The 72,089-nt window shown below is 35.5% G+C and overlaps 1 protein-coding gene across 1 annotated transcript; it reads right to left on the bottom strand.

The window, feature by feature from the left end:
• Positions 1-40,767: 40,767 nt before the first annotated feature.
• Positions 40,768-70,591, bottom strand: LOC111512922 (trypsin II-P29). Its single transcript, XM_074185121.1, has 5 exons — positions 70,473-70,591; positions 64,288-64,426; positions 63,783-63,896; positions 50,743-50,898; positions 40,768-41,039 (listed from the first exon to the last, which is right to left on the bottom strand). Exons 2-5 carry the CDS (start codon positions 64,363-64,365, stop codon positions 40,899-40,901), a joined length of 489 nt encoding a protein of 162 aa, XP_074041222.1. The 5' UTR covers positions 64,366-64,426; positions 70,473-70,591; the 3' UTR covers positions 40,768-40,898.
• Positions 70,592-72,089: the final 1,498 nt, after the last annotated feature.

Below are 72,089 nucleotides of genomic sequence, written 5' to 3'. Positions count from 1 at the left end.
TGATCCAGATGATGACACCATTATCATTGTTTCTGATGATGAGGAACGCTAGTCCATACCATTGTATGGATTAATAGGAAAAAACAGCCTTTTTCAGGACTACAATTGAAGACAACAAACAACCATTTTCAGAGCTATCATTATACTTTCAAACAGAAATAGATCAACATTATAGTCAAAACTTGTGTGAAAGTATCATCAAGTATATATATATATATATATATATATATATATATATAATTGATAAATTCCCAACTTTGACATTTCAGTCAAAGAAGTACTCATCATATGCACAGATATTCAATGATTAACAAAATCCTAACTCGACTTTTTTAGTCAAAGTAGTCATTTGTCACATAATCTGTGAATTCTACTGTTTGTGTGAATTATGTAGCCCTGAAAAGGGCTGTTGTTTTTTTTTGACCAGTAGGTCCACGGTTTGACATTGTTACTTATTATGCATGTCGACACTCGAGTGAAGTTTGTTAGGGGCCTCTCGCAAGCATCACACCAATTCTGCCTCATTTTCATAATAGAGACGGTGTTGTGGGTGTTGACATGATGATACCACCCTCCATTGTTATTTCTGTGTGAATAAAAACGAAAGCAGCACCAACATAGTTTCTTGTTACCACCATCGATTGTGCTGATCAACACGTATGCATTCATTGCACAATATACGTCCAATGGATCTTCTAATGTCTCACTGACATTGAGCATTCGCATACCGATCCTCAAAGCACCATCACCTTCAGATGAATCAGCTACAATCCCTTCATCGTCTTCTTCTCCATCCACAATCCCCTCAAACTCCACCACGTCATCATCTTCATTGGCCTCATTTTCAACTTCATCTATCACGTCTTCATCGACTCCAATATCTTCTTCAACTATCACTTCCTCTAGTGGAATGTTGACATCCTCATCATCTGACTCGTCTATCCAATTATTTTCATCAATAGCAGATATTATGTTATTTAAAGCAGCAGCTATTTTTTCAGAATTCATCTTGTTGTTTGCTCACAGTTGTAGAGTGAATTAATGAACTTCAGGATGGTAAGTCGACTTATATGATTGAATAGGAAGTGAAAGTGGTACGACTCCCACCTACCACTTGACTCGTTTTGAGTGGGAGAGAAGGATAAGTTTCCCCACTATACTTTCACATAATGTTAATCTGTATAAATAGTGAATGTCCGTGTGAGAAAGAGCAGTCAGAGTTTCTATAAGTCATCTCTTATTATTTCTAATCGAATTAGTAAAATGCCGTTTCCAAAAGAGTGGGATGAAAAACCAAAAGTGTGTGTCTACCCAATTATGATAGTGGGAGCTATTGTGTGCTACTTTTGCCAAATAAGTAGACCCAAGGAAACAATTAATTCTTGAACTGGTATGTGCAATGATTGTGTGTCGCGGATTCAGCTGTCGCCTCCATCTCATCCACCAAAGCGGCCAAAAATAGAATATCGTCAGCAACAGTTACAGTGCCTGAAGTGTTCCGAACCTATAATATCCAATAATATGGGTATTTGTAGAAATATTTGTGCTACCTGTGCTGCTATTCCAGCTCCGCTGCTACGTTGTTTGCGTTGTGATACATACACAACGAATTGTTGGAATCATGTATGCACTTCATGTAGAAGTACTTGAGATCTGTGTGAGAAAGTTGGTCAACTCTATCCCAATAGGAGAATTCATTTCCTTCAATGTTGCTGTCTGACACATGCTCAACAAATATTGAGGAGAAGAATCAAAGAACATTCTAAAACGACAGAGACACATTAACACTTTTATTTTTTTTGTTTTATTAATGTAATTGTCTTCTGTTATTAATAAATGTATTATTTTGAATCTATTTGTGTTATTTTCTCACATTTTGAAATGTATGTAACGAAGTGTTCCTCTTGAATGACAAAGATCGTCACATGCGTGAACAGTTTAGTGCTAGTCATGTGCTAGTCAATGAAAGAGTGGGCTAGTTGATGGAAGAGTGCATGCAAGAGCGCATGTGCTAGTCAATGAAAGAGTGGGCTAGTTGATAGAAGAGCGCATGCGTTAGTTTATTTTCTTCTATAAAAGGTGAAGTAACAGTAACATCATCACCTTTCCTATTCACATTCTATTGCTATCACATATCATTCCTCAGACCTGAATAATCATTATCATGAGCTCTATGCCGTTGTTGATTGCTGAAGATGGTTCACTACTTGTTGATATCGATCACACTGATTTTGAAAATATTCCAGTATTACATTTATCGAGTCAAGATTCGATAAATGATTTTGATATTAACGATTTTGTTAACTTCGCAAATGTGCCGGAACCAAATGAGCAAATTGTTATTGAAAATCCAATCGTTTCGCAATCATCACCACTCAAACACCCTTCATCTACCCTTCCTCTTGGTGTTGATAAGAAATCTAGAACAATCAAGAGGAAGGTTACTAATGCATCTTCATCGATTGTCACTGACTTCAGAGAATGAAGAGAAAAGAAACAATCGAAAAGTGTTGTGCGAGAGAAAAAACCCACAACGAAAAGTGACAGATCGAAGAGGAAGCCAAAAGGTTCACCTAAACAAATGAAGGGTGATTTGAAAGCTGAATCGTTATCTTCTTTCAGTTCTCTACATCGGTTTGGAGAAATGAAAAAGAAAGCAAAATGCCGCCTTGTGAAGGCGCAGATGGCTATTGCTGAACTTGAAAAGAGTGAGCGGGCAATTAATGCTAATAAGGAAACTCTTCCAGCATTAGATGATAAGATTGCATTAGCGAAGGTGGAATTGGCTAAAATGTGTACGGATGCAGATGAACTCCGTTCAAAAATTGTTAAAGATAATCAATTCAATCAACGTTCGAGAATGCAAGCTCAGGCAGAGCTTGAGGAGTCGACTCAACTTTATGAGACGGCATTATCAGTGAGAGATAATTGGCGAGAAGAGTTGGAGAGTGCATTTCAAAGTGACGGCGATTAGTTTTGGGAATGACAATGTGTTTTCAATATCGTGAGTTGAAAAATATAAGCGGGAGTGGAGTATACAATTAATTTGGTTTGGTATACACAGAACGTTGCGAATGGCTGGGGCAACGTTTACAGCTACAATATTTTTCAATTCGCATACTTATAATTGAAATGAAAACAATAATGAACTTCAACATGACTTTATTCATAGATACAATAGTAGATACATTCAAACCATATTTGATTCATCAATCCAAGAATTTTGTTCGCTAGGAAGGCCTAACCACTTTACATATACTTTATTTTTTCTTCTCTTCAACACCTTCTCAATCAGATATACGTCAGGATTTTTGATCCGTTATAACTCTTCTTCGTAAAAACATCCTCTAATAGGTTGTTCATTCATATCTTCAAGATTATAGGTTGTGGGGGTGGTTTTACTAATTTTAACAATCTTGAAGAGCTCCGTGGTAAAGTTCGCAGTGTAAAACTTTTCAAACATATTTTTGTACTTGCTTATACGTACAATATCATTCAATTGGAATTTGGGTTTACTTTGATTTCCTCCAATTCCTTTGATACCTTTGAATTTCAATTTTGTTGTTGAATCAACATTGATGGGTGCCATGCCTATTGTACGATGAACTTTATTGTTATATCTACTAGTTATAGTTGAAAAAATATCAAGCCATTTGTGTAAGGATAAGCTTCTTCCGATATTAGAATAGTTTCCTGTCGTCTTCGAAGAGACAATCCGTCAGCTCCAGACCAATGCTACGGTACATAAGATACGAGTAAAGGAGGAGAGACCATTCCGGCAGTCCCGTTATGGGAAGATGTCGGAAGTGCGGAAGGCAATCGTCCACGAGGAAATCTCGAAATTATTAGAGGCAGGAGTGATTGCCCGAAGCACCTCTCCTCACTGCTCGCCAGTGATCTTGGTCCCCAAGAAAGGGGGAAACTCCGGTTTTGTGTGGACTATAGGCAAATAAATAAGCTAATCATAACGGAGGCCCACTATCTACCCTCTATTCAAGAGGCAGTGCGAGAAATGGGTAGGGCATCTATCTTTACAACTTTAGACCTTAGGAACGGTTTCTGGCAGGCCCCATTGGACACAGAGTCTAGGAAGTACACCGAATTCGGAGGACCGGATGGAGCGGTGTACGAGTTCAAGGTTCTTAGCTTTGGGCTCAAGAATGGGCCTGCCGTGTTCCAGAAGTTGATGTCTGAAGTCTTGGTAGGCTTTGTAGACACTGCGAACACTGCGGCCATCTGCAGTTGATATTGGAGCGACTTAGGCTTCATGGGCTCTGGCTGTCTCCATCTAAGTGCCAGTTTGGGTCTAGTACCTTAAACTACCTCGGCCGAGTCGTGTCCAAGGATGGAAATAAACCACAAGAACAACACGTGTTGAACGTGAAGGAATTCCCAGCACCCACGAACATAAAGCAGGTGCGTGCCTTCTTGGACACAGCCGGATGGCTTAGGGAATATATCCCGAACTTCGCCGAGATGGCCGCACCACTAACCGACCTCATCGATGAAAGGAGAAAATTTCTGTGGACCTCAGAAGCGCAGGATAGCTTCCATGCGATAAAAGAAGCTGTCTCCCAGCCGTTGGAGTTGGCGCGACCTGACCCCCACTTACCGTATGGTCTCCAGACAGACGCCAGCCATATTGGCATAGGCGCAGTACTGTTTCAGATGGACCCCCAAGGAGATAATAGGAGAATAATCGCCTATAGTAGCGCCAAGCTAAACGCTTGGAAGTATCATATTAATGAGACAGAATGCCTTGCGGTGGTGTGGGCGATCAAGGAATACAAGCATTATCTCCAAGATGGGAGTTTCACTTTGTTTACTGATAATTTGGCGCTGTTATGGTTGGACAAAATGAAGGACGAAAAAGCTAAGCTGACTCGCTGGTCCTTGCTCCTACAAGAGTACGACTTCAGAGTGGAGCATATACCAGGCAAGAGGAATCAGCTACCCGATTTTTATCCCGAAATCCAACCCAGTCCCAAACGAACATGGATCTTGACACAGATGTAGAAAGGATGTTCTTTCCTCATGAAGAACCAGAGGCACCTGCTGAAGCTGAAGACGAGACCCTGCTTCAGCTCGTGGACGAATTGGGCGAGTTATTCAATGTGTGCGACTTGGTCTGCGTAGCGGCCAGTGACCCCGAGACATTGAATCAAATGCAGACCTGGTTTGAGGAGGTCGCTGAACTGCAACGCACCAGTGATAGTGTAAGGTGGTTCAGGATCCGGATCGAGAGGGCCAGATCGAACCCTGATCCAACCGAGTATGAGCGAAGGATCTTGCACGATTTCCAGATGGAAAATGATTTGCTATATTATGTTGGACCTAACAAGGATGCCAAGAGATTACTGGTCCCAAGGCGTTGTTGGGACCAGTTAATCCGGCGTTATCATGACCAGGCCGGTCATCCTGGGATAGAGGAGACACAAAATCAGATCAGTAGACATTTCTACTGGTCTAACATGCGGAAGCAGGTCTCCGCATAGGTGAATACTTGCCTGACTTGTGAAACGACGAAGCGGAGTCCTCCTGAGGAAGCCGCCCCCTTACGACCGAACGAGCCAGACCGTCCCTGGCAGATGGTGTCAATTGATGTACTTGGCCCTTATAGTCCTACGGAAAAGGGTAACAGGTACATCATATTGGCTACTGACTGCTTTAGTGAGTGGGTAGAGGTCCGCACGGCAGAGTCCGTCCAGTCAACCACGGTGATTGAGTTCCTTGCACAGGAGATATGCTACCGGTGGGGGTTCCCGGAGGTGGTGATAACAGATAGTGCCGCGATGTTCTTGGGCAGAAACTGGGAACAGTACTGTCAAAGGAATGAGATCGCCACGCGGACCAGCTCGGGATACCACCAACAGGCCAACCCTGGGGAAAGGCGGGTTCAAGATCTAAAGAAGATGCTGCGAGCTGCCTTGATAGGCAAAGATGAGTCGCACTTGGAGCGATGTTTCCCAGAAATCATCTTTAACTTGCAAACCCGAACTAATGCGGCTTCGAATGTAACCCCCTGCCAGCTCTTGTTGGGCTACGAGTTGCCTCGACCTGGCGATTGGGACACTCCTCTACAAAGGAGGCGAAGGCCTCATAATGAAGACCGTGCCCAACGCATAGAGGAAGCCCAGCAGAGTTCCAATGCTTATCGCAATAAACGATTCCCTGATAAAAATAAGGTGCCGGCTGTTGGAATTATGACAGGAGAGCCCGGAAGAACTTCGGCCCAACTTGGACAACTCTTTGTCGAGTCCAGAGGCAGCTCGGTCCCAACACATACGTAGTGAATAAAGGTGGTGTAGATCGGGTCATCCACGTGGACGAACTGAGACCCGCCCCATCTCCGCGAGAAGGTCAAGAGCACCTTGACCCGCGTTCGGCGCATTTAGATTTAGCAGCTTAGAATGAAATAAGTAAGATGCCTCATGTAACCATTCAGTTGCCAGCGGAGCCTGAGAGGAGGGACAGGCAAGGAAGCTGAGTGATGTATTATGTTAAAAATTTAGTTAAGGGGGATGAAATGTTGTATTTTAGGTAGAGGACTTATTGTGAAAATTGTTTTGAGAATTTCCCTAATGAAGAGTACTTCCTGGTCTCGGTTTTAAAGAAACTGCAAGCGACTCCTTAAAGCGGGGGGGGGGGTGTTACCAACATCCAATACTTCAATACATATTACGGAGATTAGCCAATTAGGAGAGAACAAAGGAGGGATAGCCGGTAGGCGGAGCTTACGCGCGCGCGCCGCTAAGGTATAAATATAGACCGTTTCGCATGCCAAAGCAGGAGAGTCTGGCTCTGATTATAGTAGAGTGCGCATCGAGAATTTTATTTACTGTGAAAAATATTGGAAGTTGGTTTGATAAATCTTTGAGATTGTAAAGGAGTCTGTTGTATATGTTCATTTATATTTCACACTGTATAGGTCATATTTTACCGATGTTTGTAGACAGTGAAGTCTGTCATTCTGTTATCACTTTTGTCATATGCATTTTTGTAATAAAGTATTACGTATTTCTTAACAAGAATTTACATATACAATAGTGGCGACGAGGACGGGATAGAATAAAATGGATTCTGAACAATTCAGTATCCTGATTAAGACTCTTACGGAATCATTACAATGTTCACAAAAATCCAGTTCCCCAGAAGTTATTCCTTTAGAACCTTTTTGCGAAGAAACGGAAACGTGGGACATTTTCATCAAGAGACTAGAGAATTTTTTCAGTATGAAAAATTTCACGGGTACCTTGGCAGAGATTGACAATAAGAAGAAAGAATGGTTGATACATTCCATGGGTACAAAAACATTACAACTTCTATACAATTTGACAAGTCCTGACGATCCGAAAACCAAATCATATGATTCTCTCCAAATTCTAATTAAAGAACATCTCCATCCCAAACCCAGCGTAATCGCGGAAGAAAATCGTTTCACAAGAAGAATACAACAAGAAGGTGAAAGCATTTCCGATTTTGTAGCAGATCTGAAGAAACTATCAAGAAATTGTGACTTTCGATGTCTTTCTTGTAATGCGTCCACCGCTGATAAACATCTACGGCAGCAATTTATTAGTGGACTGAAAAACTCCAGTTGGTTGGAAAAACTAATTCAGCTGAAAGAACCTAACAATACTTTTTCGGATTGTGTTCAAACAGCACTAGCAATGGAATCGGCTCACAAAGATTCGAAAGAAATTCAAGCATTGCAATCATCTTCGATGTCAATATCTCAAAATCAACTGAAATTCAGTCAAAACTTTACAAGGTCATCTCCGAATCCGTTCAAGCGTTTTTGTTTTCGATGTGGTGATGAATCGCATTTAGCAAATGTCTGTAAGCACGTTCGTTCACATTGTGGAAGGTGTGGTCGAATTGGACATTTAGATGCAGTTTGTAGAAATGGAAAACCAATGACAATTCATCCAAGTGTCAAACCTACCAAGAAATTTGTGAAATCCAATAATCAGAATCAGATACATCCAGTAACTCAACCAAGTTCTAGTGAGGTTATTGTGGAAAATGATTCTGATGATGAATTCTATTACATCAACAATATCATAGACTGTGTGTTACCAGAATCTAAGCGAAAACCGGATAAATTTCTTCTTGATGTTCAATTAGATGATAAACATGTAGAAATGGAATACGATACCGGAGCAGCAGTTTCTTCTATATCTTATGATATGTTTAAGGAGCTTTTTCCCAATAAACAGATTCACACAAGTGAACTTCCTTTGAAGACTTACACAGGAGAAATAATAAAACCAATTGGATACTCAACTTTTGAAGTCAGTTATTGCGGACAAAAAGTATTGGCTAACCTATATATATTACCTGGTGAGGTAGAACCTATTTTTGGTCGTGAATGGCTCAAAGATATTAAAATTATTCCACCTGAAATTCATCAGGTACAGGACGATATATATTGGTCAGAAAATTCGAAATCCCAAATTTTGAATGAATTACGAAAAGAATTTAGTGCAGTTTTTGAAACTGGAATTGGTAAAATAAATAATTATGAAGCCAAATTATTTCTTCAGGACAACTCTGTACCAATTTACTGTTCTGCAAGAAAAGTTCCATATGCATTGCAGAAGAAGGTAGAAGACGAGATAGACCGCCTGGAAGAAATAGGAATTTTGACAAAAATTGAATATAGCGAATGGGGTACGCCAATAGTTCCAATTGTTAAGAAAGATGGTACTCTTCGATTGTGTGCCGATTATAAGGTTACAATTAATAAAATTCTCAAAGATGATCGATATTTAATGCCTAATGTGGAAGATATATTTGCTACAAGTATGATTGGTGGTAAGCTTTTCACAACTCTCGATATAAGGGAAGCTTACCTTCATATGCCTATGGATGATAATAGCGCCAAAATCCAAGCTATAACCACAATGAAAGGAGATTATACTGTTAACCGTCTTATGTTTGGAACCAAGGTGGCACCAGCAATTTGGCAACGTTACATTACAAGAACCTTATCCGATATACCGGGGGTATGCGTATTTCTGGATGATATCAAAATACAAGGATCAAGTTTCCATGACCATCTTCAGACATTAAAAAAAGTTCTGAAACGTTTGCAAGATGTTGGCCTAAGAGTTAGAGAAGATAAATGTAAATTTTTCGAGTCCAAAATTACTTATCTGGGACATACTGTATCTGACAAAGGTCTAGAAAAGACTCCAGAGAAGATCAAGGCAGTAGTCAATGCAAGAATTCCAACAAACACATCTGAGCTGAAGAGTTGGCTGGGACTAGTAAATTACTATAGTAGATTTCTCAAGAATCTAGCGACGAAACTATCTCCATTGTATAATTTACTCCAGAAAAACGTTACTTTTCAATGGACAAAACAATGTCAAAATGCTTTTGATCTTATGAAACGGGAAATTACATCAAGTGAAATTCTCTGTCCATATGATTCTAAGTTACCATTAGTACTGGCTACAGATGCAAGTCCCTATGCGCTTGGAGCAGTCCTCTCCCATATAATGCCGGATGGCACTGAAAGACCGATTGCTTACGCTTCCAGGTCTCTCAGTAAATCAGAGAAAAACTATAGCCAAATAGACAAGGAAGCTACTTCGATATTTTGGGCTTGCAATAAATTTTTCCGTTACTGTTATGGGAGAAAATTCCGACTGATCACAGACCACAAACCATTAGTGTCCATTTTTCATCCAGAGAAGCATCTTCCTAGTATGGTGGCTACTAGAATGCTTCATTATGCTCAATTCTTACAAGGCTTTGATTACGAAATTTCATACAGATCAACAGAAAAGCATGCGAATGCAGACGCCTTATCTAGATTACCAGAAACCGCAAACACAAAACATACTTCCATTGATACAGTAGCACATTACCAATTACAACAGTTGTTAGTTCTACCAGTAACGCACACTGAAATTGCCAAAGAAACGCAAGCGGATTCTATTCTAATGAATGTCTACAAAAGTTTACTTGAAGGAAAGAGAATCACAGAAATTGGATACGTTGGTAATGATTTGGAATTTTCTCTTACACATGGAGTTATTTTAAAAGGTTCAAGGGTGGTTATTCCGACCACACTACGGAGAAAAATCCTGGAAGAACTACATGAAGCTCATACAGGTATAGTGAAAATGAAAGCGCTAGCCAGATCTTACGTCTGGTGGCCAAAAATTGACTCCGATATTGAGCAATTAGTCAAAAGTTGCATACCATGTCAAAGTGCTCAAAATAAACCGATGAAGGTACCACCGCACTGTTGGGAATACCCAAGCTCTCCCTGGCAACGAATACACATTGACTTCGCTGGTCCTTTCATGGGTAAATATTTCCTACTAGTAATAGATGCATTTTCTAAATGGCCAGAGATCATTTCCATGACTTCTATGGTAGCTTCAAGAACAATTTCCATTTTACGTAATCTTTTTGCCCGTTATGGTCTACCAGTCACTTTAGTTAGCGACAATGGTCCAACATTCAGATCTCAAGAGTTTGAATTGTTTTTGAAAAGTAATGGTATCTTGCACAAGTACTCAGCACCATATCATCCGGAAACAAATGGCCAGGTTGAAAGATACGTCCAAACAATGAAAAATGCACTGAGGAAATTGACATCTAACCGAGACAATTTGGATTGTAAATTGGCCAACTTTCTAATGCAATATAGAAAAATACCAAATTCAACTACGGGAATGTCACCTGCCATGCTTTTTTTACAAAGAGAAATTCGTACAAAAATTGATTTACTCAGATACATTGAAAATGAAGACAACAAAAATTTAATTCTACCTCAAATGAAGTATTTCATCCCTGGTCAACGAGTTCGAGTTCTGAATTATGATAAAAGCTCGAAATGGAAATTCGGAAAAATTGTTAAAAGAGAAGGTTCACTGCATTATTACATCGAGGTTGATGGTAAGTTGTGGCGACGACATTTGGATCAAATAGCGCCAACGGAGGTAGATTGGTCGGATAATTACAGAAATATCCGATGTTGCTCTTACGGAAATATATCACCCAATGAAGGCATTAACATATCTACCACTCAAAGCTCCAATCAGGAAACAATGGAAATGGACAATGAACAACAGGAAGGGATTTCTATTTCACTACCGGAGAGTGAAGCATCAATTTCTGACTATTCATCTATAGAAAATTCGGATGGCAATAAAGATCAACAAACGAACACATCAAATACTGAGAAGAGCAATCAAGCAGTAAGGCGAGGTACGCGAGTGAGAAAACATGTGCAAAGATTAAACCTCTAAATAAAGGGGAAGATATATGTTGTATATGTTCATTTATATTTCACACTGTATAGGTCATATTTTACCGATGTTTGTAGACAGTGAAGTCTGTCATTCTGTTATCACTTTTGTCATATGCATTTTTGTAATAAAGTATTACGTATTTCTTAACAAGAATTTACATATACAATAGAGTCTACGGCTGAAGTTTCTTTATACTGAGACTGGGGAAGTAATGAAAACAAACACCCCAAATTACTTCCAAAAAGGATTCGATATAAATAATTACTGAAATTGCCTTTTTCAAGGCAACAGTTCCATCAGAGATTTCAAAGCGGAATTTTCCAGAGAGATTGGACATCCATACTTATATATATATATATATATATATATATATATATATATATATATATATATATATATATATATGTAAACGGTCATTTGTCAGCCCGTAGAATATACGATGTGAACTCTGGTCAGCCCTCGGAAACGTCGGTCGTCCCGGTTTCGGGCTCACCAACGTTTCCCACTGTATATAGTGTTTTTTGGACATGTTATCATGTGAAATGACTTTTAGCAAATTTTCGGTTGGGCCGACCATTACACCATATACACATAGCTGATACACCACCTACTTTCACAAAACTTCGCCAGGAGGCGTGGCTGTGTAATTGTATACACCTGATGTGAATAGTGTCTTTGTGAGCCCAGGTTTATACGAACACTTTCAATGGATAGCATGTTGGTCAGCCCACAATCGGGCAACGCTGCACTTGCATTTCATGATTCTAACTAGATTGTCGTGGTGCAGAAATTCGATAATAGAAATGGAAAATTTTTTGAGAGATGTAGAATTTTATGAAAAAGTTCCTGTTTTGTATGTTTTTTGTACAAGCGTTCGTGTGCGTGCATCACCCTATATCTATACAAACAATTTAGATCAGGAATTGTTTCGCATATAAACGTTTTATCAGAGCTTCGTAACATATTCACTTATAGAAAAATGCTTGATCTGAACTCATACTTTCCCACATTCGACTACTTACCCGAAATCAGCTTTTTCGGATAACGGTGTCGAGTACGGAAATGTACTGTTTCCGTTCTAGTTAGGATAATAATAATATAATTACTAACAGTGCGTTATTCCATTTAGCTTGTCGAAGCAATTTTAACCTCTGCACTATCTTAGATACAAAAATTTGAATATGTTATAAGTTGAAAATATCAATATAGTGTTCGGAATCACACGTTAAAATGTAAGACCTCGTTAATCTATAGCTAGTAGAAGTTTATACTTCTGAGGGTTGTCGTTCGTAGGGGTGCGACAGACATATTTTAAACCGTTTCCTGTTTGTATTTTCAAATGTAGATTTTCAAATTCTAATTATTTGGCATGGACGCCTCAACAGAAATCGCGTTGTGTACATCAATTTTAGACATTAAGCAGGAAACTTCGGATTTGACTTTGAAATTGTAGATTTGAAAACCTGACTGCACAAAAATAATCGAAGTGTGACTGAGTAGAAATGAGTAGATGAAAAATGACATTTTTTTCACAAACGAAAAATCTAAAATGTGATGAATGATCTGATAATGAATTTATTGAGAAATGAATAGTGAATATCCAGAATGTCTACAGTTTCAATAAATTCTATATAAAAATCCGCAGCAGCACTACGGATTTCCGATATATAATTTAGTTCAAAAATTAGGTAAAAATCGCACTAAGTATGTTTTCTATGACGAAACAAAATTCTGAGTGACTAGCATGAGGTAAGATATAATTTGTGAAACAGATATTAGTAATAAGTTTCAATTCTCTTTTTCTAAGCAATAGTTTTTTCGAAAACTCCCTTTCAGTTTTTGGAGGTATGATGTTGTTCAGGTTGAACATAATGAAGTGGAGATTAAACCAATGTTTTTTTATTATGTTGACTGTTCATGACGATGAATACGTCATATCATCATCGATTATAACCTGCAGCAGACATTTCAATCAAAATAAAAAAGACTTGGAATATTTCAGCGCAGAAAAAATTTGATCAGGTTGAATAAACATTTATTTGAATGGAGTATTATTCTTCAATTTGAGAACTGCTGACAAAAATTGTTCGGTAAACTAATAAACACGTAGTATGAAAAAATAACATAATTTCTAATGAAATGAAACTACAACATGGGTAAAAAAATATCAAATGGAAATTATTAATATTATTTCTTCTTTCTGTAACAACAGTAAACGTATTCTTTGATTGCAGCCCAGTTTCTATTTTTTAATAATGATGAATATTTCTTTTCCTTATATTTTAGATACAAACAAGAACTAATTCAATTCTAGCACTTCTTTTTTTTTCGGAGCGAAAAACTTTTTGACTATATTTCGTTTTGCTCCTTAGACCAAGTTTGTTTTTGAGAAGGTTTTATTGTTTTCAAAACTGTGCGTGTCTGATGATCTGAAATGAGATCAGTGTGTTGAAAAACTCTATCAAGATATCAAACGGGTTGAAAATGGATCCAAAAATGAATGATAAAAATAAAAAATGGAAGGACGATACTGAAAAGTGATTTGACTCATTTCCAACCTATACTCACAGATACGGATGATTCCAAAACAGCTCAAAATATAAATAATTGATTGCATATAGGGAATTTTTTCCAAAAGGAGCCACGTTCAATATCTCCATAAATAAGACAGTAATGTAAATTTCCCGAAACACCTAATTTTTGTGAAATAATATAAGGTATCGCTAAGATGCGTACACACTCCTCTTCAAAATATCAAAAAAAATAACCCCATATATGCCATCTATTGGATAAGTGATTTTATCAGGAATTCAACGATGATTTTTCAGGGTTGATTTCTAATTTACTGTGAAGAAGGAACTTGAAGTATAAGTTAACGACTTTTTAGATTAATCGATACAATCTCTCACAAAAACGTATACAACAATTATTTCTATTGTTAAGTTCCTAACAGAAAACAACTTTTGTCGCGTTGAATTATATCTGTCGGATTTTTGGCAAAGTTTCTCACACAAAACACTTCAAAATACTTTCTAAAATTCACAGCCAAAAATGTTCCACTAAACAGTTTTATAAAAACGCGACACGTGTTTCGCCATACAATGGCTTCTTCGGGCGTATCTTTATCTACTATATTTTACAAATTTAATGCTTGGTATACCTAATTTTAAAATTTAAAGTACCTACATTTCAAGTACTTGAGTTTGTAATGGATTAAATGACCTGAGCTTATGTTCCAGTCCCCACATTTGAAAAATATTCAGTAACGGTTATTCAATTCTAATTGATCATTTAGTTAGTTACCCGAATTCTTGAATCTATTGATTGCTTGACATTTTAGAAGATTGAATTTCAAACTCTTCTCTTCTAAATATAACATGTCATATTCATGACTGAGCTCATGTACTTCTGCTAAAAGGTGGTTTGCAAATGTGAAATTGGTCTTTCTATTCACAAAATTACATCTAAGCTTTTAATTCTTTGGAAAATAATCTCCCTGTTTGGCCATTATACAGTTTTGGGCAAGAGCCACAACTCAGCTGATATACTCCTGATCTATCCGATACCGAAGTTTTGTCTTTATTGTTTTTAATAAATGCACTTACTATTTCTATTACTATTTCTGTGAGCTAAGTTTACGCAGTCTTTCTTCAAAAAAATATTATTGGTTGGTTCAGCCAAAAATGACAATGTCTCATAACTGACGTTATCGTATCTTGAATTTGGGTAGATATGGTCCATGGCTTGCTTTTGTAGTTTTTGTTTGATTTGTTTGATCAAACTCAGCTCTCTCTGGAAATTATTCAATAGTCTATGAAGAATATTATTGAATGGAGCAACTTTATGCTGGTAAGAGCGCATAGAGGAGTTATGTATGATAATGTCCGTGTAAGATGGTTTGTGGAAAATTGCAAATTCATGTTCATTGTTATTTTTTGTAATGGTTGAGTCAAGGTAATTTAATGAATTATTTACCTTCCTCTCAGTGGTATTTTTATTGACGGGTGGATGGAATTGACATATTCAACGAACTTGCCTACTTGCTTTTCTGTAATGATTTCATTATTCACTAGTGATAAATGGATATCGTAATGCTTGAAGAAATACATGCATAATGAATATTTAATACAACAGTCCTGAACAAACTATAACGTCTATTTGATAAAAAAAAATGATGAGCTTCCGTGAAGTATCATATTTATTCTAATACTTGCTACTTCCTACACACATTCACATCAAATCGATATACCAAATTTGGAACATCCATTCGAAATAAAAATGAAAACACAGGAAAATAATATTTCATTTGAGTTAGGAATTGGAAAACAGTGAATTACTTAAAATTAAGTAGATTCTATGATATTTATTTGTAATCGTCATATACCTATATATTCTCTAATTATTCTCTAAGTATAACAAAATAGCATTAGGACCATTGCAAAGATCGTAACGGTTCTCAAAGAGTTTCGCGCCAAAATAGTTAACGCGTGTCAAACAATTGCAGATTTCGTAGGAATACTGAAACTTTAATGAAATGAATAAAAACACTTTTGTCTAATTACCTATATTTGATTTTATTTATATGACCGTTTTCGGGTTTGACCCCATTACCAAGTATTACCTTACCTATAAATTTCGTCGCCGCTGATATATACCATTATTTTTTGAAGAGTAATTTTGATGATCATAGTATCCTCCATTTCATAAATTTATTATCGAATGAAAAGTGCAATTTTCTATACTTCACTGAATTTGACTTCAATACTAAATTTTCCCATTTTCATGATGTTTTTCTCCAAGCTATTGATATATCCTTTCCTAAACAGTTTCAAAAAATTAAACAAAATCAAAATTCAAGTAGACACAAACCATGGATTACTAAGGATATCGTTGAAGAAGGTATATTACTCAGAGATATTTATAATTTGAACAATAGCCAAACCAATGTACATTTATTGGGTCAATATAAGCAACTCTTAAAAAATCATAGACAAAAAATTGTGCTCTCAAAAAGTCAATACTTTAATAATCAATTCCTCAAGGCTCAACATAAATCTGAAGCTGCCTGGTCTATCATCAGGAAAAATACTATTATAAACGATTCATCTAAGACATTGGCGATGGTGTACTTGTTGAAGATGGTCCCGGTATATCTCAAGCATTTAGTAGTTATTATGTCGATTCAGTGGAGTCATTAGTAAAAAATACTGCACCTGGTGGCATTGAAAATTGTTGTGTAAAAACTGAGAGTCTTTTCCTCTATCCAATAGATGAAACTGAACTCGTGGAAATAATCAAATTCGCATGTTCGAAAAATTCCAGTGGGGTTGATGAATTGCTAGGCAATGTTTTAATGAAGGCTGCTTTGAAAATAATGGAACCTCTGATTTATCTAATCAATTTATCTTTCTCTGAAGGTATTTTCCTTCCCGACTTAAGCAAGCAATGGTCGTCCCAGTCTATAAAAAAAGCGATAAGCATGTAATGTCGAACTACAGAGATATTGCTTTACTATCTCCATTTTCGAAAATATTTGAAGAATCATATCAAAACTTGTGTCCTTTTTAAATAAATACAATATCGTATCTGACAACCAATATGGGTTTCAAGTGGGCTTGTCAACCCAGGATGCCATCCTTTCTCTACATAATCATGTATTATCAAACTTCGACAACGATGAAAAATCACTTAGTGTGATTGACACTTGACACGAGCGTTTGATATCAGTCATCATGGTCTTCTTCTTGGTGAACTGTTTGGCATGGGCGTTCGTGTTCCAAGTCTGAAATGGATTGAAACCTATTTAACTGGTCGTACACAGGTTGTTAAAGTTAGGCTTCAGACTGGGTCATTTTTCTCTGAATTTCGAAACGTTGTTACAGGTGTGCCCCAAGGTAGTGTTTTGGGGCCTACACTATTTATTTTATTTGTTAATGACCTTTCAAAAATTAATCATCCACAGTGCTCTATACAATTTGCTGATGACACATCTTTTACTGTCAGTGGTTCGGAATGTGAAACATTGTCAGTAAAAGCAAATGATGCTGTATTCAACATGCAAAATTATTGTTCTAAGAATGGTTTGATTCTAAATAATCTTAAAACCAACACCATTTTCTTTACAATTCAGGAAACTGATTGTAGTGTATTGGTTAGGTCTGAGATTAAAAATATTGAACAGGTAAACTATAAAAAATTTTTAGGAGTTTTTATTGATTCCCAACACAATTGGAATCATCATGTTGATTTCATACTGAAGAAATTAGCGACACATTGTTTCGTTATATGGAATCTGCGTAATTTTGTGTCTATTGAAATTCTTAAAAGTTACTATTATGCATATATGCAGATTTTAAACAGATTTACTCTGCCCTCAATTACTGTATTATTTGTTTTGGCAACTGCAATAGAATCAGTGTCTTATTAATTTTCCAGAAAAAAAATATTAGAACAATTTGTTTTAAAAATAAACTCGATTCCTGTAAACCACTATTTGCAAAGTTGAATATATTAACTGTTACTTGCATGTATATTTTTAATTGCGTAATCTACGTTAAATCAAATTGCTCCAAGTTTTAGAACAGAGATGATACATGTCTTCTTTCGGGCTTCATCCTGAGAAAAAACTATAACATTTTAATTCCTAGTCATAAGTTAGCCAAGGTGACTAATGGACCTCATATCATGTCAAAAAAACTGTACAACAAGCTCCCAATATCCATTAAAAAATAACTAGTGTAAAGCTCTCTAAACAAAAAGTTCGGAAAGTATTATGTGAAAAGGTATTTTATTTGCTTGATGAATTTTTTCAGTCTGATTTGGAATTTTAAATTTTGATTTTTGTACCCCTTTTATGGTCTGAATGTTATGTAATATATCATACAATTATGTTGTTTTATGATTGTGACCTCATTGTAATTGTACTGAGTTATATGACTTTTTCCATGCCGTCCCTAGGTCTATGGAAATAAAGATTTTTGATTTGATTTGAAGTATTGAAAAAATACTTAATAATGCGGGGTCAAACCCGAAACTGGTCGTATACATAAAATCAACTAGTGGTACTTAGACAAAAGTGTTTTTATTCATTTCATTAAAGTGATCATGAATTACCACAAAATAAACAAGTAATCAATCATACATAATACAGAAACAATATGAAACATAAATAGTCAATAGTAACGGCATCTTTTTCTTTTCCTAATATTTTTTTCCGGTAAACTAACACATAGTTTACCTCTGAAAAACTGGATTTGCCAGGATTTTAAAAACACTTGATACCCTCACGATGAAATCCAATGATACACTGAAATGGATCGCGTTCCTGGTCAGCCCTTCGATGTGGCAGCATTGTAGGGCTGACCAAGATGCTCTTCATATAGCGATTTGTATAACTATGGGCTGACCAACAGCATGGGGCTGACAAAGGTTCAAAGGATATGTAAAATTTTTATTTTCAGAAAAAATTTACCCCTCTGATGGGCCTATTAATAAAATCATACCACTGAAGAGTATTCCGAAAAGTATATACCTAAATATATTCGGGAAGTGCTGGGTGGACCAACGCCCCGTTCATATACCGGGCTGACCAATATGCAATGAACAAATATATATATATATATATATATATATATATATATATATATATATATATATATATATATATATATATATATATATGTATGTACCTATTATTACAACGAGGAGATTTCCAGGATACCAAAAACATAACTGTTTCTACCAGGGGCTGCAACTATATTACAAACTGAACTTATTAGTTCAAATTTGTCCTTTTTAGGACTTTGTTACTGAAAGAATTCGCAACTTGTCACTTCGGCGTCTCGCCGCACCGAGGGACCCACTAGCCGGCCTTCTTGGACGTATTTGGCCTACCCAGGCTCGAATACATCGGAGGGTATGCCGACCCAGCATATCAAAGGGGCAGTCCACGTGGGCTGTCCCATTGCACTGGTATCTGGGGGCTTTAAAGCGACCGTGTGCCTCCGGAGGCGGTTCTTTTCCCTCGGGCCTAAGGAGTTAGGTAGGTCAAATCGAGATAGTGTGTCGGCTAGAGTTAGGGAGCGTAGGGAACCTTCTGGTCCGGCCTAGTGCCATCGTGGTGGCCAGTTGTACCCCCGCGGTGCCCGTTAGATAGTTAGTATCATAGGGACTCAAATAATAAATTCAAAGATCTTGGTCTTAAAAAAAAGGTCGTGATGATGCAGGGAACCCGCGACGCGAGAACGGAACTCCATATAGATCCTTCGGCGGCCTAGCACCCGCCGGCTCTGTTCTGCGTGCGACAGGCGGCCTAGGAGCGAAAGGTCCTTCACAACTCCACGCCCAGCCGGGTATCGTGTCAGGACCGCTCCGGGTACCGTTTTGGCGACACTTCTTCACGTAATTCTTCAATTATTGAAATTATTACGTTGTCATGTCCAGTATGCCCAGCTGACTTTGAAGCTACCAATAGTCGTAGACGAGCAACTAACTCTTTCAGTGAATTCCAGTACACATAATTCACAGATTTAGAATTATATGTTTTCTCCATTTTCTTTCGTTTGAGTGCTCTACCAATTTTACTTCTCCTTCTTATTGGATATTGTCGTGAGTCCAATAGAGGTTTGATAACTTCACGAAATTTTTTAGAATTTATGTTTTCAAAACCATTCTTCAGATGATATTGTTTATATGGAGCATTCGTTATTTTCAATATTTTGAAATATACTCGACGAGTTTCTTCATTATCAATATCTTGCGGATTCTTCAAAAAGATCATATCATACAAGTCTGGACTACCTGCGCATTCATATTTTTTCACTTTATCAGCATCCCAAAATGAAATGTTTCCATCTTTGAAATGTACCACTAGACTTCCCATTTTCAGCTTTTGTGTTATAGGATCCATACGTACACCAAATGTTCCATCATATGCTGGATTTCTAGATTTTACATTATTCAAATGTTTCGCCAAAACATCATCACGACTTTCATTCATATTAGGTGAGGATTAATGATCGGAGGAATCGATGTGGAACGATGATGGTGTTTCGAATAGAGTTGTTCTCATATCGTCTTGAAGTGTGCTCGTGTCACTATTCACAGATGATACACTACCAAAAGATTGTTTTCTTCCTATTGGAGTACTCATGGGATAATTTGAAGTGGATTGAACATTCCCATGGTTTGACGATAACATTGATGATTTCGAAGTAGCGTTTGATGATAAAACATTCAACGGTTTCGTTATGGGCTCATACAATTTTTCAAGTGTCGTACGATTTTCAATATTATCATTCTTGATAGAGTTGAATTTTTGCCTGACAGCTTCTGTTGTCTCTACTAGTTGACGTTTCAAATTCATTTCACTGTTTTTATTTTCAGAATCATTTTTCGTATTCATAATGCTCTTTTAGAATTATATCCTTATGGATGTGTTAATATCGATATCATTGCATTCGTCTTTCCACAATTTGAAGGTCCTATAATGAGTCCTCGAACTGATGATGGAAGTAGTGGACCATGTCTGAATACCCTCTGTCCATTCAATCCATACCCGAATTTCTCATCTAGATTATCTATAGCAAACTTTCCTTTCTGTTTTACAATGCGCATCGTGCAGTGATTGGAGACTATATAAATGTTATTAGCTTATTCATTTCGATGTGTACCATCAAACGATACGGACGTATTGAAAGTGATCATAAAATTAAAAGAGGTTGTGGTTTTGTTTATGATTTAATAAATAAACTTTCTTTCGAATTACATCTACCCGGAGGTTATCAATACTGTGGACCGGGTACAAAACTGAAACAACTGTTTAGCTCGCAACGATCCTGGAATCAATAAATTAGATACTGAATGCAAAAACATGATATTCAATATTCTAAGCATCCATCCTATCTTGCAGCAAGACTTTTAGCCGACAAAGAACTTGAATACAGCGCTTGGGATAGGGTTGAATCGAAGGACGCGAGTATTGGGGAAAGAGCAGCTGCATTACTTGTCACCAACATTATGAAAACAAAAAAACATATGGGCATGGGTTGTAGCAGCAATAAGAAAAAAAGTAAGAGGAAACAAATGAAGAAAAATAAATAGCAAAAAAGTTTTCACCGAGGCATTGCAGGCGGCACGTAAATACCTCAAAGCTGCCGGTGGAAAGAAGAAAATCCGCATACCACGCTTAATTCCTGTTCCCAAGATCGGTGGACTTTTGCCATTGATATCAATTTTTGCTGGACTATCCGCACTAGGGAGTTTAGCGAGAGCCGCTGCTGGTATTACCAAGGCCGTGAATTCAGCAAAAGCCAGCAGAGCGGCTTTAATGGAAGTCAATCGCCACAATAAAACCATGGAGGCTGTAGCATTGGGCAAACGCGGAAGTGGAATATACTTCAAACCGTACCGTAAAGGTTTAGGACTTTATTCAAAACCATACAAAGCCGCAAACAAAACAAAAAACTAATTGAACCCCTACCTCAGAGGCCTCTTACTGATCTGGATCTCAGTTATTATGCACAAAAAATAAAAATTCCACATTTTCGTGTTGTTTTTATGCGTGACAGATTACCCTCTTCAGATCCAAGACAAAACGAGACAGCTATTGTTAATTTAGATGGAATAAGTGGACCAGGAACACATTGGGTGGCATATAAAAAATGCGGGAAAGAAGTCGCATATTTTGATAGTTTTGGAGATCAACCCCCACCATTGGAATTGACTCGATTCTTTCGGAAATGTTCGAATGTAAAAATCAAATATAACTATGATCGTCAACAGAAATTTAAAATAGTTTCCTGTGGTCACTTGTGCTTACAGTTTCTCTCTGAACAATTTTCCAAATAAAAATGGATACAACACCAAAACTGGATCGGGACGCTATCAAGGGAATGGGGTTTTCACTTAAAATGTTTTCAAAATATGGTACCTTGAAAAAAATGAATAAAGTGATGTTTGCAAATATGCCCAAGGAAGTGATACTTGCATGTGTTGCACATGAGATTGCATATGTTTGGGAAAAGTTACCTAAGCATCTACAAGATGACATCGATATAATGAAACATAGATATTGTTATGAGCACCACCCCGATCAATATTCAGATTCGGATGTTAATGATGGTCCCATACCTCGAAAATCTATGTGTTGTATTTGTAATATAGAGGATGTGAATATTGGTATCAATAAAAATGATACTTATTGCAATACAACACCTTCCAAAAAGTGTAAATTGTCTCAAATGTGCTGTTGCTGTGTACAACAATAAATTGAAATGTGTTTCAAAATATTCAAGCAGTCGGGACAAGTATCTTGAGTGCGGATTTTTTTCCACCAATTGAATTGGATTGAAACAGTCGTTATGGATTAGGACTTTTGGGATTCTATGGATGCAATACAATCAATAATATAACTGAAGCTAATAATTTAGTGAGTTTTAAAATCAGTAATGACAACTCATCGAAACCCCAAAAGTTTACAATTGAAATTCCATGTGGTGCTTACGAAATAGAAGAGATCAATGTCGTCATACAGAAAAATATCATGTTCAGATTGTTTCATGATAAAAAAACGAATGATATCGTTGCAGATGATATTTTCTATCTACACGCCAAAAATAATACATTCAAATGTATTATTGATGGGGGTTCGCTCATGGCATATTTACACCAAATTAGATACATGAATCCTCATTACCAATAAACATTACAATTGTGAGACTTATCCGCTTAGATTGCAATATAATATCTGGTTCATATATAAATGGTGAAGAATCCCACATTCTTTTCTCATTCGATATTGATGTTGAACCTGGATACAATCTTACTAAAGAACCACACAGTATTATATATATGCCTGTCAGTCCAGAAGGTCGTCAATTGATTCACAACATTACAGTGCGTATTTTGGATGAAAAAAAAACCTTATCTATTTTGGAAGTGAAGAAGAGATTTTCATTATTTTGGAATTGAAGAAAATCGAATAACTATTGTTTTGAGTTTCATTTGCATAAAAAAAGCTCATTCCACAAGTGTATGCTAAACAGTTAGCACGTAACGCTCTGTCTGTGAGTGATCTCAAATTTCTGAAATCGATTGGATTGAAAGTGAGAAAATAACAATGGTGCTCGAAACAAACAGTGAATAGTTGAATATATTCGATGAACCAGTGCTCGATCATTCTCTCATAAATTTACATGAGCACACATATAAGCCCTACGGATCACCGCTATTCAGGAATTCGGATAAAATTAGAATTGCAATCAATAATCAAGATGTTATACTAGATATTGCCGAGAGCTTCATTTACAAAGAAGGTAAATTCACCCCGAAAGATGTAGCGAAAACATGCTATCTCTCGAATAATGCAATTGCATTTCTCTTTGATGAAATTCGTTACGAAATGGGTGGTGAACAAGTTGCTGTTGTTAGAAAACCTGGGATAACATCTACAATGAAAACCATGATACCATTTGGACAATCACATGCTAACACATTATTGACATCTGGCTGGGGACTTTCACAATTGAAACAAGATATCTTGGATACAAACAGTCATGTTTCTAGTGGAAAACTACCACTGAAATATTTGATGGGTTTTGCTGAAGATTACAACAAAAGTATCTTAAATGCCAAACAGGAATTGATTTTGACTATTGCTCGATCATTCAAAAACTCATATATAGGTGAGGCTGATGCTGATTTGGAAATAAATAAAATCGAATGGAAAATAAGACATATTGTACCAGATGATAAACACAAGCTCAAACTTTTGAGTAGAATAAACAAAAGCGGTCTGAATGCCAAAATCAAGTTGGCTTATCGCATGTGGGACCTCTATGAACTTCCATCATTACGTGGGACTTCTTCAGACATATGGGCCATCAAAACAACTAACGCTCTGGAAACTCCTCGTTTCGTCATCATCGCATTCCAAAGTACTACCACATCTGAAGATAGAACCCAGGATATTACAAAATTCACAACTGCTGATATCAATAGTATTCAAATATACTTGAATTCGGAAGTTTATCCATATGAGCGTTGGAATTTGAATTTCGATAAAACACTTGATGCTCCTGCTTATTATGCTTTTGAGAGTTTCCAGCGAAGTTATTATGATAAAGATATGAGTGAACCTCTGATGGACATTGGACAATTTAGAGAGAATCCACTATTTGTAATCGATTGTTCCCATCAACCGAATGCAACAAAATCTTCAACTATTGATATAAAGATTGAGTTTGAGACGAGAAAGACCAAGTTTCCAGACAACACTAAAGTATATGCATTAATTTTGCATGATACAGTTTTAACATACAATGCATTGGATGGTTCAGTTCACAGCAGATATTGACACTCTTTGAATTGTTGATACTATTTCATTTTTCCACTCTATCATGTACTGTTTCATGATTTTTTTTCATTCGTAACTGACCTATATCATGTATTGTAATTTTTTTCCTAATTCATATATATCATATTTATTGTTTTGTAATAATTTTCTATTGTATATAATAGGATTTAAATAAATAAAACATGAAAATAATACAAAGTTTTTTATTCGACATTATTTATGATTTACAGGAACATACAGACTATCTAAAATAACTTCTTCCTCATAGTCATCATTTTCGCGACCATCTTCAATTTCCTCTCGATTTTCATCATTCAATTCAAAGTGATGAATAATCCATTCTGGAAAGTATGGTTGGAGGCTATACAGGAATCTTCTCAGGTTCAGTTCAATCATGACCTCACAAAGTTGCCACAGTTCCAATTCATTATCCAAAAATTTGTTACAAACTTCTGCACCACTCCGATAGTTCTCAGCATCACGGAGACATAATTCAATTTGTTTTTCATCATAGCATACACTTATATCATAAACGCTTGCATGTTCGGCTTCATCACCCAACACCTTCAATTTAGACGACAAATGTTGAACCGATGATTCAAGATCTACAACATCGATCTAATCTTGACTTGCATACTGCATCCACATCTTTGAATGGTGGAACTGAAATCGAATAAAAAAACAATAAGCAACCTCCAACTTGTTTCCATGATATAATACTCACATTCCCATTTTACTTGTAGTTACAAAGTGAGTGTATTCAACTAAGTTAGTAATGTTTATATTTCCATATAATTATCATCTAATATATGAATATTATTATAACAAAAAGAAATTCACTTTAATTACTTTTATTATTCAATCATATTGAATTTGACTAGAGTTCACGTTTTCATACCAGCAAAACTTTGTGGGCAATGACCTAAAGAAATTCACTATAAATAATTGCAATTATTATTCAATCATATTGAATTTGACTAGAGATCGCGTTTTCATGCCAGCAAAACTTTATGGGCTCTGTCCTAAATACGTCATCGTATATTTACCACCCGATGAATTGATACAAGTTATATCATCATCACTGAATTGCAACGAAATACGTTTTGGTAGCCATGTTTTAAATAATTTATCATTGCTCACATCTTCCAAAGTTAATAAAATTGATTTACCAAATCGTGTAGAATAAGTTGACATATTTTTAATTATGTACACTTCATCAATTGGCAATGAAGATAAGGTCTTTTGCTCTAGTATTTTAACCTCCTGTGCAATCAAATTATTAATTTCATTCAAATCTACTTTTGAAACGGACATGATGAGAATATGCATGAAAATATAAACAATTTCCAACAGACAAATACACTCACCGTCTTCCTTCTATCACAAACTGAATAACACTCTACCAATTGCTAACTGCTGCAGATATATTCGTCTACTGATTTCATAGTGTGCCAGGCATTTCTTTTATATTAAACAGTGCGAGTCACCCCCACCATGAAATCGTGAAAGGTTCACATTGCTAGTTGCTACCCACTAGAGATGCCTGACGTCACAGTCAAGCCAACCTCCCAACTGGATGCGATAACAGATGTCGATACGAACAGGCAGACGTTAGGCAGACAGTCCTCGGCCATCGATAGCGGGGCTAGAGCGATGCGTTACGTCACAGCCTTCATCGCATCGGGAGAGGTGTGGGCAGACCGATGAATACGCATTACTCAGCCACACGTCGTGGAGTGAACATCTTGATCTCTTACCGTTGGACGGATGCTGCTGTGACGTCACACTACTACTAACTTGGTGGGCTCACACCGATGGAACATTCATTACTTGAAGGATCTTCGAAGTATGCAGACGTATGTTTGTACATAGACAAGCACATGATGAAACCCTGTATCATGCATTCTCACACACACACACACACCAATCGAATGTAATTACGTCACTAGGTCACACACACACATACCCAAAAATCTCATATGAAAAAAAAATTCTGAACGATCCCTGCACCAGACCCTTCAAGGTCACATCGCCTTGATGTTGCTAAACAACAACAAAAAAAAGCAATTAATACGTCATAGTGGTGGGGGAGGCCCAGAACCGGCTGTAATCTGCTACTGTTGACGGATGCGAAGGTGATCACTACAAGCTTGTGGTTAAGAGGTATACTTTTGGTTCACAGTGATAAGGTAGGTTTAGTTAGTTGCAAACTTATGAATTAATCAGGGTTCACGCTTCAGCATCCGAGTTGTACCCTTCATTGAGTGTGACTGGGTTTTATGTCTGGTACAAATATATAGGGAAAGAACTTACTTGTCATGAATTGTATGAATAGCGAGGTCGAGCTGCCAGCAATACGATATAGGTTCTTCGTAAGTGGTTTAGCCAAACGGTAGCGCTGTTTTCCAAAGATAGCCTGCTCTTGGAGTGATATGAATGTCACACTTCCAATAATGATGACATAACCGGCAACCGCGCATATGCTACCATAAACACATCGTGAGTGAGCTTTGAGATTTTAATCGATTATCTGTGCAAACAGTGAATCAGAGTGAAGTGATACTTAGTTACATCCCGGCAATTCAAACTAATCGATAGAGTATTCAGAAGAGGTGAATTTAATATAAGAAGGAAATTCTCAACTGAAACATATACAAGGGTGCCAACTCATCTGATCAAGCTATGGCGGCTAAACACGAAGTAATAGTATCTCAGGTATGCTGGATGAAAATCTTTTAGAACCAGTGATACTCAAGCTTGCACCAAAATTAACAAGGAAAATAGAAGATCAGCTCGATAAAATTACAAAGAATATTGAGAAACTTGAAGTTAAAATTAGCGATGTTATAAACAAGCTTACAAAACTGGAAAAAGTAACAACAGAGAACAAGACAGAAATAATGTCACTAAAAAACAAAATTGATCATTTGGAAACTAGAGCTAAGATGAACAATGTAAGGTTGATGGGGGTGAAAGGAAATAAAAATGAGAATTTTTTATCAACTGTCCTAACCATTGAAAACGACGTACTAAAAATCAAATGCACACATTGAGAGATAAACAATTTGTTCAGAATTGGAAAATTGGACGAAAAAATTCAAAAATCCAGTAGTATTGTAGTAACATTTGTGTCACAGTTGAAGAAAAATAATATTTATATATATATATATATATATATATATATATATATATATATATATATATATATAGATTTTCTGCGAGCGCTTTCGACAGTTGGTAGTACTGTCATCTTCTAGGCACTCCTCAAACTGAACTTGTCATCCTGCCGTCTGCCTCTTCATACGGTCAGAGCGTCTCAACTCAGGTATTTCAGGTACTGAAATACCTGAGTTGAGACGCTCTGAGAGTTCAGTTTGATGAGTGCCTAGAAGATGACAGTACTACCAACTGTCGCAAGCGCTCGCAGATAATTAATAGAAGATATAAAGCTTCAAATCCTTTTTGTAAAATTTGTGCTCGTTTGTGTTGTTTTTTCGTTTTTGACAACCAAGTGTTGCCCATCTCTGCACTTGGCTACACCGCGCTGATGAGGCTAATAGCCAGAAACACGTGTCCGCGGTTTGCCAATATTTTTTTCTTGAGTGCTGTTCTGACTAATCCTTTCCTTTTTGAATTAAATCATAGACACTCGATAACACCTCCTTCTATAAATTTATATTCTGGACTCGGAAGTCACGCAGGTAGCTGTAGCTGCCTCCGTGGTGATGTTATGATATCCTAGAAATCCTAGGTCTCCTAATTGAAATCACAAATGTGCAGTAGGCTCCTGTTGGTGACTCCGTTCGTATGTGCTGTTTTTTCGTTTTTGACAAACAAGTGTTGCCTATCTCTGCACTTGGCTACACCGCGCTGATGAGGCCAATAGCCAGAAACACGTGTCCGCGGTTTGCCAATAATTTTTTCTTGAGTGCTGTTCCGACTAATCCTTTCCTTTTTGAATTAAATCATAGACACTCGATAACATCTCCTTCTATATATTTATATCCTGGACTCGGAAGTCACGCAGGTAGCTGTAGCTGCTTCCGTAGTGATGTTATGATATCCTAGAAATTCTAGGTCTCCTAATTGAAATCACAAATGTGCAGTAGGCTCCTGTTGGTGACTCCATTCGTTTGTGCTGTTTTTTCGTTTTTGACAAACAAGTGTTGCCCATCTCTGCACTTGGCTACACCGCGCTGATGAGGCCAATAGCCAGAAACACGTGTCCGCGGTTTGCCAATAATTTTTCCTTGAGTGCTGTTCCGACTAATCCTTTCCTTTTTGAATTAAATCATAGACAATCGATAACACCTCCTTCTATATATTTATATCCTGGACTCGGAAGTCACGCAGGTAGCTGTAGCTGCTTCCGTAGTGATGTTATGATATCCTAGAAATTCTAGGTCTCCTAATTGAAATCACAAATGTGCAGTAGGCTCCTGTTGGTGACTCCGTTCGTTTGTGCTGTTTTTTCGTTTTTGACAAACAAGTGTTGCCCATCTCTGCACTTGGCTACACCGCGCTGATGAGGCCAATTGCCAATAATTTTTTCTTGAGTACTGTTCCGACTAATCTTCTCCTTTTTGATGAATACATAAGTACTCTTCGATCATTCCCATATTGATTTCAATTTAATGAGAAAAACCAAAAATGTACTTGATAAAAATAGCTGCGTGAACGCAACCGAAACATAAGTGGAACCACCTATTGGTGTGACACCCAAGTCAACTTGCCAAGTTTTTATGTCAGTGTTGGTGGTTTGACCAATCAACCGACAACTGCGGTAGCAGAAATTTGGGAAGCTAACCTGAAATGCCGTCGGAAAACGAATCCACATGTTTCTAGAAATGATATGAAATCTAGAAAGGTTAATGCAGTTAAGCTGCTGGAAAATAATTCCATGAAAACCAAAAAATAAATAGATAAGTACTTTTTGATCATTCCCATATTGATTTCAATTCAAAAGCCACCGGTAGACAGCTGTTTCAGCCTGACGATGCCCAATAGGCTGAAACAGCTGTCTACCGGTAATACAATCAAGTGTCTTCACTATACACTGGTTAGGCCTAAATTAGAATTTGATTCATTAATATGGTCAGGAGAAAGTCGGACAATACTTCAGAGAGTTGAAAAAATACAGAATAAATTTATGACATACTTGTATTTTGAAAAATATCACACTAGAACAGATTATAATACAGTACGAACAATTAATTTGAGAAATGAATTTAAAATTTTATTTGGTTAGGACTTACCCTTTGCATATTGGTTTTTCTCAACAAAATTATTAACAATATAATAAATTCGCTATGTTCAATATACCTCGATTGGTAACAACTACTGTGAATATCATAACCTTTATCGATAACCGATGATGTTATACGTCTCAGCTCTGAAACTTCACTTTGTTGAATAATGGCAAAATCAATATTTTCAATGTCGAATTCCAAACTATCCATTTCCAAAAAATAGTGAAATAACGGTTTGAGAATATGAAATATGCACACCTTTATGACAATGACAGGAAACATGGGGTGCAAGGTGACACACCTTATTTAGCTCCAGGTCGTTTAGGGTCATTCATGGTGATATGACGTGCACATACATCACTCAATGTTATGTGTCATCAGTCAAGGTAAGGTCTAGTGTCAGGGGAACGGTCAGAGGCGTCGTTAGCAGTCTTCTCCAATTCAAAAGTCAATTGTGAATTGGCATACATAAGTTCCCGACATATACATATGAGCATGAAGTAACAGCATTCACTTGTGAGTAACGTTTTTTCCAATCCTCGAAGCGGTTCCGACATATACTTTGTGTTATGTCTTTGAGCTCTCTCAGCGATTCGATTTTCATTTTCTCAATCGTCACAAAACCCTGTTCTTTCATGAGTGCCTTCCATCCTATTAACAAAAAAAAGTCGCATGGGTTCAAATCTGGTGAATACGGTGGCTGAAGCATGATTATGGGATTATTTTTCATCAAAAATGTACGAACGAACGATGACGGGTGGGCAGGTGAATTATCGTGATGCGAAAGCTATGAATTGTTTATCCACATTGCACTACGCTACGGTGATCGAAAAAAACAGTGAATTAGTTCTCCTGGGGTATTCCATTGTGACGATTGGATTTTGGTCTCGATATCATAATAAATAATTTGCTTCATTTGTCCAGTTTACAAATGCAGTATACAGATACAAATATAGAATAATTTTTCTCAATAATTGAGAAATACGTATTCGATAATTACATGGCATGTGTTTCGGAATAACATCAGGTTTAATATGAAACACTATACGCCATTCAAGCACATACCACACACACACACACACATACACACACACACACACACACACACACACACATAAAATCTTATATGAAAAAAAAATCTGAACGATCCATGCACTAGACACTTCAAGGTCACATCGCCTTGACTAACAAAAAAAGCAATTAATACGCCATAGTGGTGAGGGGAGACTTAGAACCGAAAAAAAAATTCTGAACGATCCATGCACCAGACACTTCAAGGTCATATCGCTTTGAAATCACTAAACAACAACAAAAAAAACAATTAATACGTCATAGAGGTGGGGGAGACTTAGAACCGGCTCAAATCTCCTACTCAGGTGGTTGCAATACTCATCCCGGATCGAATCAAGTTATATTTCGCCTGATGTCTCCCTATTCTCTGATAAAACCGCTCAGAGAAAGTAATGTTAGTGGAGGAGAAATGATGAAATCCTTTCTTCATATTGGAGATCTGAAAGAAAAAAAGCAAGAATTTATATTCTATAATGAAATAGAAGAAACTTGATTAGAGGTTTCCATATGTTATGGAGCTCGTGGCTAGCTTGGCTAAATGCGTTCTTGGACAACATATACGCGGCTTCTTTGAACTGGTTTAGAAGAAAATTCACAGCATATTTAGCCAAGCTAGTGTAGAGATACGTAATATATGGAAACCTCTAATCAAGCGGAAAACGACCAACTCCCGCCAAACGGTCATCTCCCGCTAGAACCAATGTAGCAAAGAGAGGGCAGAAAAGATAGGTGAAAGCACCCGAATGATCGGAGGAATAAGTCGAGTTATCACCCGAAGACGATTGTGAATACTAACAATCGAAACGACGTGACGTAACTTGGTTTGAAATCTTTCAATTTTCAATTTTAATTTCTTGTGAATAATATTTTCTTAATTTTAAAATTTTTCAGTTTGTATTAATATTTCAATTTTTTTTGGTTGTTGCTTGTATGTTATTTCCTTGTAATTTCAGTTTTTTGTTTAATAAAATTGTTATTTTTTTGGTTAATCTGTTTTAATTTTTTACAGAGTCTTTCAGAGATTTCAAATCAATTTATATTATAATAGACAATTGAAGTCCGAACTGATGAAATAGCTTTCTTCACGATGTTGAAGCCACAATAGCACGTGTTTTTGAGAGGGAACTTAAAAGAAATTGCCTTTCAGTAATTTCAAGCAAATTGTACAAAAATATTGTAGGTTGTGAACACCACAAGAATTGTCAAGAGAGGCACTGAGAGCATATTTGATCTTTATATTGAATATTTGCTATGCTAAAGAGCATAATATAAAAGCCCTCGAAAACACAATTTTTCTGCGAGTCAAATTTCGAAAAATCTGAAAATATCTGTCGGGATGTGATACTGACAACAGATGTATGGTTTTTTTTTTCAAATTTGACTGAATATTTTCAAAAAGCTACCTGTATCATAATTGATTGTCAAATCATTTGAAAAAAAAGAACTCTTTTACACACTCAATGTGAAAAGTTGCAGTAAACGATTAAAATATATCAGAAGACATTTTGTATTTGTATTCTGAAAGGACATAAACTATTCACATCACATCTCTTTCCAAGGTCACATTCTAACAATAAAAGGCAAAGCTTTGGAATTCACTACCTCAGAAGGTGTTCCTTTAGGCTTACAGTCTGAATATAAAAGAAATCCCATCACAAGGAAACTGTAATTTAATTTACCACTGGTAAGGACATTAAATACCATTTCACCTCAGATCGATAAAAAACTAACTCAACTTTTGAACGGCTTGACGTAGAAACATGAAAAAAAACGTTTGGGGGATATTACCGATACTATTTTTTGAAAAAGACACATTGTGATTGCTCGATAGAAGACTGGGGAAGGCACTTCAATTTTTTTTCAAAATTTCAATTGGCATGGGGGTCAAGTGTCAAATTAGTCTATCATGATGACCTTCACATGAAATCATGTCAAAAAGTATGACTGAATGGAATCAAATCAAAATAATAATTATAGAAGATATTTGAATCAAACTTTGTTCAATGTATGCTGGAATTGTAAATTTCAATAACCATAATTACAGAAATCTCACAAACTTTAATATACTTTTACAGACAATAAATAGTTCACATTCTTTCTGAACCAAAGAAGTTATTCAATACATCTGATGTTCAATGGAAGGTAATTGACCATCTTTCTTTCATTGTAAACTAATAAGTTTTGGATTGTAATTTTTCTCAAGTTATTTGCGGAACCCAAAGGCTTGCATGAAGAGTTTGAGGTGGGACTGAAATGCTATTTCTCTTAAATGATTTTGTGTATGTAACAAGATATGTATGTATAAAAAAATCAATGTCCTGATTCATGAGTAGAACTGCTAGGTGTGGTGTACATACATCCATAGTTACTAAAATGTATTTTGGTTGAATATCTATTAGAAAACAGCTGTGTTTATCCTCATAAACCGCTTATTCCAAATTTTATGCATTGAAGAGAAAACTTTTTTATTATCAATTGAAAAAAAATCAGTTAAAAGTTGGTGCTTATCAAAAGGATATTTTAACAGGTAATCGAAAAGTTTGACAAAGAATTCACTGAGAATATTTCTTTGTAATCTAGCGAATTATTCAGATTTTGAATTTTAGGAAGGTCCTCATTAAATTGTTTTATATTTTTTTATGTCACTGGTATGCCATCACCTCATTATTCAAATAATTTCCGATTAATATTCCGTAGTTCCGTAGTTATTGAAATATTTGTGGTTTCATGAATTCATAACGGTATCTAAGAGATAATTGCTTTTGATTTTTGTTTTTTTTTTTCGAAACGTTAAAATATTCCCATTGATTTTTTTCTGTATTTCCAAAAATAGAGAGATTTCTGAATGACTTTTTGAAAAGAATGATATTTAATGCACAAACCAAGGACTGAACACAACTTTCCTCATCATGGTGTTTCTTGCGAAGGACCATCTTCTATCACAAATAACTTTTTTTGTGACATTCAGAGTAAAATAGTTTTTAATTTGTTGCATACTTCTTGTGACACACTGCATTTATATATAACATAGTTACACATTCATCATCTCATGTTTTATTGATGAAATAAATGTTCTTCCTATCATACCTACATATTTGATTTTTTTGTGAAGTTTGCAAATACATTTTAGGAAAATGAAGTTATTATTATTTCTCACCTTCATAATGATTTGACCTATATTATATGTATGTAAATTGTGTGAAAATTAAAGATTATAGACATATTCAGCTCATTTTTCAAATGTGTAGGTAATTACACAACACAACAAAAAAATATTTTTTGAATGTTTCCTACACTAAATTAGTCAATTTCTACTAATTTTGGGGTGATAAAAACGAAAATAACAATGGAAAATTTTTATTACCTCTGGTTTTTGAGATACACAGTACTTAATCTTAAAGAGTAGTTATACTATACGTGAAAAGTGAAAGTACATAAAACAATATTGTTATGTTTCTTTTAGAATATTTTAAGTACAAAATTAATAAAAAAAACATTATTCTTAGTGTTTTGACAAATAAAAGAAGTTTGTACCACCAAATTTCAATTAAGTCCATCCGATTCATTGTAAGATCGCTGTCGTTTAGCTTGTCTTTTATAAAACACTTCTGGAGCATCCCTACACACAGACCAGCAGTAGTCTGCAAGCATTGCTTCATTCCAACGGCCCTGATATCTCTGTTCCATTAAGGCAATGTCTTGATGGAATCTTTCTCCATGTTCGTCACTCACAGCTCCACAGTTTTGTGGGACATGTTGCATCCAAGTTGGTGGTAAGCTTGAAGAAGCTCTTTAACCAATGCTGTGAAGTTATCATCTCTTTTGTTACCTAAAAACCCATGTACAACCCCCTTAAAGGCTTCCCAGGCTCTTTTTTCATTTTCTGTTGAAATCATGTCAAAAGCAGGATCATTTACGATTTCACGGATTTGAGGTCCAATAAAGATGCCTTTCTTGACTTTAGCATCACTCAACCTGGGAAACTTTGCTCTCAAGTACTTAAAAGCTTGTCCTTCCTGGTCCATGGCCTTCACAAAGTTTTTCATTAGTCCCAACTTAATATGTAATGGGGGAAGGAGAACATCCTTAGGATCTACAAGAGGCTCGTAAACTACATTTTTCTCATTAGGGTTTAGGTCTCGTGTAGGCCAGTTCATTTTTTTATAGTGAGATTTTCTATCCCGACTGTCCCACAGACACAAAAAACAACAGTATTGGTGAACCCTAATTGCATTCCTAGGAGTATAGCAATGACTTTCAGATTACCACAGATGTGCCGCTTGTGTTGTTCATATTTGATTGATTGGAGAAGTGTTTTCATATTTATATACGTTTCCTTCATGTGAACTGCATGACCTATAGGAATAGAGGGTAGCTGATTTCCATTATGCAGAAGTACAGCTTTTAAGCTTAGTTTTGAAGAGTCTATAAACAGTCTCCATTCAGATGGAGTGTGATCCAAATTCAAGCAGTCCATCAAACCATTAACATCAGAACAAACTACGAGGTTTTCTTTTTTCTCATAAAAAGGAAGCAAATCTTTTTGACGCTGTCTGTACTGAGATATTTTCACATCATGTTTTAGAAGATTCCACTGTTGTAGTCTTGACCCTAACAGCTCAGCCTTTTCCTTAGACAAGCGAAGATCTCTTATAAGGTCACTCAACTCTGCTTGACTAATTCTGTGCGGATCACTAGACCTATCGCTTACCTCAAAATCAGGGTCATAGGATGTAGAAGGATGGGTTGCTCCTTCTAAACAGTCTTCATCACCTTCCTCTGAAATTTCATAGTTTTGGGGTGGAGAAGGGACTGGCAAATTGTCTGAGTGTGGTACAGGCCGAAGAGCAGATGGGAGATTAGGGTATTCAACCGTTCCTCCTTTCTTCATAGATAAACCTTGCTTAATGGGAGGAGTTAAGCAGAAATAACAGTCGTCTGTATGATTGGTAGGCTCACGCCAAACCATAGGTACTGCAAAAGCCATTGCCCGGTTTTTATTTTTCAGCCACTCTCGCAATATGACGGAACAAGAATTACAACATATATGAGGAGCCCATGATTTATCTTGGTCCCCAACTTTCACACCAAAATAATGTTCATAGGCTGTCTTAACGATAGGAGTCATTTTACGTTTCTGAGCCTTAAATGTTATTTCACCACATATATAGCAAAAGCTATCGACAGAATTCACACACTTTCGAGGCATTTCAGATCAGCACTTAAATTAATTTAAAAATCAACTTCACACGATAATTTCAATAGCAACCACGTGCGTACAATTGACAAACTCACATAGGTTATGTTTACTACTTAAGAACAGCTGATGAGAGGGGTGTTATGTAAACAAACATGTGTACCAACTGTTGGTGATGAAATATTTCATTTGTTGAAAACTCAATATACATATATATATATATATATATATATATAATATAATGATACTATATCTTGAAAACAAGAGCTAATATATAATTTTTATGGTCACTTTCGGTTTTAACACGTGGAAATACATTAAAATCATCTAATTTCAACCCCGAAACAAAAACTTTGTTGTGTTGTGTTATTGTTTGTATATTGGTAATGATAACAATGTGGAATTGGTCGCGGTGGTAGTGCGCCCGACTCACGATCGGAAGACCGTGAGTTCGATTCCTGCCTCGACCAGATATTTTTATCTGGTTGAAGCTGGGATGATTCTGCAACCGTGTTAGGAATCACACGTTAAAAGGTAAGACCTCGTTAGTCCTTAACTCGCACAAGTTCCTCAACTTCTGAGAGTTGTCGTTCGTATAGGGGCGACAGCTGATTAACGAAAAAAAAAACTGATTTCCAGTATCAATAAGTGAAAAATCTAAAATTTTTACTGTTTCTTGCACGCTGTTGATTCACTTTCCTTGATGCAATAACAATATGATAGAAATGAAATAAAAAAATGTGAGGAACCTTCATCAGATTCTTGAAGGAAATATTGCAGTTCTATGAGTTGTGATATAAATAAAATATTGCTATCTCTGTGGCTGGATAAAACAGTTTTTCCATTCCATTACCATACCAAAAAACATGTATTCAAGTATAGTATCTTTATACTCACTACCTGTTTTGCGGAAGTCGCTCCGATAAACAACCAGTGTTAAGTACATAATAACATCTGCAAACACTTGGGATGAAATATCAAGAAATTACACGAAATTTCTTCAAAACTTTGCTTGGGTTGAAACTTCACCTAATAGTTCACTAGAACTTAGACACTTATCTTTCAATTCAATACTGACAATTCGTCAATAATACTTAAAACACAAACAAATTAATTAACTCAACTCTCAAGTTATCCTAAAAGAACAATATGAAAAATGAATGTGGAATTTATAATTATGTATAAATTCAAATATACCCTGTGTGGTCTATGATTACAGTTTACTGTAAAGACTGCTTTCGCCATCTGAAACGGCGCTGATCTCTCCTAATAAAAAGTTAGCCATGAATCCCTCATTTTTTCCCAAACTTTTGCAGGTATGAGTACCTAGATGCACCAGGGTTTTTAGACATTGTTGTGAAATAATTTCACATCTAGTATTGAAGTTGAGATTGTTCATTGTTTTATATAGTTACCATTATAAGTGTCAGTTTTGTTCTGAATAAAAAAGCAAACAAGTCAAATAGAATCTTATTTTACCGAAAATAAGAAGTTTGGTCCTTCGAGTTATGTTCAGTACTTTTTTTTTCGAGTTGAAGACGCATTCTAAGAAGGAAAATATCAACTGTTGTTGATAAACATTTTGGAGAGCAATATTCCAAAAAAATAGAAAATTTCGTTGAAAAAGGATACGCAAAAGTTTTGACTTGCGAAGAAGCCGCCGTTACGTCTCACCAAACCTGGTATTTGCCACACTTTGCGGTAAAACATCCTAATAAACCACGAAAATTCAGATTTGTATTTGATGCCAGAGCCAAAATAGATGGAATCAATGTGAACGAAAATTTATTAAAAAGTCCTGACCTTTTGAATTCCTTAGTAAACATTTCATTCAATTTTCGTCAAAATCGAATAGCAGTGATGTTTCAGAAGGATACATCGTTATTATTGCGGATGAGTTTTTCAGAAACTCATGGCCAAGAGGAAAACTTACGCGAATTTTTCCTGGTCTCGATGGCAGAGTACGGGTAGTCGAAGTGACTACACCAACAGGAGTTTATCGTCGTGCCATCACAAAAATAATTTTGTTGAAGCCATAGGAGTAATTTGCGAGCCCCGGAGGATGTTCAGTATTGAAGTTGAGATTGTTTATTGTTTTATATAGTTACCATTATTATTGTCAGTTTTGTTTTGAATAAAAAAGCAAAAAAGTCAAATAGAATCTTATTTTGCCGAAAATAAGAAGTTTGCTCAAATATACATCTTAGGATAACCTCAAGTATTCGGATATATGATGAGTATTTGTTGAGTTCCAAGACGACAGCAACAAGTATTTACCAATTTAGGCAGTGAACGTGGTCGTCGTCATTGTCATAGAGGTGCATATATTTTATATTCTCGAACCGTTATTTCACAATTTTTTAGAAATGGATAATTTGGAATTCGACATGAAAATATTGATTTTGCCATTATTCAACAAAGTGATGTTTTAGAGCTAAGAAGTATACCTAACATCATTGGTTATCGATAAAGGTTATGAAATTGGAAAAATATTTATGACTTCTATACGATATAGTGAATTCATTCAAGTAATTTCATCGGACAAGAAAAGTAATAAGTACTTTTCATTAAACGGTTTTATTCAGCTTGCACTAATTGTTTGTTTGTTTCGGTCGAATTTAGTATTCGGAGTTTTACCCCCTTCCTGTTGACAGATTGATCTGATATTTGGTAGACACATTTAGTTTTGATGACAATAAAATTCAATGAATTCTGTATCATATTTTTTCATAACTACCTCAAATTGGGTATCAAATGGCAGGACTCGACTAGAAAATTGGTAGTTCACTTCAAAAAAGATGCAAATTCAAGATGGTCTCAGCTACAAAATGGCGGATTACATATTTTTCACAACTACCTCAATATGGGTATGAAATGACAGAGCTTAACTAGAACGATAGTAGTAAACTTTAAAAAAGATGCAAATTCAAGATAACTGCAGCTACAACATGACGGATTACATATTTTCTCAAAAATACCTCAGTATGGGTATCGAATGCCAGACTTGACTAGTACTATAACAGTACACTAAGGCCATTCATCATTGTTGGAAGTGTGATATTTATACCACTCCAGGAGCAGGTTATCTTTGGAAAACAGTACTACTGTTTGGCTGAACCACTTACGAAGAACCTATATCGTATTGCTGGCAGCTCGACCTGGCTACTCGTAAACTCCACGACAAGCAAGATCTTTCCTCATATATTTGTACCAGACATAAAACTTAGGAAACAAACTAAAACTGTAACAATCAATAAAGGGATGCTGAAACGTAAACCGTGAATAATTCATAAGTTTGCAACTAACCAAGGTTACCTGCCTCATCACTGTGAACCAAAAGTATACTTCTTGACCACAAGCTACACCGTCTACGTAATTGAAGGAAATATATTATACAATTCTCGGTTGAGAATTCTTTTACCCAGCATCCCTCCGATGAGCTCCGGCATTTGAATCCCAGCTCCAAGAATGTAACACCTTTTTTCGCTAAGATCGAGGCTTGTTACAATGGTATCAAATGATAGATCTTGACCAGTCGAATAGTTGTAGACTTTGGGCGAGATGCGAATTCAAAATGGCGGATTACATATTCCTTCACAACTACCTCAATATGGGTATCAAATGACAAGGCTAGACTAGTACTCTTTGGAAAGATGCGAATTCAAAATGGCCGCAACTACGAAATGACGGATTACATATTACTTTGTAATACTGAGGCTCTAAATGAACTAGAATAAATGGGAAAAATTGAGTTACTGAATTGGAAACTGAAAACTTGAAAATGAAATAGGCAACAAAAATTCTTCATATTGAACTGTAAAAAAAATATAATAATGATGTAGATAATGTACTGAAAACTAAAAATTTACTTGGAATGTCCTAGGTAGCGGTCATCACTCTACTCTCCTCAGCAATCGTTGGGCGTAGTATTCACATATTCAAACAGGTTACATTACGCCCAAACTACTCAATTCAAGCTACACGGTCAAGTTCAGCTACCAAGCAGAGTAAAGTTGAATGGATGTACATATTTTACTATTGGTGAAGTTAGTCAATTTCAAAATGGTGTTCACTGAATAGCACATGTCAGAGAAGATAAAATCATTGTGCAAAATAATGTTGAGTTTTTTTAATTGCAAACTATGATATTTAGGACTTCCTTTTCTAAATCCGTCAATGACTACATATTGAAATCAGTTGTTGCTGTTGACATGTCAGGTGCACTAACACTGAAATAAACCTGTACAATGTAATGTTAACAGGAGAAATAATTCCGATTTGACAGAGAATGGAATTGAGAATAATAAAAAAACGGTTATTCTGGATATTTTGATATTAAAAAAAATACGTTCAATATAGACAATCATAACTTCAGTTATGACTGTTTGATATATTTTCATGTGAGTGGAAATGTATATGAATGTTCTTTCATTATATCATGTTGTTCAGCGTTCCTGTAAATGAAACCTTTTTCAATGGGTAATTCAATGCTCATCAGAAAGTAATTGTTTTCAGAAGGCTTTTCATTCCAGTTTGATTCTGATACTTTTGCGCATCTTGAAATCAATTTTTTTCTTCTTCGGAAGTTTTCCGCATTTTTTATGAAGATGGAGAAGTGAAAAGCCAAATACTTTTTATTCCATAATTCCACTCTTTCGAAAGAATTTTTTTATTGTTTTCAAATTCAACAATCGTACAGAACTATTATAATCAAATATGCAAGTCTATGATATATCTCTGGCATTCAATTCTTTTCATCTATGTTTTTCGATCCAGTCGAGGTATCCTGAAACTTTGGTGTATACTCCGGGATACCCTTTTACAGCACATCCGTTGGAATATGACACAATTCCATATTGAACGCCGTCAATAACAAGAGGTCCTCCTGAATCGCCCTGAAATGTATGAAAGTTATTTTTTGAGAATGATACGAGACATCCAAATGTCCTATTGAGAAATACAGTAAGTGTTGGAAAAAATCATTATATTTATTGCACCCCAACTCTCAATATCTATATCATATGGTGGGTACATGTTCTCACCAGAAACAGAACTTCCCAGATTTCGAGTCAGCAGAATCTTTTACTTTTGTTGTTAGCTGCTTACACGGCTGCACCGATTATTATTGTTTCAGCTCTAATTACTGTCATTTCGTCGTTATAATGAAAATTGCATTTTCGTATTGCGAAACTGAAGTAGGATCTGTGAGATCTAACATTGTTGCTAGAAAAAAAGGCCTCAATGGTAGCGGCGGATTTCATTTCCTTCACAAAGAAATAAATATTACTGGATTTTTTCCCAAAACCAAACCGTTATTTCAACACCTCGACACGTGTTTCGATCACCAAGTGATCATCTTCTAGAGAAATATCTTCCTCTTTCCCAACACCAAACCGTTATTTTAACACCTCGACACGTGTTGCGATCACCAAGTGATCATCTTCTAGAGGAATATCTTCCTCTTCCCCAACACCAAACCGTTATTTTAACACCTTGACACGTGTTGCGATCACCAAGTGATCAATCTTCTAGAGGAATGTCTTTCTCTTTCCCAACACCAAGCCGTTATTTCAACACTTCGGTACGTGTTTCGATCACCAAGTGATCATCTCCAAGAGGAGGATCTTCCTCTTGAAGCTGTTTCAGCCTATTGGGCATCATCAGTACTGGGCAGGCGGTCCTCGATTGAGGACAAAATGAGAAAAACCAAGATAGTACTTATATATATATATATATATCAAGAATGAAATAATTCGTGGACACAACACAACAACCTAGGAGTTCTAGGTCTTCTAACTGGAACCACAAATGTGCGGTTGGCTTCTGTTGTTGACTCCGTGCGTATGTGTTGTTTCCTGCTTTCGGCAAACAAGTGTTGCTCACCTTTGCACTTGGCTGCACCGCGCTGATGAGGCCAATAGCCAGAAACACGTGTCCGCGGTTTGCCCCCCTTTTTTTTGAGTGTTGTGTCCACGAATTATTTCATTCTTGATTTGTATCATACACACTCGATAAAATCTCTATCTGTATCTATATCCTGGACCCGGATGTCACGCAGGTAGCTATAGCTGCCTACGTGGTCATGTTAGATGTAGCCTAGGAATTCTAGGTCTTCTAACTGGAACCACAAATGTGCGGTTGGCTTCTGTTGTTGACTCCGTGCGTATGTGTTGTTTCCTGCTTTCGGCAAACAAGTGTTGCCCACCTTTACACTTGGCTGCACCGCGCTGATGAGACCAATAGCCAGAAACACGTGTCCGCGGTTTGCCCCCCTTTTTTTTTGAGTGTTGTGTCCACGAATTATTTCATTCTTGATTTGTATCATACACACTCGATAAAATCTCTATCTATATATACAGGGTGTCCCTGGACTTCCTCTTTTCCTCTCGGGAATGTATAGATGGGGTCAAAATATCACCAGTACTTCATATAACTTTTTTTCCTAAAATCCTTCGTTACCAAGTAACGGGCCCTCGAAGTTACAAAATGAAAAATGTTTTTCTTTGATAACTTTTCAAGTCAATATTCAAAATCATCCAAATTTTGATAATTGACTAAACAAATGAATTCCTTCGATGAGCTTTCATTCAGGAGTCAGTTGTTTTGCTACAAAGTCAGGAACGGACTACCCCCGATGGTCCACACCCCAAAACTTTGAAATGACAGATATTTTTCAATATTTTTCAACAAATTAAGGTTACTTGGACAATTTTATGAATAAAAGTACTCGTGTGGAAAGTCGATCGGAGCAACGAGTCTTGATAAAAATGTAGTTTCACTCGACGACATCAAACCCGCTCGTCCACCATTATTTGAAATGAATAATTATCAAAGCAGAAATAATAATGATAACGTTAATTCAACAACATTTATCCTGAGATGTCTACCATTATTCGAAAATATTAGTTTTTAAGGAAAATGGAAATGATAGGTAAAATGTTCATAACGAATTTTATAATGCAAACACGTTCAACTAACGAAACTCAAGAGCCTCAAGAGCAAACAGAAATGAAAAATCCGCTACAGAAACTGCTCGATATGACCACCTTCTCTCTCCATACATTTTCTTAGTCTGCGAAGACACCCTCTCTGTACTTGAAATAGCATTCCAGGGTCGTTTCGTATGGCTTCACGATGTAATGTTATTCTATTCAACAATACATCTCTTGTATGAATAGGTGTAGCGTAAACAAGGCTTTTTAGATGCCCCCACAGAAAGAAATCCAATGGATTTAAATCCGGAGACCGCGATGGCCATGAATATGGCCCACCTCTACCAATCCATCTATTGTGGAAAATATGGTTCAGATGGTCACGCACAATCAAACTAAAATGAGGAGGAGCGCCATCATGCATAAACCACATATCTCTTCGGGTTTGCAATGGAACATGTTCCAAAAGTCCATTCAAATCGTTCTGAATGAACTCCAAATAACGTTCTCCATTCAATCGGTCCTGTAGAACGAATGGTCCTATAAGATGGTTTCCTATGATACCAGCCGAAACATTCACGTTGAATTTCCGTTGGTGTTTGGTTTGCAATATCCCATGGGGATTTTCTTCGGCCCATATATGGAGATTATGAGAGTTGATAACTCCATCTCTACTGAAACCTGCTTCATCAGTGAATAAAACTCGATTAATAAAAGTCATATCCTCTCTTTGCCTATCCATGAACCAATTGGCATATTCCAGTCGTGCTGGAAAATCTTGCGGTGTCATGGCATGTACCTTCTGGATGTGAAATGGGTGGAGCAGTTGTTCCCTAATTATTCTATGAATAGTGGACTTGGATGTATGGAACTGTTCTGATAGATTTCTGATGTTCATTGAAGGATCATCAGCGACGGCTTCCAAAATATTTTTCTCCAATACAACGGTACGTACAGTCCTAGGAGCGCCCTCACCACCTCGTTTTGGCAAAACTGTACCTACAATAATATCGAAATAAAACAACGTGCTCAAATTAATTATCAATTATTACATACCTGTCTTCCTCAAGCTGCGATCGACACGCTCGAATGTTTCTCTTGACGGTACCGTTCGATTGGGAAAATGCTCGGAATACAGACGACGAGCTTCTGCAGCATTACAAAATGCTCGTCCATAAAATACATGCATATCTGCATATTCATTGAATGTAAACTGTTCGGCCATATCAAAAAAATTCAAAATATCCTATAGAATATTGACAATACAATGATAGTCATATGACAACGCACCACTCAACAAAACAAAATCGCATTCCAGTTTCTCATTTTTTATCAAAACTTTCTAAAGGGTTTTTTTGTCAACATCTGTGAAAGAAATGGAACATAATTATTCCCTGGATATTTTTCACCTGATCATGTGCAGCCGTTTTTGTAGTTTATTCGTTTGCTTTTTATTAGTATAGTAAATATTTTTCCGATGTCCGTTTTTTCAGCTAAATTTAGATTCGTGTTAAAGAATTTCTCCCATAAAATTATAATTATCAGTGAAACTCCTCAACAGTTTAGCTGTGAAGAAGAATTTGAAACATTCGAATGTTGAGTTTCATGAGATTCAGATAACTGATCAACACGAAACGTGATTATTCCACACGTATTATGTACATACAAAATATGGAATGAATTCGATATTTCATAGTAGAGTAGCTTGTTAGTTTAAAAACACCACGAATATACAGAACTTGATATTTCTTTTGAAAAAATATCTGCTATCACAATTGTGACTTAAACTTCCATATGGGTACTGTACTTTTTGTTTACGACTTCATTTTAGCATACTTTGTATGATTCCTGTTATAAATGTTGTTGAATTAACGTTATCATTATTATTTCTGCTTTGATAATTATTCATTTCAAATAATGGTGGACGAGCGGGTTTGATGTCGTCGAGTAGAACTACATTTTTATCAAGACTCGTTCCTCCGATCGACTTTCCACACGAGTACTTTTATACATAAAATTGTTCAAGTAACCTTATTTTGTTGAAAAATATTGAAAAATATCTGTCATTTCAAAGTTTTGGGGTGTGGACCATCGGGGGTAGTCCGTTCCTGACTTTGTAGCAAAACAACTGACTCCTGCATGAAAGCTCATCGACGGAATTCATTTGTTTAGTCAATTACCAAAATTTGGATGATTTTGAATATTCACTTGAAAAGTTATCAAAAAAAACCATTTTTTATTTTGTAACTTCGAGGGCCCGTAACTTGGTTACGAAGACTTTTAGGAAAAAAAGTTATATGAAGTACTGGTGATATTTTGACCCCATATATATATATATATATATATATATATATATATATATATATATATATATATATATATATATATATATATATATATTATATATATATATATATATATATAATATATATATATATATTATATATATATATATATATATATATATTATATATATATATATATATATATATATATATATATATATATATATATATATATATATATATATATATATATATATATATATATTCCATATGGAGCTACAATATTCCAGTTTGCTTCCGACCAATGAATAATATATAGAGCTAATTGCCTCTAAAGTGAAGTCTTTGCTATTACTGATAACAAATTCTGACATTTTTATTGCACGGGATGTTATTTGTTCGATATGTTACGAGAACGTTAGTTATCCATCAAAGATAATATCCAGATCTCTCGATTCTGTAATTCTTGCCAATGTTATATGGGCTCATTTACCAATTTTTTTTCATTTCATTATTTGAAAGTTTATGTTTGAAATTGTACATCTGCAAAAAATCTGAATTTTCACTCTTTATCTTCCCCTCAAATTAATAGTTGAATGTGGCGTTCACTGAAACGGGATGTGGTCAAGCTTGACGTCACCTCAGTCGACTCGGCGACAAGAGAGTGTTGGCGGATGAGCGAAATAGGTACGTATGCTAAAGCCGTAGAAAGCAAGTTGTGTGTTGTTTACTGCAGTGTGTTAACTGCATGAATATGAATAATAATTAAATATGACGTTACAAGTATTGCATCGTTCCTAAATGCAAGAATTCTTCGATAACTTCAGCAGACAAAATTTTTATTTCACTACTAAGTAACTAAAAATCACGAAAGTTATGGCAGCGCGCTATGCGAAGAGCCGACTTTGTATCTGCCATGGGGACGCATTTTTGTTGCGAAGATCATTCTAATGTAAGTATGAATGATAATGATTAATAAGAAAAAATATAGTTTACTCTGAGCATACTTTGAGTTCTAGATTGAAAAAGACTTAGAAAATTACATGTATATCAAAACTTTGAAAGTGGGAAAAATTATATGGAAACCAGGCGTATTTCCGCATATATTTGATTGCCAGATTGATAGACCAACGGCCCATACTTCTAATGCTCCACCGTTTGTTCAGGAAAAACAAATTTTGTTAAATACTTTTTTTTATTTCAATAAACCACATCAACCTTTTGGGTCATTAGCGGTGGAGTTGATAAATAACATTTATAACTAATTAAATCCAAAGTATGTAAAAATGAAATGATTTTGTTACTATTACTATAGTCTAACATTTCTTTCAAGTTAGGGGATATCTTAAATGTGTCTCTCTCAGTTTGGAATAGAGGACATTGCACTATAATACAGTAGTGTAACCATTAAAGTGCGCACCATATGAAAAACTTTTTTTTCTAAAAGTATCAGTGGAGTTTAACTTAGGCACTTGTTTGTGCTTTAAATTTAACTTAAAATGATGCGGCCAACTGCGACCCACTGACGTTCAGTGTTTGTCAAATTCAACTTTTTTTTTATCAAAAAAGTGCATTTCTAGATCGAATTTTTAAAAAAGTTACTTGAAATAGTTGTGTCTACGGCAATTTTATATCCATATGCCAAATTTTATGCAACTAGGATGAAGTTAACGTTTTGCTTATTTTTGACAGATATTCCCTTTATTTTAAAAAACAAGTTCGGTTAATTTTCATCAATTCATGTATACATAACAAACTCATCATGGAATTTAACTTTTCTGTTACATTATTACTTATACGGACATTTTTAGAGAGAAATTAAAAATTTACTATAAAAATTTTAACATGACTGGTGCAAGGTTTCAATCACTTGGCTATTTTCTTAAACAAACCTTTGATTTCGAAAAAGCAGAGGCAACTAAAAAAAATGCAGATAATTTCGGTAGATATATTATCAATATTATAAATTTTAAACAACAATAATATTATAGAAAATACAAATGGGTACAAAAAATTACTTATTGATTGATCTGAATGAGGTTGTCAAACACTTATAGCCTACATTTCAGTATGTCGTCCTCCACGTTCAATACAAATTATCGTCCTTCTACTGACATCTGTAACTGCATTTTTAATAAATCGTGGATTTATATTTGCACAGCACTCGCGAATGGTATTTTCCAGATGTTGTATGTCAGTAAATGGTCTACTTCGATACACTTTTTGTTCCAGGTAACTCCACAAGAAAAAGTCTAAAGGGGTCAAGTCGGGTGATCTAGGTGGCCAATAATGTTCCCAGTTACGTCCAATAACTTTGCCGCTGAACATTTATTGGAGGGACTGTTTTACAGCAACCGTGTGATGTATTGATGCGCCATCAAGCTGATATCATAGGTCGTATTTAATATTCAAAGGCATATTATCTAAAACTTCAGTAACCTCATTATTTAAAAGGTTGACGGATGATAAATTTTTCCTAAAGAAAAATGGCCCAATTATTTGGTCGTTAAGTATCCCACACCATACATTAGTTTTGAAGGAATACTCATCACCACATTCAACTATGCTTAATTATTGTCTTTTGTGTTGAAGGGATGGTTCTCCGATTTCACATTCCAAGCTTGCAATAGGAGTGGTTCAATAAGCTCCTAGTATAGTACGTAAAGCTGAATTATGAAGGCTATCCAAAGGTTTCAGTACTGATGGTTTTGCGGAGGTTGCAATGCAACCATAATCAATCTTGGAATGTATGAGAGCTCTATATAGAGTGAGAAGGGTCGATTTTTCTGCACATTTGTAACGAAGATATCGCTGAAGCGCCACCGAAAAAGAAATCGTTCTAAAGAAGTAGGAAAACAGAAAGTATTGGAAAAAATCACGACCAAGTTCCCCCGAGGACAGTGAGAGTTCGAGTACATCAGACATGACTTCTGTTAATACATCATCAGATTCTACTTTGTCTGGAATATTTGTTCAAAAGTGGAAATCGTAAAACAGTATTGAGCGAAGATCTATTTATATCATGAAGGAAAATCCGAAATTATATCTCGGAATCACAAGGGACTCTTTATTTATTATAGAACTTTTTTCTAAAAAATACCAGTTACTCAGAATTGATATATACATTACTTTGAAGAAAATTAAAGTGAATTGACGATAGCGCATAATATTAAATAATAATCTCCAACTATATGCCGGGATGCCACCGCTCGAACCTCGTTGCCTGGTGTGACATCAAGATGAACCGCGGGCGAGCTCACATTTTCAATAACTCTTGCTCGGTTTTTAATTGACATATAAACCGGAAAATTTTGTGAAATACTTGGGAAATGATTTACTTTGATAATATATGATTTTCAATAGAAAACTAAATTAGCCTGTATGAGCCCATTATCCAATTTCTAGTTATATATTTGCACTGAGGATTTCCTTGCAAAAGTCATAGTTTTACATTTGCCTATGTTTAATGATAGTTCATTTTTCTGACACCAATCATGTTACTCAGTGATATTGTTTTGTAATGATATACAATCTGAGCAGGCTGCAATCTCGATGAAAATGTTCATTTCATCAGCAGAAACTAGTTTTTTGGAGTTGATACTATCAGAAATATCATTAACAAACAGAAGGAACAATAGTGGACCCAAGTTTAAACCTCGAGGAACCCCGGAAGTTGCATTAAATATAAACGATTTAATTTCTTCGTATTCCACTAACAATTTTCTATCACACCACATCAACTTGTTTACGTTGGTCCAGTTTGTCAGAAACATATTGTGTGAAAATACAAAGATTTGATGCAGTGCTACGACACTTCACAAAACCATGTTGGAATTCGGAAATTGTGTTTCTTACCTATGAATGAGGTTCGATAAAATTACATTGTACACTGTATTATGGTAATCGGTCTATAATTTAATATTTCCGAATTCTTGCCGGTTTCAAAGATAGGGCATACCCTCGACAGCTTTCATATATTCGGAAAGTAAAAATTTTTCAGCATGAGGTTGTAAATAATACAGAGAGGCTTGACGGTGGTTGTTCAGTCAATAGGGTCGATAGTGACAGATGTCAAGCTAACGCAATACTCTATGTTACTGGAGTTACACTGTGTGAATTCTTATCTATATAATCGATCACAAAAAAATCCTGAATCGAGATAAAAACAGAGATAAGTAAGCTTTTTAAGCTTTTTTCGTAAAATACTCTCGTTTAATTCAGTTATATATACGGTTTACACTTTGTGTAACCTGTGATTATAGTCGAAGTGAGACTAGTCGTAATCTATCTGGAAGAATCACGTCACATTAATGTGACTGCAGACTCAACAAACGTTTTTGTGTACTAGCTGAACATGTTAACTCTTCAGATCATGTTATGAATTATGAAAATACAAAAATTTCAACAGTTGGAAATAATAAAGTGAAAAGGCGGTCCTCGATTGAAGACAAAATGAGAAAAACCAAGAAAGTAATTTACGCAGCTATTTTTATCAAGTACTTTCTTGGTTTTTCTCATTTCGTCTTCAATCGAGGACCGCCTTCCCGGTACTGACGATGCCCAATAAGCTGAAACAGCTGTCTACCGGTGGCTCCTAAATTGAAATCAATATGGAAGTGATCAAAAATTTCTTATCTATTTATTTTTCGATTTTCATGGAATTATTTTCCAGCAGCTTGACTGCATTAACCTTTATAGATTTCATATTATTTCTAGAAACATGTGGATTCGTTTTCCCATGGCATTTCAGGTTAGCTTCCCAAATTTCTGCTACCGCAGTTGTCAGTTGATTGGTCAAACCACCAACACTGACATAAAAACTTGGCAAGTTGACTTGGGTGTCACACCAATTGATGGTTCCACTTATATTTCGCTTGCGTTTACGCAGCTATTTTTATCAAGTACTTACTTGGTTTTTCTCATTTTGTCTTCAATCGAGGACCGACTGCCCGGTACTGACGGTATATATATATATATATATATATATATATATATATATATATATATATATATATATATATATATATATATATATATATATATATATATATATATATATATATATATATATATAACGGAATCAGTTAGCTCCCTAACTATATTATTGAGAGGGAGCTGTTGGAAGGTAGGTTGTACTGAATCGTTTACTTGAACTTTACCAAGTCGGTTTTTGCTAGTCTCCAATTCATACACTAATAACCCCGCAACCAGTTATCCTAATTGAAAAAAGAATTGAAAACGGCCGCTTTGCTGCAAAAGATTACACATTTTGTCCGACATTGATACTTTGCCCCATTCAGTATATGCCTGCATAAATGTATTTCAATCATAGACGATCAACCTTGATTATATTTTTGATAGTATTTTCATTTTATACTAACATGGCACGACCCCTTTCCACCTTCTGGAACTCCAGCACATAGTTCAGTCTCAGGATTAACTCCACCTTCTTCGATATCATGGTAACTGTCCACGCACTCTTCATCACTGAAAATGGTGAGATTCACCGCATGCAGATTTTCTGGAGTAGTAAATGCCTGCAAAGAAAGTTTTAAGATATATTTATGATTCATTCAGTATCTTTCTTGGGCATCAGTTGAAGAAACAGACACAAATTCTGTTAATTTTCCTTACTTATCTCAGCATCTAACCCATATGGACTTGCATCGAGAGTGAGAAGTTTTTTAGGATCTAAATAAAATGAAATGACCGAAGATGATATTGAATTTTTCATTCTATCAAAACAAAGTTGTTCATTTTTAATCCACACCCATTCACATTTTTCACCTAACAGGATTCACAAAACCTGGCTTTCTTATCATAAGGTCTGTTGAAAAAGTCCATGTTCATTTCATGAGATAAATATTTTTTTTAATGATTGCTTGAAAATGGTTGTTGATTGAGTGCGTTATGTTGTTAATAATATATCAAATGTATCGTTTCGAAGTTGATAATTGAAACCTGGTTTAGTATAATTTACAGTTCGATTTTCTACAAATTACAACAAATTGTATAAGAATTTTTCTAAATATTAAACATATCTGAAGAAAGGTCGGTTGGGTAACATGCTCATTAAAAAAAAATTGTTTTCTTGCCAACGTTTCTAATTTATTCAAATTCTTTTACAGGTCTCGAAAAGAAGTTTCTTCGTGTTAATATTACTATTTTAAAAATCATTAGACAATATTAACTCGAAGAAACTACTTTTCGAGTCCCGAAGAAAAATTCAAATAGATTCGAAACGTTAGGTAAGAAACAATTGTTTTTTTAAGAAAAAATTGATCCTGTTACCCAACCAACCTTTCTTCACGAAAATTATTGGATCACTTGACTGGTTATCTGATTGAAAATATCATAGATCAGTGCCACTGTCATTGAAGTAATTTCCTGCTGCTCTGAAATATTAAATTCAGCAACGACAATGAAGAAGGTGGTAGAACCACTGAAGTTACCAGTAGCTTATTTCCTAAATACGGAACATTTATCGCAGCTTGAGATTCATTCGAGGAAATAATAATAATAATAATGTATTTATTCACTTTCTTAAGATTGTTTACAGTGAATATACACGTACATATATAAATGAACAGTGAACAAATAAAATACATCTTACGAGGCAAAATGATCTGCCTGTGTGTAAGGAATGAGAATGCTGAATTTGGCATTGAATGAGATTCATGCATTGAATTAAGTACTAAGATATAAATTTAAAATAGCTACATTTGAACAGAATATAAATAAATAAAACCAATCAATATTTTGGAATAAGTACTAGATATAGATGAGAATATAAGTTTAAACTGGACATATTTGAACAGGGTGTGGAGAATTGAAAATGAACTAATTTGTTGAATGGGTACTAAGTATGGATAGAAACATAAATTTGAACTGGACACATTTGAACAGAATATAAATAACCTATGATGTACTGTTTGGAACCTTTGGTGTAGTAATGAATATTACTGAAGATTTTTCTCAACACAAAATCGTTTTTTTCAACACCTCGACACGTGTTTCGATCATCAAGTGATCATCTTCAAGAGGAAGATAAAACTCTTGAAGATGAGCACTTGGTGTAACCAGTAACATTCAGAATATAAATAAATTGAACAATCAATGGATATAGATAAACTGAAAAAATATATCATGTAATCAACTGAAACGAACATTATAAATAACAAAAGAAACAAAAAGCTAAAACCTTGGATAACATTAGGACTGATACAGTCGATTAAAACGAGGGATAGCCTAAAAAAAACATTTCTGCTTAAAAATACTCAAGAAAATGAAAGAAAATATAAGGACTATAGAAATAAACTCAATAACTTAATATAACGAACAAAAAATGATTATTATAAAAATAAACTACAAGAGGTTAATGGCAACTGTAAACAAACTTGGAAAATAATCAAAGATATCACAAACATGGATGCAAATAGAAATAATGTAGAAAGCACAACAATCAATAAAGGAAATGGTGAAACCGTAAGTTGTAATGAAGAAAAAGCTAATCTGTTCAATAACTTTTTTCATAGTGTAGGTGCAAATATGGCAAAAAAAATTGAAAAATGTGACCTACCCAAAAACTTTTTAAATGATACCAAGGTAGCATCCTCCTTATTTTTCGAACCAGTGACAGAAAATGAAATAATATGTCTAATTTCTAAGTTAAAAAACTATAGTGCACCAGGTCCTGACGAAATAACTAGCAAACTGATAAAACATATACATCAATACCTATTGAAACCACTAGTTCATTTGATTAACTTGTGTTACAAAAAGGGTAATGTACCGTCTCAGTGGAAAGTTAGTAGAATAACTCCAGTCTTTAAATCTGGAAGTCAAAGTGAAATATGCAATTACCGACCAATTTCTGTCATCAATAATTTTGCGAAACTATTCGAGCAATCTGTCAAAAATCGAATAATGGATTTCTTTAGTAAACATCAGGTAATAACACAACAACAATTTGGGTTCATAAACAAATCGAATACAGAAAATGCCGTGCTCGACTTCGTAGAACAAACAGTAGGGGCCTTGGACAAGTCTTCGAAATGTCTTGCGGTATTTATGGACTTGGCAAAGGCGTTCGATACTGTGTCACATGAAATCCTACTCCAAAAATTGTGTAATTATGGTATTAGAGGTCATGCTCTGCAACTAATGCAGAATTATTTAAAAGAACGGACTCAAACTGTTAAAATTGGTAACAAGCTCAGTACAACATTACAAATCAATGTTGGTATACCCCAGGGTACAGTACTTGGCCCGATTCTTTTTCTTGTTTACATAAACGCAATTACACAAATTAATGAATTTCACGGTCATATAGTGTGTTATGCTGATGATACGGCCTTGATCTTTACTGGTGAAAGTTGGGATACAGTCATGAAACTGCTGAAATCAATGTGAGAAAAATTCTTCTTTGGCTGAATAATAATCTATTGAGTCTAAATGTGAATAAAACAAAATTTATGGCTTTTTCACTAAATTCAGATGATCAGCCGCATATTAATGAACTGAAATTACACAAAATGACCTGCACAAAAAATTACAATTGTAAATGCCCGATAATAGAAAAAACTGTATCCATTGAATATTTGGGTCTTGTTATTGATCAACATATGAGATGGGACAAACAAATTTCATATGTAATACAAAGGATGAGGCTACTCATGCGTAAATTTTATAGTCTCGGAGATATTCTTTCTAAAAAAAACTCATTATTAATATATCAGTCTTTGGCAGAATCCATTATAAGATATTGCATGACATCATGGGGGGGTACTTTCGACAACCACATTAACAGCTTACAAATAACACAGAACTCAATTTTGAAAATAATTTTGAAAAAAAATAGACGATTTTCAACGGATCATTTATATCAAGAGACTAAATTACTAAACGTAAGATCATTATACAGTTACCTGTGTCTAATATGGATGTTCCCGAAATTTAGTAATTACTCAACACATATAACGGTAAGAACTAGAGCAATCGAGAATTTAAATATCAAAATACCTCTATACAAGAAAAGCCATACACAAAGATTCGTGTTTTATTATGGTCCGAAATTATACAACATACTCCCAGTAGAATTGAAAATTATCAAAGGAATTAATTAATTCAAACAAAAGCTCAAGCAATTCATAATCGAAAACCCTCAAAAATTTGACATATACTAAAAGGAATAAAAAAGAATTTTACACATTGAATAGCAATTCCTATACCATTTGTATATTGTTTTTTTTTTGTTTTTGTTTCCTCAGAGTTTGAAAAAAAAAATGTTTATTTTATTTTTTTCTCTTTCTCACTAATCGTACTACCATGGATTATTATAATATCATCATATTTTTTTTTATTATTGTATAAAATGTACTTACTGAGCTCTTATCTTGGTGAGTAACAGATCACAATACAGGCATTTCAATGTCTAGGTGAAAGTTACTCATTCAAGATAATTGAAATTTATTAATTATGTATGTCATAAAACAAATTGTATATTAACATGGAATAAATAAATTTGATTTGAAATTTGATTGATATAGATTTAAATCATGAGGGTTCCAGACTAAAAACGAATAAATACACAATATATATCCACAATCGTGGAAGTAAATATTTGAATTTATATTTGTCTGTGTATCTTTGCTCGTGGTATATTATTAACAAATTATTTAATTTTTGTCTTGAATTTTTTGAGATTTGATTCGCATCTGTAAAATACTTAATAATATTAAAAACGAATTCAAACGATTTCGCCTTTAATGACTTTTTTTGACAGTTCTTATTTTTTCTCCTCTGTCTAATTCTCAAACAACCTATGATATTTATCTAACAACTTATACATAGTGATGAACAATTAACTGATATAAAAAAATACAAATAAAATAAGTAACATTCTCCCCCCCCCCAAGCAGACTTTGCAAGGTGAGTATATCAACTCTTGACTGGAAGAATACACACTTTGGTGACAGGTCTCACATATGTTCCATGCTTATTCCTAATTCGAACAATTCTGATGACTCCGTCTTTACCGGGAAACGTTTCTTCTATTTTTCCTATGATCCACTGATTCCTAGGTGCCTTCTCGTCCACAATCAAAACTATGTCGCCAATTCTAATAGGATTAGTTTTGTCATGCCATTTTCGTCTCTGAAGAAGTGTTGGTCTATATTCAATTACCCATCGTTTCCAGTACGTATCTGCCAATACTTGTGCAATTCTCCATTGCTTTCTGCTAGAAAGCTCTACATTGCCGAATGATCTGACATCACCTGGTCGCAGTAGCAGAAAATGGTTCGGAGTGATAGCTTCTGGCTCGTTTGGATCGACTGATATGTGTGTCAAGGGCCTTGAATTAATAATATATTCAATTTCACTCATCAAGGTTACCAAAACCTCTTCTTTTGGATTGATGGACTTCAAACTGATCTTCAGAGCTGTTTTAATAGATCTTATCATCCTTTCCCAGATTCCACCCATGTGTGGAGCTCCGGGAGGGTTAAATTTCCAAATTATATTTTTAGATGCGACTTCTTCTGGAATCTTTTTCTGGTCTAAGGTTTGGAACCATTTCTTAAGTTCACGTTCTGTTCCGACAAAATTGGTCCCGTTATCTGTTATTATCTCCTTTGGTTGACCTCTTCTACACATAAAACGTCGGATAGCAAGTATAGCAGAACTTGTGTCCAAATATGCCGCGAGTTCAATATGGACTATTGCAACAGTCATGGGACCAAAAAAGTCAATTCCAACGTATGAAAACGGGAAAGAAAATGCTCCTAACCGCTCGGGAGGCAACAAACCCATTTCTGGAAAAAGAGGTTTACAATTTCGATTTCTACATTCTTGGCAATTTCTGAAGCTCTTCTTTACCGCTACTCGTATATTCATAATCCAATATTTGGAACGAAGATTGTTGACCACTGTCTCCAAACCTATGTGTTTAGATTCTTGATGATACTTATGTATGAGGAGCTCTGTGAATTTGTGCTTTGGATCTAACAGAATAGGGTTTCGCGATTCAAATGGTATATCCAACTCTTTCGTATCTGGAATCCTACCGCCCAGACGTAATATAAAATATTCGTCCAAGAAGGCAGATAATTTATATAAGCGACTAGACTTTGGTAGAAATAGCTTTCTTTTCAAAATGGAAATTTCTTCTCCAAACGTTTCTTCCTGACACTTTCTGATCCATAACTTCATGGAATCTTCGATTTCATCTGCACTCAAAATTAAGTCGGTCGGCCTAGACAGTTTTGTAATCTTGACCACTTTTTTGAAATGTAGAATCCAAGCAGTTGATCGAATGAGTCGATTAAATTTCGAGAATCTGCATATATTGAGGAAGTCCATCGGAAGAACTAGACTATCATTAACATCTAAGAGTAGTATCAGATTGTCTTCATTGGAGCAATGTGGTTCTTCCGGCCAATCAGTTTCAGGCAATTTTAGAAAATGTGGTCCAGAAAACCACTCACCTCCTGGCAACAAATCGATATCTTTCCTTTCTTTCGTCGCTCGATCTGCAACATTCAATTCAGATGGTAACCAATGCCATTGCGACAAATCAGAGTCTTCGTGAATTTCTCCAAGTCGACAAGCTACGAAAATCGGGAATCTTCTTGATTCAGACCTGATTTGATGAATAACAACCATTGAGTCAGTCCAGAAGTGAACTTTATCAATTTCATATTCCAGTTCCTTCTTTATAGATTTTACCATTCTACATGCAAGCACTGCTCCTTGTAATTCCAATTTTGGGATGGTTTGTTGATTCATTGGAGCAACTTTGAATTTTACTGCTAGAAATGAAATGTGGACTTCGTCATTTTCAACCATCCCCAAAAAGGCGACTGCTGCATATGCCTTATCACTTGCATCGGAAAATAAATGCAAATCAACTTTGTTGATCAACGTAGAATTAGGAAAGTAATATCTATTGATAGTGACAGGAGTATAATGTTTCAATTGAGTCAACCATTTCAGCCAGGTGTAGAAAAGTTCTTCTGTTATAGCTTGATCCCAATCAATATGACTTCTCCATATATTCTGAATCAGAATTCTAGCATTTATCATGAGAGGAGCAAGAAAACCAAGCGGGTCAAATACTGACATAACCGTGCGCAGTACTTCCCTTTTTGTTGGTACTTTCTCTCCATGGCAGATTTCATCAGGGATTTTTTCAGGTTCAATATAAATACAAAATCGTCAGTCGTAGGAGACCAGGATATGCCCAGAAATCTTTCTAACATTTTTGAGTCCAGTTTCACATCTACTTGAGAATTAGCATGGAAGTTCTCTGGAATCGACTGCATTACTTCATTTGAATTCCTTATCCACTTCACCATATCAAAATTTGCCTCTTTATGAACAACAATAACATTTCGAATTCTATCGATAGCTTCATCTATCGTATGGCAAGAGTCCAAGTAATCGTCGACGTAATGTTGTTTCTCCATTGCACGGACAATCCCTGGATATTTATCTTCAAACGACGCTGCATTTTTGTTTTTTACAAACTGTGCTGCAGACGGGGGCGATATTGCACCAAAAATCATCGTCTTCATTTCGTAAACATCTGGACTTTGGTTTCTCTCCATACCTCGCCATAAAAATAATTGTGCTTCCTCGATAATTGAAACTCTATGAAACATATCTCTGATATCACCTCCAAAAGCAATTCTTCCTTGTCTGAATCGCCACAACACAGATATCAAAGATGGAACGTAGTCAGGACCTTGGCAAAGGAAATCGTTAAGACTCACACCTTGAGATTTTGCCGCAGCGTCAAAAACCAGGCGAATCTTTCCAGGTTTGTTGATATTCGCAACCCCAAAGTGTGGAAGATACCAGTTGTTTTTATTATTCTGAACTTCAGATGGATGTAACTTCCTGGCGTATCCTGTTTGAAGATACTCAGTAATCTTTGCAGTATACTCTTCAGCAAATTTGGCATCCTTGTCCATTTTTCGTTCCATACAATACAGACGATTCAGGGCATTAGTTTTACTGGGCGGTATAGTAAGGTTGTCACGTTTCCATAAGTGCCCTATTTCATAATGATTACCGACTTTCTTCAGAGCATTTCTTATTGATGCCAATAGATCACGGTCTAAATGAGGATATCTTCCGTTCAAGTTATCAACATCTATTTCTTGAGATGGAAGTCGCAAATTCTGCACGGTTCTGACTTGTTTCAGCGTGAAGAATTTTTGTAGGTTTCTAGAAGCAGCAATATCTAAAGAAACCATTCGTGAATGATCTTCGTGGTGAGTTATTTCATTAGTCCATTGGAAACAGAGTGGAACAACCGGTCCTGGAAGTCGTAATCTGCGAGCTAAGTCTTCATCAATCATGGTACAGGTTGATCCTTCATCAAAGAGTGCGTAAGTCGGAATATCTCCAGCTGGTCCTCTAAGAATCACAGGTGCGATTCGTAGTAGTACAGTTTTTGTTTCATTTCCTGAAGATTTACTATGAAAACTAGCACATAAATTGGCCTGACTCACAAGATTGGTTGGACTTTGCGATTCATTTTGTGGTTGTTGATTATTTACAATATTATTTAGGCTCTGCAGTTCATTTTGTGATTGTTCATTGCGTGAAATATGAAGTAGAGAATGATGTCTACAACCATCCTTACCACACCTCGATTTCAAAAAACATTTATTCGACATATGCCCAAATTTGAGGCAGAGGAAACATAATTTGAAGTTGAGAACATTCTTTCGTCTTTCATTCACTGATAACTCAGAGAATTTCGTACATTTTGATAATACGTGGTCAAGATTTTTACAAAAAATGCACTCACTAGTTTTATTCTCCGAAAAACTATCTCTTTTTGAAATCATGACAGTTTCCCTTCTGATAGAATTTTTAGATAGACTATTTCTTTGAAAAGGATTACTAAAAGCGGCCATCGAGTTAAGCTCTTCTTCAAACCATTCAGAAAAATCTTCTAATGATGTTTGTATTCCTTTCAAATCACGTTGTTGATGCTTGAATTTTCCCCATGAAAACTTTTGCATAGTAGGAAGCTTTTCTATCAAATTTGTTAACAGATCTGGATTGTAGAGATAAAGATGAGAATTGACGTTTTTCATTGTAGTTACCATGTTATTTACAACATTAGAAAAATAAATCCATGACTCCCACTTGTCTTCTTTAATGTTACCAGCTTTTTTCGCCTTTTCTATCAGCGACAAAATTATCCACTCCGGTCTACCAAAATTCATTTCTAACATCTTGATAATTTTGGAGACGTTTCTCGGGGAAATGAGAAGAGCTTTGACAGTTTCTCTTGCTTTGCCCTTCAATGCCCGGTTCAAACGGATCAAATTGTCTTCATCAGATAACTCAAGCTGATCTATAGATCTTCTAAACTCATTGATGAAAATAGGCCAATCAGACAAATCGCCAGAAAATTCCGTGAGATTCTTCAATGTTTGTTGTAAAAGAACTTTATTCGTGGCATTCGCATTTTGTGCATATTGTTTGACAATATCTAAAAGCACCTGGTTATTCTCTCCACCCCCAACAAAACTTGGAACATTGACATTAGGGGAAGATAAAATATTAAACGATTCTGGTTGATTGTGATCCTTGTGAATACACTGTCTTGACTCTGTTACCCAATTATCGATAACATTTGGATTTGCATGAAAATGTTCGGAATAAGTTGGAAATTCCTCTTTTTCGTTCACCGAACTATTGGTTTCACTTTTATCGGCAATTTTTCTTCGTATTTCAGCTTCTTTTCGTAAAAACTGACGTTCTAGCTCTAAGGCTTTTAGCTTTTCCTTAGATTCTTCTTTAGTAAGTTCCCTCTCTCTTCTTATCAGCTCCATTTCCATATGTAGTCGATTTATACTCGAATTGTGAGAAGGAACGGAATTTTCTTTCAAAATTTTCACAGAACCAACACTGTTTATCCCTGGTGGAGCAGAAAATGAGCTCTTGCGAAGTTCACTTGTAGGAAATTTCCCCTGGCGAGAATCTTTACTAGATGTGACTTTTCTTGCAGAATTTGTGTGGTTACTTGGAACTGGTTGAATTTTACCCGTAATCACACTTGAATCAAATACTACATTTGACATATCTATAAATCTCGAAGGTGGAACTCCTTTGTTGGGCCTCTCACTCCGTCGGACATTTTTGACATGTGATGGTTCATTTGCTTCATTGTATTGTTCCATAGCGGTTCAATAATTACTCGAAGGACCAGTGTAAAATACTTAATCAAATTAAAAACGAATTCAAACAATTTCGCCTTTAATGACTTTTTTTGACAGTTCTTATTTTTTCTCCTCTGTCTAATTCTCAAACAACCTATGATATTTATCTAACAACTTATACATAGTGATGAACAATTAACTGATATAAAAAAATACAAATAAAATAAGTAACAGCATCTCAAATTTACAGGTAGAATTTCTGCCCAACTGTTTTGAGCATTAATGGTATGACGATACTATGATTCCGACGTATAGCATATTTATGGTGATAGGTAGTTAATTCTGTTTTGTTTTTATGCTGTAGGTACTGCAGTGATATTCATAAAAACAGCTGTATGGAATCAAATATTCCAGATTCTGAATGGAGTAGATCGCTAGGGTAGTCGTAATCTTTCCATAGGATACATCTAATAAATGTTTCTGCATAACCTCAAGAGAATGTAGATGAGTTTTCGACACTCCATCCCAACCAATTATACCGTATCTCAGATGGGGCTCTAGTAAACTCTTATATAACATAATTTTTTATTTTTGATTGAGTATGTTTGCTATCCGTTTGAATTTGTAAAGTATGCAACGTAATTATTCAACTATGTTCTTTATGTGCTGGTTCCATCTGAGATTGCTGTCTACAATTATTCCAAGATTTTTTTTGTGTGTTTGATGACTTCTGTATTAGAGATTTTGATGTCATATTCTGGTGGAGAGTTGTCATAATTACTGAATGGTACGTAATAGTTTTTCTCAAAGTTAATAGATAAGAGCCTGTGGTCGAACCACAATTTGATTTGAGGAAGATCATGTTCTAATTTCTGTTTCAAACTAAACCAGTTTTCGTCTTCGCAAAACAACACAGTATCATCGGCGAAACTTAGAATGTTGGAGTTGATGTCTTGTAGAAAAAGGTTATTCAAGTAACTATTGAAAAGGATTGGTCCTTCCCTTGGGGCACACCACATGTAATAATTTCCTCTCCACATATATGATTGCCCACTTCCACCCTTCGCTCTCTGTTGTAAAGATAACTTTTGAAAAGACTATTCGCTATACCTCTAATTCACATATCGTCCAGAAGATTCAGTAAGATAGAGTGGTCGACGGTGTCGAAAGCTTTCCTATGGTCTATGGAAACAGCAAAAGAGGGTTTTGATTTATCCAAACATGAATAAATTTGCTGGGTTAGGTTTTTTGCTGGGTCTTGGGTGGACATATTCTCCCTGAAGCCGTGTTGTGATTCTGACAACAACTGGTGTTTTTCAAAAAATATATTCAATCTCTTTTGAATAACCTACTCGAGAACTTTAGCAAGACTAGTTATGAGTGAGATTAGTCTATAGTTTGCTACATTGGTTTTTTCTCCACTTTTATATAAAAGCGTTATAATAGCCATTTTGAGAGCTGAGGGAAAACATCCTTGCTCCAATGACATATTCACTAGATATGTTACTGGTTTCAATATATAATCAGACATCAGTTTCAGATATTCTGCTTTGATATCATCATAGCCAGGAGACCTTTGATTTTTGAGTTGTGATATGATATATTTTATCTCGTTTTCAGCAGAAAAATGGAGTGGTTATATATACCCTTCCTTTCGGAATAATCTGGATTTATATTACATTTATATTATATATTTGATATTTCAACCGGGTCCTTGACGAGTTCGTTATTTTTTGTTTTTATCAAGTTAATAGGTGTAGGATCTTGGTGAGTTATTATTTCATTAACAGTTTGCCACATTTTTTTGAATCATTACCCCCATTTTCAATACAATTCCTATGGTATTCATTTTTTATTTCCCTATTAAGCTTATCTGATATTTTCTTATGAGCCTGATATTCTTCACGTAAAACGATATCAAGTTTTCGATACATGCTATTTTTTTGTTTGCAGAATTGATCAAGCATGCAGTTATCCATGGTAGTAGAACATAAATAGAAATATTGGACACAATACAACTTTTCTTCCACTATTGTAACATAAGGTTACGAAAAATAAGCACATATTACATACAATAGATCATAAACATCATACAAGAAGTGGAGAACACAAATTAAAAGTACAATTTATGAATGAGAGTATTGAGCAGAAAAGTGACAGATTTCAGTGCTTGACACTATATATCAATCTACCGGATATAATGAAAAATATCAAAAACATATATGCATTCAAAAAACAACTGAAAAGATATATTATCTCTATACCCCGTACTGAGATACATACTCTGTTTTATACATAAATGCACTTGCATTCTTTTCGTTTTATAAAAATGCGAAAAAAATAGATTGTGCAACTTCCCATGCATGCATGAGATATGTGTACATGTATGTATATGTGTAAATGTGTTTGAGTATGTATGTATGTGTATATGTGTGTGTATATGTATGTGTATATGTGTGTGTATATGTGTGTGTATATGTATGTGTATATAAAGTTATTACTATACTTACTATTATTTATTAGGAAATCATTAAAATTGACTTTATTATTGCATTTTTTAAAATTATTATTATAATTATTCAAATTATATATTATAGCTATGTCTGTCACAAGCAAGTGATGCCTTCGTGACGTATTATTTCTTATCTTTTCAGTCACCTGAATCTTCATTTATATGTTATTGAAGTAAACGTTTTTTTTTTCAATTGGTATTGATCTGAAAATGGACTTATTTCTTTAGACAGAAATGTCGCGAATTGGTAAAAATGTATTTGTGTTAAAAATCAATATCGTTTTTGAAAACCTGAGCACTGAATTATTTATCTCTGTATGACCTATGACTTTGAACTTGCATGGTGGGTCACAGCATGCGTTTTGTTTTGCCAAAGAATGGGTACAAGCTTATGTATTTCGCTTTCTTGCCGATTAGCAGCAATGTTTCAAGTATTTCATTCGATTTTTTCTCGAATATCAAGTTTTTACTGCTACTTCCACGCACAAATAGAGTTCCAAAAGAGATTTCAATAACAGTGGAAAATACAGTAGTGGAATTGATCATAACTTTACCTTTTTTTTTCAAGAATATAGGTTGGTGGAAAATTATTATAAGTGATAAATTTCGTAATTGTTATGATTCGATATATTCCATTATTGTGTTTTGAGATAACCAATCACTTGATGTATTTGTACTTCGAACTGTATACTGGAAACAGATTGAGAACTAATAATAAAATACTCACATCGTTTTCGCCCCAACCTGCTAATGAAGCTGTTTTGTTGGCTGGTGTGCTTTCGTGTGGTTTGGGTAGCTTCACGGGCTGAGCAGTCTCTCCGAATGAAATTGGTTCGGTGAGCTGTGAATATACAGATATTACCTAATTTAGTTGATATTTCTTATGCAATCCTGTTATATATTCGAAAACCTAGGTTGTTAAACAATATTATATCATTTTACAATTTACTTTTCAATCAAATGAATTAAAATTTTGTGAAAGTTCAAGCGTAGACACTCAAGTTGCAAAGGATAATTGGTATATAATATTCGAGAGAACAGAAGGAAAGTAAACCTGGCTAACATGTTCAAAATCTGTGATATTCGAGAAAATTCAAATATCTCCATCATTTTATATAGTTATGGAAATAGCCTAGCCCAAACTTTCCTAAACCAATCAAATACTATTGTTAGTTTGACAACTTCTTGAAGAATTATTACTAATAATAATCAACTGGTACAATATTTCTTACCTTGATTATTGCTATGTCGTATGTATAGGGTGGTTCGATGATGAAGTCTGCATGATGTATCAATCTGGTGATCTGCATTTTATTACCTGAGGTAACATTTGTGTTTCCATATAAGATAAAATAATCCCCAGGTGTTTGCCTGTAATTCAAAATGATCAATTCATTTTCATCGGTCTTTCAGCTGAAATGACGATCACGTTGATAAGTGCATGCTATTAATGATATATGCAATTTTTTCGGTTGGTTGGCCATTGTCTGACGTTTCATCTTCAATTACGGTGGAGATTATCAAAGGCGATGAGGCACTATCTGCTGACATGACAACTAAATTACTCCTTTCATTGTCTCATCACCATTGATAATGCCGACCACAGTCATAGACGGAATTCAGTCATAACCAGCAGACTACGACAAACATACTCTGAAATGGTTTGACACAAGTATCTACTGCGGTGAAACTTCACACTCTTTGTGTACATGAAATTATTGAAACTGAAATTTCAGTCATCATTTAGATATGACCGAAATATTTTACTCGCGAGAAGTATATTTGTTCTTGTTTATCGAAAAAGTAATAAGAGTATAAGCTGTCAGACGGCTCAAAAACCAAAGAAGACTCGGAGTGTGGAGTGTACTCCAGATCGCTGAGCCTAAGAATTAAGTGGAGAATGGGAGAAATACCAGTGTTTTCCAAACAGAACTGGCTGGTATCTCAATCGCCACAAAAAAATTAACTAAGAAAGGAATTTCTGGCAAAAACATAACAATCTGCACTAACAGCAGACAAGCCCTATTAGCGTTGAACAGACAACGTATAACCTCAGGGCTAGTACTAGAGCGTCACCAAGATTTAGCCAAAGCCTCGGTAGATAATAACAGTATCATAAGTGGGTTAAAGGTAATCGCATTGCCGACTCTTTAGCCAAGGAAGCGGCTGGACTAAGAATTTCAAGACCCAGTAGCACCTACGGCCTGATAACTTCGACAATTGCGGAACTAGTTAAATGTTACACCCATGCTCAATCCTTAAAGAGATGGAACGAAACCAAAGGATGTTATCTTGCCAGGATCACCGTGGGTGAACCCTGGGAATCTGTCGTCGAAGAAATATCTGGGAATGACTAGGAAAAATCTACGCCTAATAGTAGGATTTCTGACTGGCCACTGTCAACTAAGGAAATACCTCCATAATATGGGGCTGGTGGACACACCTCTATGCAGGATGTGTGAACAGGAAATGAGACTATATGGCATGTCCTGTGCGAGTGCCCGGAGTTATCGTCAATAAGAGAGTGTGTGTTCGGCGTGTCTTGGCCTACACCTTCCGATATAAAGGAGATAACTCCCAGTGACCTGTCCACCTTCCTGGAAAGGACAGGATGGACGATGACCTAGGAGGACAACTCCTCCTCCAGTTCAGAGATATAGTTCATTATATCAAATTCATTGTATATCAGTTTAATTAAAAAGTTTATTGAAATGAATGTTTTGCCTCAATCGAAAACAAAAAATTCATGGAATATATACCGTTTTTGAAGGAATAGGTAAGATTCCTGGATTATGTTCGATGTGAGTCATCCTCCACAAACTCGAATCTGGCAATATATTTTTTCTGATTTTCTTGAATATAATGGTAACAATTATCTTCTCATAGTGGATTCCTATTCCAATTGGATAGAAGTACCAAAAACTAAGTCTAAATCAGCTGACGATGTTATCAACTTTTGCAAGAAACTCTTTTCTAGATATGGCTTTCCTGATATATTTTATTCAGATAACGTTCCATTGAACTCGTTGAAGTTAAAAAGATTCGCTAAAAAATGTTCCTTCGAACTAATTTTCAGCAGTCCTTACCGCCATCAATCAAACGGTCTTGCAGAGAGATATGTTGGTATTGTTAAGGACATGGTAAAAAAACTGAAAGACGAAAATAATTTACCATTCTCCATACTAGAATATCACAACACTCCTTTACCTCAAAATAATTATTCCCCTGCCCAAATATTTCTACACAGAATTTTGAAAACAAAAATTCCTACATCAGAAGAAGATCTCAAGCCTTCCATTATAGATATCAATTTATATCAAAATAAATTAGAAAACAAATATACTCAACAAAAACATTACTATGATAAGACTGCTTAAGATGTATCTGCATTGAAATTAGGAGATAATGTTCAGAATGATAAAACTTGGAAGAAACTTCAAGTGAAAGATATAATTAATCCATGATCTTACAATGTAAGATGTTTAGAAGGAACAGAAAATATTCGAATAACACTCAGTTCACTAGTTCTTTTGATAAGTTGCCTTTGATATATGATTATGAATTTGATAATGACACTCGTTATTCTCTTCCTTGTAATTTAGACTGTCTGCATCCATCAAATATTGATCTTCATTATGATAACATTACATCTGAAACCAATTGCAATGAATTTGACGAATCATTTGGAAATTAATTTGTACTATTGAGATCAAATAAAAAGAGAAATCGTAGAAAACCTACATATTTAAAAGAGTATGTCACTGATTTGGATTCAGATGATGATTGATTTGTTGATATTGAAATTTTCGTTTTGTTTCGTGATTATTATTATTATTCTTATTATTTTTAAATTTGTTGGAATAAAAGGGAAAACGTGTTATATGTATGTTCATTACTCTGTATTAGAGATAGTGAGCTAGGATGGTTGTCATGACGACAGATACCAATAATAGATGTACAACTAGAAGGTACAAAAAAACTGTTAGGTAATACAAAAAGTTAATGAAATTTGTTCCCGTTTGTTGATGTTCAAATGGCTTATAATTTTGACAAAGTCCTTCACCTATCCCTATCTGTTTTGGAGATAAAGAATAATAATAAAGACAAAAAATATAATAATAAATGATAGCCCTACTTGAACTTGAGAACATCAGTACTCTCAATTAGTGAAATTAAAAAAAAATGATAGTTCATGGTCAAAACTTCATTTTTTCAAATAAAACCCCCCATATTTCACTCAATGAATTGAAAGATGATGGGAAATGCTCCAAGATGATATATAATGGCTCAGTACCTAAATCATGAAGTGTCCTTAATGACAAGTCACTTCTTCTGGAAACATAATTTTTTACGACTTTGGTTTTAGGTAGCAGTGGGATTATCAAGCTTATAACAGTTTGGTTATTTTTATAAGTAATTTACAAATGTTTATCGAAGGTGATTTAAAATATCTTTCGAAATGAATGCAAATATCGATTGTTCAAACGAAGTTCTCATGAAATTATTTGTTATACACGGACAGTGTGATCAAATCATTGCCAGAACTTGCAGTAAATTCAACCAAATGTATCCTGAATTGACACCAATAAACGAGAGAAAGTTTGTAAGATTACAAAATAATTTTCTTAACTACGGCTCAAAGTTAAAAGCGCCTTCAACATTACCAAAACCTGTTACTTCAAATGAGGACAATACTGTTAACGTTTTAGCATATTTTTATGCATATCCAAAAGCTTCCATTCGCAGTGCAGACAAATATTTGAGTATATCACATGCTTCAGTACAACGATTTTGAAAAATCACGAAATGCATCTGTTTAAATTTGCCAATGTTCAAGTTCTCAAAGCAAATGCATTAGAACGTAGAATGGTTTTTTGCGAATCTCTTTCAATATGTCCTACCTACAGAATTAAAAGAAACGAACACTTTTGGGCTGATCGTAATCGCCATGTGACAAAACAAATGGGTTTGAAGAAAAAATTCACCTGAATGTTTTCTGTATTTTGAAGAACAATAAAATTAGCTTATTTATTTATGAAGACTTGCTAAATGCAGAGAGATAGCTCCAAATATTAGGTAAGATTGATATCGATTTTCTCGAAAATTTGCGTTCAGATGAATATAGGAATTTGTGGTTTCAACTGGATGGGGCGCCAGCTCATTTCACCCTGAAAGTTTTCAGGAAAATTTACGAGATTTGAATCCCCATAAAATTGAGGAAGCAACCATAAGTCGCGTACAAAAGAACATTTTGAAATATTTAGAATATAATGGACAACATTAACAGCATTTATTGAAAAAATGTGATAATTTGTTTAATATTTTGTTACTTTTAATCATCCTCATTATGTTATTTTCTGTACTTTCACATGTTATAGCCCAGGGTAGGCTGGTCCACGGTGGCATATTTCGCAAAGGCTTTTGGGGAGTTTTAGTTCCCCTCGCCCTACTCATTTCTGCCACTGACCAGGAGTCCGGCGATCCAGTCCGGGATCTGGCTTCCCGGACAGGGTCCCTATTCTCCTCGACGTTCCCCTATCCGCCACCTGAGGACGCGCACGATAGGTAGCCCAACCCACGGCACCTCAAATGTATGTCACATAGTACTTTCTATGTCACATAGTACTTTTTCTCATTTACTCGTATCGTTTATCTTTTCCGACGAGTCACCGTAACATTTGTAGCTGTGTCTGATACAATTTATAATAAACAAGAAGCAGTATCGAACCAAGGACCGTTACTTGAGATTTTCCCATTGTAATTTTTTCAGGAGTGCCTTGATGATTGTCGGTTTCAGTATCCTCTGATTCATACAAACCTACAGTAAAGTGGTCGTATATCATATCGATCTGAATTATCAAATCTCCTGAATAGTTCCTGGAGATCATAATGTGAGCATTATCATTAAGTAGTCGTAAAACAAAATTTTTGGGATTGTTTCATTCGTCGCAAAACATAGTTCACGCCACTGTCTACTCATCTGCGGTGTTTGTTAATTTTTTTCAAATATGCTGCAGCACTTGCTTTTAGCGTAACTCGTAAATGTTGAATGTTAGTCAGAAATTTGTTGAAAATCCTTGAAGAAAACTACAAAAAATTTAAGAAATTAGCTGGAAAAAAAACTATTATATCAAGCAAAAAAACTGAAAACACAATTAAATAAAATACAAGCAACAATCGAAAAATCAAAAAACTCAACTGATAAAAATTAAAAATTATCAACAAGAAATGAAAATTAAAAATTGAAAGATTCCAAAACAAGTTACTACACGACGTTTCGATTGTTAGTATTCACAGTCGTCTCCGAGTGATAACTGTGATATAACAGCTAATCTTTTTAATTTTTCATAGATTCTTTCAGGGATTTCAAATTAATGTATATCATATTGGACAATGGAAGTCCAAACCAATGAAATACACCACGAAACATTGTCAACCACATTTACAGTTCTACGGCAGAGGTTCCAAATGATTTTGGAAACTGGAATCGGTAGAAAACATACAGTGAAAATTTACTCCGAATATGAAGTACACAGTTTTCAAAACTAGTTGAATCGAAGATATTCATGTGAATAGTTTTAGACGAAATGATCTTTTCACTTATATAACAGTAATTTTTTCAAGTGGATTTTTTAATTTTTGGAAAAGAAACTTTCTTTTTCAAAAATCAATCTCTTCTAAAAATATACCAATTCAATTCAAACAAAACCTATGGCTGGGATTTATTCAAATAAGCGAATGAATGTTATTTACGTACTGTCATCGATGACATGAATGAATTCAACCCATTCTGAAACAAAAAAGTTGTAATTATGAACGAATTGGGTGTTTTTTTTCTTCTTATATTGTTATCCGTATGTATTTGCTACTGAAGAGCCGATAAGGCGAATGCCTTACGGCAAAACATCGGATGTCTAGCAATGAGGATGACAGTGTTCCATGTGAATGTAATTTTACTCCTTTCATTGATTAAATTGTGTAGAAATCCTGTGAATGAATGATATCTGAATCCATTACAGATGTTTGGAATAGAAACGGAATAGAGGAAAGTGTTTTTCGTATAATTCAGCGTTCATATAACAGTATTTGTTCTAAAAGTAATTTTCTTTCGTGTAATCCAATGTTTATGATGAAAATATCTGTTTCGAAAGGACCTTTTCCCAGTTAGTGTCTGAAATTTATTCCTTTGCATGATTTACAGATCTTTGTATAGAGTTAATTTTTTGAAATTGATTGCTTCCTTCCTTTCTTTGGAAGATTCCCACATTTTTTGTATCAAGATGTAGGAGTAGAAGGCCAAAAACTTTCTTCCCCAGGTAATAATCTCTCCTTAACATATACCATTCCAATTTTTTAATTATTGTGCTACATGAATTGAGTACAGATGGATATGCCAGCAGGTTTGTACATCACTTACGATTCAATAACACAATGTGCTGCGGTAAGAATGGTGTATTCATCCAAAATAGACCCGTCACACCAATAGTCATGATTATAATGCAAGCTCACCTGGAAGAGATATGGAATATATCAGTTTTAACCAATCAAAAAAGTTAATATCGAAACGAAAATGAAATCTGTCATTTATTGATAATTCATTTCATTCATCATACTTCATCTTGGACTTTTTGATTCATTACCAGTATTGCAATAGAGGTAAAATGAAATCTTACGTGCAGAAATGCAATACTCTCCTCGACGCACGTTTCACCAACTAAATTGATATATTCAGGATATCGAAGAAACTATTTTCTTCTTCTCTTGAAGACGCCAAGTTGGTTGATGAAACCCGCATCGAGAAAAGTATTGCATTTCTGGTGATTGGATTTATTTTACACCATAGGTTTCACTTTTACGTTTTATTCTAATAACAACGATGTATATGATATCTAGTCAGCTCAACGCCACTAACAAGAGGTAACAACAGTGAAAAACTCTCTCCGTGGCAGGTATCAGCCCAAACTTCGACAGATCTGGTCATCGGAACTGTTGGGGAAGAACAAAGTTGCTGCAACAAATATGCTTGCCGTTCCAATCTTACTCTACTCGTTTGGAGTAGTGAAGTGGACTCGGGAGAAGCTGTATCAACTCGACGTAAAGCCCGAAAAATTATGCATCTATATAGGAGTTTGCATCCCAAATCGTCCGTTCCACGGTTGTACTTCCCCCGACAACAGGAAGGCCGTGGACTTTTGAGTTTAGAGTGTCTAAATGACAGAATGGTACTGGATACAGCCTGTAAAGTCGTCAGGAGTTCGGATTCCCTTCTCTGCATGGTCCGTGACCATGAGAGAGCAGGAATTTGGAGCATTTCTCTTTAGGGCAGCTGCCCGAGCAGCTGATGAACTCGGTGTAGTTTTCAACACTGATATAATATAATTCGGCCTATATTCATCGACATAACGCGGCCCTGAGAGTGCTATATTACCACCTACGGTACTCTTACGCTAGTTGCACACACACCGATTTTGGACGGCCGACTTTGTACCGGTCGTCCAAATTCCAATAGTGAACCACATGTGGGAACGGGACCTTGCACACACGCCGACCGGTGATCGTCGCCGGTAAAATACCGGTGAGCAGCCGTCCACTGCCACAGTATCGCCGGCAGTACCGGGAAGTAGTGGCGTACATGACTGAATACACTCTTGCATACTCACCGGTTTTTTAGCGACCATTCCAGTCTCGAATGCTCGGTGAAATTGTAGTTACTACGCATTATTTCGTTTTGGTAGTGCGTGCTAATTACGACAACAAAACAACTGATTGTTTGACCGATAAAAATTCGGTGAGTGTGCAAGCACCCGCTACCAATAAAATATCGGCCGATTTTATACTGGCCGTCCAAAATCGGTGTGTGTGCAACTAGCGTTACGGTATTGACGAGACACCGGTGTTGCCCTACGCTCCGGGGGATATTGAATCCGTTGTGCGGAAAGAGAAGTGGCGAATTTATTGGAACTAATCGTTCCCCACCCTCAGGCTCATGCGAACTGATAAGCCTGATGTGGTCCTTCTCGACCACCAGAGCAAA

The sequence above is a fragment of the Leptinotarsa decemlineata genome, unplaced genomic scaffold, assembly GCF_025532065.1.
Source record: "Leptinotarsa decemlineata unplaced genomic scaffold, Ldec_3_MD MMD2_P_RNA_scaffold_2, whole genome shotgun sequence".
In the NCBI taxonomy this organism is placed as follows: Eukaryota; Metazoa; Arthropoda; class Insecta; order Coleoptera; family Chrysomelidae; genus Leptinotarsa; species Leptinotarsa decemlineata.
Note: the sequence above shows the minus strand (reverse complement) of the source record. Positions and strands in the feature narration are given on the sequence as shown.

Bases quoted from the DNA above. Each gene is read 5' to 3' on its own strand.
- LOC111512922 (XM_074185121.1), bottom strand. From the start codon at position 64,365: ATGCAGATCACCAGATTGATACATCATGCAGACTTCATCATCGAACCA. The intron at 63,897-64,287 runs GTAAGAAATATT...GTATATTCACAG, and splicing joins ACGACATAGCAATAATCAAG to CTCACCGAACCAATTTCATT. The intron at 50,899-63,782 runs GTGAGTATTTTA...CTTTCTTTGCAG, and splicing joins CAGGTTGGGGCGAAAACGAT to GCATTTACTACTCCAGAAAA.